The sequence below is a fragment of the Xyrauchen texanus genome, chromosome 9 (assembly GCF_025860055.1).
Source record: "Xyrauchen texanus isolate HMW12.3.18 chromosome 9, RBS_HiC_50CHRs, whole genome shotgun sequence".
NCBI classification, from domain to species: domain Eukaryota; kingdom Metazoa; phylum Chordata; class Actinopteri; order Cypriniformes; family Catostomidae; genus Xyrauchen; species Xyrauchen texanus.
This window is the reverse complement of record NC_068284.1, coordinates 42,614,886-42,686,974: the sequence shown is the minus strand read 5'-3', so window position 1 is coordinate 42,686,974 and position 72,089 is coordinate 42,614,886. Positions and strand designations below refer to the sequence as shown.

General features: G+C 38.4%; 2 protein-coding genes across 5 annotated transcripts; one reads left to right on the top strand and one right to left on the bottom strand.

Moving 5' to 3' along the window:
* Positions 1-14,983: 14,983 nt before the first annotated feature.
* LOC127648651 (SLAM family member 7-like) lies at positions 14,984-27,422 on the bottom strand. 3 transcript variants are annotated; one of them, XM_052133366.1, is made up of 4 exons: positions 27,306-27,421; positions 22,759-22,951; positions 17,403-17,726; positions 14,984-15,838 (listed from the first exon to the last, which is right to left on the bottom strand). In XM_052133366.1, the coding sequence occupies exons 2-4, from the start codon at positions 22,766-22,768 to the stop codon at positions 15,759-15,761; spliced, it is 414 nt and encodes a 137-aa protein (XP_051989326.1). In that variant the 5' UTR covers positions 22,769-22,951; positions 27,306-27,421; the 3' UTR covers positions 14,984-15,758. The 3 variants fall into 3 exon arrangements, with proteins under 3 accessions (XP_051989326.1, XP_051989325.1, XP_051989324.1); XM_052133365.1 differs by lacking the exon at positions 22,759-22,951 and having other exon boundaries at positions 27,306-27,422; XM_052133364.1 differs by lacking the exon at positions 22,759-22,951 and having other exon boundaries at positions 17,403-17,729.
* A 23,794-nt stretch (positions 27,423-51,216) lies between these two features.
* Positions 51,217-57,293, top strand: LOC127648643 (macrophage mannose receptor 1-like). 2 transcript variants are annotated; one of them, XM_052133356.1, is made up of 5 exons: positions 51,217-51,281; positions 51,357-51,719; positions 51,810-52,136; positions 53,145-53,245; positions 56,140-57,293. In XM_052133356.1, exons 1-5 carry the CDS (start codon positions 51,245-51,247, stop codon positions 56,278-56,280), a joined length of 969 nt encoding a protein of 322 aa, XP_051989316.1. In that variant the 5' UTR covers positions 51,217-51,244; the 3' UTR covers positions 56,281-57,293. The 2 variants fall into 2 exon arrangements, with proteins under 2 accessions (XP_051989316.1, XP_051989315.1); XM_052133355.1 differs by having other exon boundaries at positions 51,246-51,719.
* The last annotated feature ends 14,796 nt before the right edge of the window (positions 57,294-72,089 follow it).

Genomic DNA, 72,089 nt, shown 5'->3' with positions numbered 1-72,089 from the left:
GAATGCTTGGTATTTAACACTGTGATAAGTTATTTTAGTAAAGCGGTTATTAAAATGCAGCATTTATCCACCCCTTAAAACCCTTTCAAACCTTCTTGGGCGGTGACGCCATTGTCAAGTCTTACCCGTCATTGGGTCGTCACCTCTTGCCCCTGGTCTTGATACTGGTCAGTCCTCAATCCGTAATAATTTGCTATCAGTAAACAGATATTTTCTTTTTCAGGGAATATCACCAGAGAACCGACACAGCCAATGGAACATCTACAAATGCTTAAATATGGAGACAATTCAAAACATAGTTAAATTCAAAAAAGCATTATTAAAAATTCATCAATCTATTAAAATTGTCCAAAGTAAAAGTAAAATATGCTAAAATTGAACTCATTTATAGATCATTAATTTCCATTCAGATTTTATTTCTGCTACTTTAGCAAATGTTACACAAAACTATGTATCATGGTGGGGACTAACATCAGATCAGAGCCTCTCACGCTTCTAGGAAGCTTAATTTAAAAACATCACCTTAATTCAATAATGGTCTCTAGATAGTTTTTGAACCTACATTTATTCTTTCAGATGAATTTTCAACTCAATCTGTTGTTTTCAGTATAAACCCTTAACTTTAGATTGCCCTCTGAATATATAAAATCTTTAATCATTGATGAGGAGAGCTGTTTGAACTCCTTCATTTCACTCTATCTAACATTATTGTCAAGGCACATAATTTTACATATAAAAATAAAATCAAAATAAAATAAAACAACTTATAGGTATTTCTTCAAAATCTGCTCTTGTGTTTCTGTTTCAAGCAGACATTTATCAATTTTAGACTGAGAGTGAGAAGGGGGGGGGGGGGGGGCATTCCTCTCCCTCACACTGTTTCTAATCTCATTACAGCTATTTCTTATTTTTTCATTTTACAATCTCACAATAATATATTTAATTTATTCTTCAACAGTAAAAATAGTGATATTTATAATAACTGATTATATTAACTGCTCTCAAACTTTCTCATCTCACACCATTTAAAAAAAAAAAAAAAAAAAAAAAATACTCTCAACTTACTTTATTCATTCAAACAACATACAAATAACCTTCTAAACTTTAATAAAACAGAACACAATGTCTTTTTTGATATTCTCTATATAATCAATACAACTTATTTCTAGCCTTCTGTTCATGCAGAGCTTTACATTTATAACACCTATCTTATTATTAATATAATATAATCCCTTTTTTATTGTTAAGTAATAATTTATTATTACTACTTTCTCCATTTCTTACACTTTCTCAGGTGAAGGAACTTCCATTCTATCTAATAAAATAATATAAATCAAGTTTTTAAACTAACAGAAAAGTAAGTAAAAGTTTAAACATAATAAAGTATTAAAGACAAACATATCTAAAAACATATCTCTTTTCTTGTGTTTTGAAATAATTGCTCAGTAAGATGCACTACGTACTTTTAATTTCTCATGACTCTTACATTATTTATTTATTTATTTTTTTATCCAAATGTTTCATCATCTTTTAACAGTTATCACTATTATACCTCTAAAATTACACTTTCATGTATTAACTATGGCAAACTAAAATAGTAGTAATAGAAATAGACACTCAATCAGCACTTTGTAGCACACACTAACCTCTTTTTATTTCTTTATTATGAGGGTACTCTCTGGAAAATTTGGGGGAGTAACCAATCCAATAGGTAACTCTATAACTTTGCCATATGTTTGTAATATTTACTCTTCAACCAATAAATCAGTGGTTAGCTGCTGGATTTAAATTTAGACCCTCAGAACAATTTAGACATGGGTATTGAACCCCAATGATGGCATTAATTTAGACACGGCATTGAACCCCATTGATGGCATTCTGGAAAATCATAAAGTGATCGTATAGGACTGAAATAAACTTTTCCAGAGAAATTTTAATCCACATTATAAATGGCAAATCAATAATGATTACCAGCAGTAATGAGCGCAGGAAGATCAATCAGATCAATCACATCATTTTCAGTCTTCTTTGTGTCCTGATTTCCTCCTGCAGCATTAGTAACTTCTATAAAATCATCTTTCTCAGCCGTCTGCAATGGTGAGAAACTAGTTCCAGAATGAGTTAGTGAAACAACACACATAATGATGACAAAAGAAACACAGAATAGACACATGAATATGAACTTATTAACATTCATATTTGAGGAAGTTATGATGTTCAATTTAATCTTAACCTTTCTCCATGGGCTTCACCCGCCCCCAAGACCAATGTTTAAATGATCCAAATCATTCTTAAATTTATTTTCCTTTAATTTTAGTCTCAAATGCAGCTTCTCTGTGTACCCATGATCAACCAAGACCTATTCTGTGTATACCAAACAAAAAATAAATAAAATAAAAACAAAATATCTATCTATCTGCTATTTATCTTTTTCTAAAGTCGGGGCCCCTTTCTGTCTGTCTGAAGACATCAAGAGAGGCCTGTTTCCCCTCAAAGTCATCCTCAATGCCTTCATCAGACAGTCCCTAACAAAAATAACAAATCTCTGCCTATCTTTTGTTGGTTGATCAAGTTTACACCGACAACGCTGCACTCACATTTAAATTGTTCTCCAGACATTTTTAAAATCATAGAAAAATCAAAAATAACTTTCTAGTGTTTAATTTAATAATGTTAAAATAGTATTCTCTCATAAACTGGACCAGACAGAACATAAAACAGACACATGAATGTGAAGTTTTCACATTTAAGGTTTACTGCATAAGATACAAAATATAGTTTTCTTATTTTATCATATCTTTGGTCCTCTTTTGCCATTTGCTTTAATATAACAACACTTATCTTAAATACAACCTTGGTTTAAAATCCAATGACTTATTTGACTTTAGTTTAATGCAATACACTCGACTCAAAGCTTTATTGTTTGTCCAGATAATGTGATTTCCCAAATGCAATTCAATCGCTTTAAAGTGATCACTTTTTTATAATCTAAATATTCTTACTCATCACTTTGATATGAAAAGAGTTATGATCTGACACATGTCCATTCAGCAGCTGCTCCCTCTCAGTTTAGTTAATCTTATATCAGGCTTCATTCATGGCATGAAAAGAACAGCCCAAGAATAAACATTGTCCAGTCCGCTAAGGGTTAACTTTTTGATTTCATGCACATTTTTGTTTTACAGCTATTTGTTTGTTTATACTTTATTATATTTATCCTTATACATACACACACACACACACACACACACACATTTACACAGACATACACATATATTTTTATCATTGGTTTTCATTCTACAATCAGAATATTTATTAAGTTCCCTCTTTGTTTTTAATCATCAGATCTCTTCTGCCTCTTATATTGATGAAAATAGTCAAAATAGATTTTCCTTTATGTAAATTTCATACATACTCCTCATTAGTTATGCAGCAAATGATCAACCTCTCTATCTGGATTGATATTTATAGGGCTCATACAACATACACTCTGTGTCCCTTTATTTATAGGGCTCATACACACATCCATACGCAATCACACTTCAGTGATACTTCCCATAATTTCACACACAGACACACAAACTCTCACAAACACAGAACATTTCACACTTTTACAAACACAAGGCCTTTATAAACACAGAGCTCTCAAAAAATACTATACTAAAACAACCTATTACTTCTGCCCCTCCTTTTGCTCTCCTCTTATTATGCCTCTCTCACTTTTATTTCCATAAAAAACACTCATTAATTACAGCGGTTGATTGCTATATCTGTTAATTATTTTTATATTCCACCCACAGCTGTCACACCCATTTTGGGTCTCTGTTCAAGACAATTTCTACATGGGTGCTAATTCTCCTTTCTCTATTAAAAATCACCTTTAAATGTTGGACTTTATTTAATTTGTTCATAACTCCAGAAATGATCACTAATTCCCTGTGTTTTTATTATTAATCTTTTTAATTCTATTTATTTTATCCTCTCAGTTAGTCTCCTCTCAAATTCAGTAACAGCTTATTTCCACATTATGATTTCTGTTTCATGAGGAAAACTGAGACAAGGAAAAAAAAAAAAAAAATCTCTCTGTTACTGTGCATGCTCATAGCCCTCCCCTTACAGCTCCCATTTCTGGCTCTAGCAGCCCCTCCCCTACAGCTCTTCACAGCACTCAGTCTCTAGCGTACTGTATGAGAGAGAAATGTTACCTGCTGCAATTTCTTTCCATTCAACAAACAGCCATTCTTGTAAGGTCTCCGCTAAGTTTACTATTTAATCAGACCCTTCACCAGTTCCTTTTTTTCTTTTTTTTTTTTTTTTCTTTTTTTTCTCTTAGTTAACTTCCTCCCCTGCCCTGTATAATATATACTCTGATTCTTTCCAAAAATTATCACTGATCCCCTTTTGACTCTATCAGTGTATTCTCCAATTCTCTCTCCCACTCTTCAGATCTGCGTTGATCTCCAGACTTTACAAAACTCGCTTGTCTCTGCATTTTTCTCTAGTCTTGTTCACTGCAATGGAAAACATTTTGCCTTTTCTTTATCTTTTTCCCAATTATTCTATTTTTTGTCTTCTTAATCTCCCCTTCCCCTCACTCACAGAGTTGTCCGTTCAGCTGACCAGTGAGTGAGAGCAAGGCAAGGAGATGTCAGAGAAGCAGGTGCCATTTTGCATCTTTATACTTTTTCAACAATTGTTTTATTCAATTGACTGTTTCAATTCATTTTCCACTTTTGCTCTCATTTAGCATCTCCTCAGTGCACCTGATTCTCTGTATTATTCTGCCTCTGCACACAATACATCATCACACTGCAATCATGCATTTGAATAAACACAAAAACAGTGCGTTTAGTGCCGCAAGCACACATGCACCAACAACATAGTTAGTCATGCACATTATTCATTATCTCAAACATGCACATAGTTCAACATTTCCCCGTTTTCTACACAGTCCGGGTTCCGTCAAACACTTCAATAAATAACTAAATCTAACACCTGGAGGAATTTTACGCGAATTTCAACCACCCGAGTTAGGATTTTCACCTGTACAGGATTTTCTCTGCCACTTCTTGGCCAAACCTTGAATAAATGCACCTAACCGGGAATTTTCACGCGTCGTCGCTTCTCGACTCACCTCCAGGCCCAAAGTTGCTTCTCAACTCTTTTTTAGTCGCTTCTCGACTTTTTAATAACTTTTGGTCGCTTCTCGACTCTTTAAATAACATTCAGTCGCTTCTCGACTTCTTTAAATAACATTCAGTCGCTTCTCGACTTCTTTAAATAAAACATTCAGTCGCTTCTCAACTTCTTTAAAAAAACATTCAGTCGCTTCTCGACTTCTTTAAATAACATTCAGTCACTTCTCGACTTCTTTAAATAACATTCAGTCACTTCTCGACTTCTTTAAATAAAACATTCAGTCGCTTCTCGACTTCTTTAAATAAAACATTCAGTCGCTTCTCGACTTCTTTAAATAACATTCAGTCACTTCTCGACTTCTTTAAATAACATTCAGTCACTTCTCGACTTCTTTAAATAACATTCAGTCACTTCTCGACTTCTTTAAATAACATTCAGTCACTTCTCAACTTCTTTAAAAAAACATTCAGTCGCTTCTCGACTTCTTTAAATAACATTCAGTCACTTCTCGACTTCTTTAAATAAAACATTCAGTCGCTTCTCGACTTCTTTAAATAAAACATTTAGTCGCTTCTCGACTTCTTTAAAAAAAACATTCAGTCGCTTCTCGACTTCTTTAAATAAAACATTCCCACCCCAAATTCTTTGAAATCTGGAACTCATCTCTATTTTAGCCAATTAGTTCGAATTATTCTATGTCCGGACTGGCAAAAGTCTTAGGGAAGCCACTTACCGGGACTCGCTACCACAGATCACACAAAAACACCTTAAGCAAAGATGCTTACCTCAGTTTCTGGCGCCGGTGTTTCTGTGCGATTCGTGCAAGCCGTCCCACCAGCGACCTCTGCCCCCTTGACCTCAATGCCAGCCCCACGAGTTGGACGCCAAAGATATGTCGTGGAATATCACGATGAATCTCTCTAAGTTGTAAGAAAACTCTAAGAGTCTTGAGTTCCAGATGCCAAAATTGTAGTTTATTGAACACCAACAAACATGAGACCGGCCAGCTGTCCGTTCTGACTCATTTTTCTAAGTTCTCAGTTATATACCTTTTTTGTTATCTTGTTACCCACTGTCTCTGACGCATGAGGTCACTGCCTTGTCTCTTTCCCACCAATATGTTCTACGTCCTTTGTTAATTAAATATTGGTGGGAGATCCCTCGTCTATCTATTAAAAAGAAAAAGAAACATATATCTTTGGTAGCCTCTCATAACTTGACCTCATGTTACAGTTCATGGACAGAGTACATCAACTCCTAGAAACATCTGCGTAAACAGCCATGTCTCCATCAAATACTTTTTATCTTTTTCCTGCATTTTCAGCACATTCTCTCAATGGGCAGCCTTGTTTGTTCATACACATTGTTATTTGAAAGAAAACACCAGCTGCAAAATTATAATACATTTAGCTTATTAAAACAAGACACCATTCATATAACTGATTAAAAGTATCTTTGAAAAGATACATACCAGCACACCAAGGATTCTCATCAGTGTACTATTGATTAACAGAAACACTTTTTGTTTTTGAAGAAATACACTTGTTTTTCAAGGTTATATACCATTCTTTGTGTTCTCTGCAGTATCAACACTTTTAGTAACCTCATATGCTCTCTCCTGGCTCACTCAAAGGCCTGGAAACTCATATAAGTATTTTGATATATAAAAACATACTAAAATATTGAATGATATATAAAAACATACTAGAATATTAAAATATACTATAATTGCAGTTGATGGAGGTTTGTGGAATGCACATCCAGGGCACGAAGCTCCCGTTCCACCACATCCCAAAGATGCTCTATTGGGTTGAGATCTGGTGACTGTGGGGACCATTTTAGTACAGTGAACTCATTGTCATGTTCAAGAAACCAATTTGAAATGATTCGAGCTTTGTGACATGGTGCATTATCCTGCTGGAAGTAGCCATCAGAGGATGGGTATATGGTGGCCATAAAGGGATGGACATGGTCAGAAACAATGCTCAGGTAGGCCGTGGCATTTAAACGATGCCCAATTGGCACTAAGGGGCCTAAAGTGTGCCAAGAAAACATCCCCCACACCATTACACCACCACCACCAGCCTGCACAGTGGTAACAAGGCATGATGGATCCATGTTCTCATTATGTTTATGCCAAATTCTGACTCTACCATCTGAATGTCTCAACAGAAATCAAGACTCATCAGACCAGGCAACATTTTTCCAGTCTTCAACTGTCCAATTTTGGTGTGCTCTTGCAAATTGTAGCCTCTTTTTCCTATTTGTAGTGGAGATGAGTGGTACCCGGTGGGGTCTTCTGCTGTTGTAGCCCATCCGCCTCAAGGTTGTGCATGTTGTGGCTTCACAAATGCTTTGCTGCATACCTCAGTTGTAACGAGTGGTTATTTCAGGCAAAGTTGCTCTTCTATCAGCTTGAATCAGTCGACCCATTCTCCTCTGACCTCTAGCATCAACAAGGCATTTTCGCCCACAGGACTGGTGCATACTGGATGTTTTTCCCTTTTCACACCATTCTTTGTAAACCCTAGAAATGGTTGTGCGTGAAAATCCCAGAAACTGAGCAGATTGTGAAATACTCAGACCGGCCCGTCTGGCACCAACAACCATGCCACGGTCAAAATTGCTTAAATCACCTTTCTTTCCTACTCTGACATTCAGTTTGGAGTTCAGGAGATTGTCTTGACCAGGACCACACCCCTAAATGCATTGAAGCAACTGCCATGTGATTGGTTGATTAGATAATTGCATTAATGACAAATTGAACAGGTGTTCCTAATAATCCTTTAGGTGAGTGTATATATATATATATATGTGTGTATTGTTATATAAGAGGCTTTCTCAGCAAATATGTGTATATGCGATTAATCACGATTAATTAATGGAGACTCTTTACTATTTATATATTTATATAGCCCTAATATATATATATATATTAGGGCTGTCAATCGATTAAATTTTTTAATCAAATTAATTACATGGTGTCTCCATTAATTAATCACATATACAAATTTTTGCTGAGAAAGCCCCTTATATAACAATACACACACACATATATATACATATATATATATATGATATAGAAAATGAAGCATGGGTAAGGCTATCTGCTACATTTTAGAAAGATATCTACCATTTTTTATTACATGGGAAAATCAACAAGCTAGATAACTTATCTAACTAGCAGGCCAGTAAAAAAACAAAGTCTGAACAGCGTCTGCTCTCTGCCTCACATTATTTCAGGTGTATTTTTCACAAGCGACAAAATTGGCAAAAAAACGTTATTGATATTTGGTTAAAAAGTTACATAGTATTGCTAGCTGATGTTTATTTAGCAAGTTTCACAGAAACTGACAAAAAAAAAATGTTTATATGGCTCTTCGTAAGTAAAAAGGTTTGACTATCTTCCACAAGCGACAAAATTGTTAAAAAGTATTGATATTTAGCTAAAAATGTACATAGTATTGCTAGCTAATGTTTATTTAGCAAGTTTCACAGAAATGTGCTTAGAAATAGAGTCTAACTGTACAACTGTTTTAAATATGTTTTAAAATGTATATTTATTAGAAAATATAAACAAAAATATTTACACAAAAATAATGTGTTGACGCATGCAATTAATTTAAAATGTGTAATGTTTATCGCAGTTAACACATTTACAAATTTTCACATCAGATTATGACATTTTATTCAGCTCCTGAGCTCTACACACTGATTGAAATAGGACGAAACCTTTGCGATGGATTTGGTGGGGACATTACACTGATTTATACACCAGAAAAACACAATAACCACTGCATCCAAATATCCATACCTCCAAGGGCGTAGCAGCCACAGGGGGGACACATAAAGTACCCTGCAATCTTTAAAAAGGTGATTTTTTGCCCCCACACTTTTCCAAGCTAAACCCATACTCAGTCCAAATGGTAGATTTGTATACTGTATTCTTTGTGTTTTCTTACTTTGGGCTGATTGAGTGACCATCCAGCCAGTCACAGGTGAGTTTCATGAGCTAAATCAACCCTTACATAATAGGTTGTCAGTCAGTCTAATCAACACGGCTCCATTAATTTCTACTGTGAGAAAGCCCTAACCACGCCCCCTGAGTGATTTGTATTATATAGAGCGCTCAGCCAGGTGTGGAATTGCAAATCGGCATCTGAGTTACAAATTAGGCCGGCTGGTCTGTTATTCAGTGACGTATATGTTTTTTCTCCGTGCGTAAATGATTACGGGTGAGTGTTAATATTATTACTCTGAATGTCGAGATTTGCTCGTAAAATGAATGCAATTTAAACTGCGTCACAAAGTGAAACCAAACCATTTTCATATTGGACTTTGAGCTTGAAAATGATTGTCATTGTACACTCACCTAAAGGATTATTAGGAACACCTGTTCTTTTTCTCATTAATGCAATTATCTAATCAACCAATCACATGGCAGTTGCTTCAATGCATTTAGGGGTGTGGTCCTGGTCAAGACAATCTCCTGAACTCCAAACTGAATGTCAGAATGGGAAAGAAAGGTGATTTAAGCAATTTGAGCGTGGCATGGTTGTTGGTGCCAGACGGGCCGGTCTGAGTATTTCACAATCTGCTCAGTTACTGGGATTTTCACGCACAACCATTTCTAGGGTTTACAAAGAATGGTGTGAAAAGGGAAAAACATCCAGTATGCGGCAGTCCTGTGGGCGAAAATGCCTTGTTGATGCTAGAGGTCATAGGAGAATGGGCCGACTGATTCAAGCTGATAGAAGAGCAACTTTGCCTGAAATAAGCACTCGTTACAACCAAGGTATGCAGCAAAGCATTTGTGAAGCCACAACACGCACAACCTTGAGGCGGATGGGCTACAACAGCAGAAGACCCCACCGGGTACCACTCATCTCCACTACAAATAGGAAAAAGAGGCTACAATTAGCAAGAGCTCACCAAAATTGGACAGTTGAAGACTTTCTCAGCAAATATTTGTATATGCGATTAATCACGATTAATTAATGGAGACTCTTTACTATATATATATATATATATATATATATATATATATATATATATATATATATATATATATATATATATATACCGTGATGGGTTGGGGAGCTGAGCCACGGCCACACAATTGGCGACCCCGGTTGGACTGAACAGGGCAGAAGAGTGACCACAGCAGGTTTGATGGACGAGCAACACAAAAACAGGTGGCCACCTAAGCATTTTGCTTATTTAATTATGTGTTGCTTGCCAGTTTACCTGTGCTGGTAAAGACACGCAAAAGCTCTTCCAAATTTAAATAGTAAAAGGACTAAAAGGGTTTTTGATTCCAGAAGAGAAATAATTGCATGCAATGATCTGTTTTTGCTCTCTTTTATTTTTATTCTTACTTTTCATATATACTGTGTGGACATATTTATTTATATTGCTTATATTTTAATACTTGTTTCTCTTAACTTTCTTACATTTAGAGAATGTGTGACACGCTCCTACAACGCCAAAACGAATTCCTTGTATGCGTAAAAAAACGTACTTGGCAATAAAGCTTTTTCTGATTCTGATTACTGTTAATAGGATGGAGAGTGATACATAAAAACAGATAAATTAGGCCTAGGCATATTCCTCACGTGTTGAGGAATTAAATACATTCCTCACGTGTTGAGGAATTAAAAGTATTCCGCATGTGTTCAGAAATTAAATATTACAGAGATTTTTGACAGAGTAGGCAGAAATTCTGTAATGATCTTGTGGCAGGGCGGAGGGCGGGGCCGGGTCATGATTCTACACACCCGGTCCCTTATTGGGCCAATCAAGCCTCCGAGAGGGATAAAGGCCGACTGTGGAGGATGATGCGGGAGAGAGAGTTCGTTTACAGACATGTCCGTCATGTGTGTGTTTTGTCTTTTGTTTAAATTTATCATTAAAATATTATTTATATTGACAAGACGGTTCTCGCCTCCTCCTTTCCATTGAACTGCGTTACACTGGTGCTGAAATCCGGGAAGGAGGAGGGATACACCGTAGTAGAGTAGACCCTCTGATTAATAGCCCTGTGCTTTAGCCACTACGCCACCACCACTCTATGGTATTATTTTTCACATATTTATAATCCCATTCTGGGTTGCCCCATCCTTTTTGAACGACCCCTCTACATTCTCCTGAACTCCAAACTGAATGTCAGAATGGGAAAGAAAGGTGATTTAAGCAATTTTGAGCGTGGCATGGTTGTTGGTGCCAGACGGGCCGGTCTGAGTATTTCACAATCTGCTCAGTTACTGGGATTTTAACGCACAACCATTTCTAGGGTTTACAAAGAATGGTGTGAAAAGGGAAAAACGTCCAGTATGCAGCAGTCCTGTGGGCGAAAATGCCTTTTTGATGCTAGAGGTCATAGGAGAATGGGCCGACTGATTCAAGCTGATAGAAGAGCAACTTTGCCTGAAATAACCACTCGTTACAACCGAGGTATGCAGCAAAGCATTTGTGAAGCCACAACACGCACAACCTTGTGGTGGATGGGCTACAACAGCAGAAGACCCCACCGGGTACCACTCATCTCCACTACAAATAGGAAAAAGAGGCTACAATTTGCAAGAGCTCACCAAAATTGGACAGTTGAAGACTGGAAAAATGTTGCCTGGTCTGATGAGTCTCGATTTCTGTTGAGACATTCAGATGGTAGAGTCAGAATTTGGCGTAAACAGAATGAGAACATGGATCCATCATGCCTTGTTACCACTGTGTAGGCTGGTGGTGGTGGTGTAATGGTGTGGGGGATGTTTTCTTGGCACAATTTAGGCCCCTTAGTGCCAATTGGGCATTGTTTAAATGCCACGGCCTACCTGAGCATTGTTTCTGACCATGTCCATCCCTTTATGGCCACCATGTACCCATCCTCTGATGGCTACTTCCAGCAGGATAATGCACCATGTCACAAAGCTCGAATCATTTCAAATTGGTTCCTTAAACATGACAATGAGTTCACTGTACTAAAATACAGCAGATACTTCCTGGTTCCCAAGAAGGGTGGGGGGGTTGCCTCCAATTTTAGACCTTCGAGGCTTAAATCGCTCAATCAGGGTGTTCAAGATGCTAACTGTCAAGACGGTTGTGTCTCAAATCCAACATCACGATTTGTTGGTCACGATTGATCTCATGGATGCATATTTTCATCTTGAAATTCTGCCACAACACAGGAAATTCCTTAGGTTCGCTTTTGGGGGCGAAGCTTTCCAATACCCGGTTCTTCCATTCGGCCTAGCCCTATCACCCCGCACATTCACGAAATGCATGGATGCAGCACTGGCTCCTTTGCGACTCCGGGGCATCCGCATTCTAAATTACACAGACGACTGGCTGATACTAGCACAGTCACAAGAACTTGCAGTTTAGCACAGGGATATCATCTTAGCTCATCTGGTTTCTCCGGGCCTGAGACTCAACATCAAAAAGAGCGTTCTCTCTCCCACTCAGGAAATTACCTATCTGGGCATTGTATGGAATTCGATCATGATACTGGCACAATTGTCTCCCGCTTGAATCGTGTACATTCAGAACACCCTGAGCAAAGTCAGGCTAGGCCAAGGTTGCACTATTTGTCAGTATCAACAAATACTAGGTCTCATGGCATCTGCGTCCTCGGTGATCCCTTTGGGCCTTCTGCACATGAGATCATTTGAGTTGTGGCTCAAACCCAGGGAATTTCATCCAAGGGCCAGTCCCCTAAGGCAGATAAGGGTTACGCACCATGCGCTTCGTACCCTTTCTATGTGGTTCAGACCCAGGTTCCTCACTTTGGGTCTCATTCTACGTGCGTCTTTTCATCGCAAATTGCTAACGACAGATGCCTCCCTGACAGGCTGGGGTGCGGTCTTAAGTGGTCGTCCAGCTCAAGGAGATTGGGAGGGTCATCAGCTCGATTAGCACATCAACTCCCTCGAGTTGATGGCGGTATTTCTGGCTCTGAAACACTTCCTCCAGTATTTGAGAGGCTGCCATGTCCTGGTGCGGGTGGACAACACAGCAGTAGTCTCTTACATAAACCATCAAGGAGGTCTACACCAGCTCAACAGACTGGCACGGCAGATTCTCCTTTGGGCCCAGGGCAAGCTCGATAACGAGGAACAAATGGTGGGTGAGATTTTACAGAGCGGGAGTGGACCTCTTCTCCTCCCAACAGACAGCGCAATGTCCCCTCTACTTCTCTCTGAGTCACCTAGCACCCCTGGGTCTGGACGCTATGGCACATACATGGCCCAGAATGCGCCTTTATGCATTTCCTCCGGTTTCTCTGCTCCCGGAAGTTTTGGCCAGAGTTCGCCAGCAAGGGTCTTGCCTCTTACTGATAGCACCGCGTTGTTCGATCAGGGTATGGTTCTCTGAGATAATGTCTCTCCTCGATGGCTCGCCTTGGGCGATTCCGGACAATATTTCATCCCCGGCCCGAGCTGTGGAACCTTCATGTTTGGCCCCTGAAGGGTACCAACTGAGGGACACTGGGATTTCACCTGAAGTCATCAAGACCATTCTAAGTGCTAGAGCTCCCTCAACTAGAAGAAGTTACGCCAATAAATGGGGTGTCTTTGAAAGATGGTGCAGTGCACATAATGCAGATCCAGTTAACTGCCAGATTGCTTCAGTTCTGGACTTTCTGAAGGAACAATTATCAGCAGGCACATGCCCCGCCACTCTCAGTTTTTATGTGGCCACTCCCTGATTGACGGGATGCCGTTGGGGAGACATGTTTGTAATGCGGCGGGATGGTCCTCTCTGCATACATTCATAAGATTCTACAGTTTGGATGTTCATGCCACTCCGGGCTCTCACGTCCTTGAGTCAACATCACAAGCTCATGTCTGAGACCTCTCGTGCTCTTGTGAGCACAACTACGCAACCATAAGGGGTCCGGACACCTACAGTGCGGCGGCGTGGGTATTCTCGTTCCCAAAGGGCTAAATCAGCGCAGCATCAAAGTGTAGCTTTAAATGTAACCCCTGTTCCCTGATAAAAGCGGAACGAGATGCTGCGCTTCATTGCCACACTGGGATGCCCCAGGAATGCTCTTCAGACAAAATACCTGACGATGCACCTGTGGCGCATCTATTTATAGCCCTGCTACAGGTGCATCCAATGATGTCACCAGCAGAGGCTATAAATTCTAGTCAATTTCATTGACGTGTTGCACACATATTCACAGCTGGACACTCCTAAAGACATACCCAAAACGCTAAATCAGCGCAGCATCTCGTTCCGCTTTTATCAGGGAACAGGGGTTACATTTAAGTAACCCGAGACATTCTGTCTGGAGGAATGGGCCAAAATTCCAGCAACTTATTGTGTGAAGCTTGTGGAAGGCTACCCACAACGTTTGACCCAAGTTAAACAATTTAAAGGCAAAGCAACCAAATATTAACAATGTGTTTGTAAAAGTCTGACCCACTGGGAATGTGTTGAAAGAAATAAAAGCTAAAATAAATAATTCTCTCTACTATTATTCTGATATTTCACATTCTTAAAATAAAGTAGTGATTCTAAATGACAAGAGACAGTGAATGTTTTCTACGATTAAATGTCAGGAATTGTGAAAACCTGAGTTTAAATGTATTTGGCTAAGGTGTGTGCAATCTTCTGACTTAAACTGTATTTACTGTACCTGTATACTGCAAACATACAAATGTTACTGTATAGTGAAAAACAATCTGGTTTCTTTACATTTTGCATGAGAGGTTAAAGAATGTGAAAGTTTTTAATATGCATCACTGATTTTATCAGTCTAATCACGTTGATCCATTATTTTCATTATATAAAATGATGTCCTTTGGAAAAAAGTGAAAGAAAGACTAAAAATGAACTTAGACATGATTTATTGAGTACAAATTGTTGTCATTATTTTCTTATCATTCTAAAGAACTAACATTCCCTGACCGACACAACGTCGAGTGAGTGACAGAAGTGGAATGTTCTTTTTTACATCGTTGTCTTAAAATTTATATCTGAATTTTGTTTTCTAGGCAAATAATGTCTTTGTTGAAAGGAATTCCTGTAATAAATCTGAGACTTTTATGTTTCTTTAGAATTAACATGAAGTCTGTGCCCTGTTATTAAAAGCAATTTAAAAAAGAAATGAGAATTCCTCTAATAATTTTACATTCTATTTAGTATGTTATAAATAAACAGTAGTCGTTACAAATTTTGCTGAACTATTGATTTTTATTTTGAGGAAACTAAATTATTTTATTTATTTTTTCTTTTGTGACAATAGTTCAATTGTCAAGTCAAGTCATTTTTATTTGTATAACTCCTTTAACAAAACAAATATCTATAATGTCTTATAGTCATCATTGTGTAGTTTGATAAAATATGATTTTTAATTGGGTTTAAAAATAATTAAATTTATAACCCCAGTGAGCAAGCAATGTTGGTTAATGGAGAAAAATAACCTTGGGAGAAACCATACTCAATGTGGGGCCAGTTCTCCTCTGGTTAACATTATGAATATAATGCCAATATTAAATATGTATAGCGCAATTCATGGTTTAAAATTATTAAACTAAACTAAGGGTCAGTGTTTAAATAAAGATTTTGTATGAACTGTAAGATTAGTGACTAAAGTCTTTGGATTGAATTATTGGCTATATCATTATCATTGCAGTCAACATAGAGGGAAATAATATCCAGGGTAGAAAAATGGCTGTGGGTGATCCATGGTTTTCTGCAAAAAGAAAGATCTAAAATTAAGAACTGCAATCATCATTTATCTCACAACAGATTGTAAATTATTTTCATTTCTAAACACAACAATAAAAAAGCTGAGCAATTTATGAAGAGTTATGCATATGTAACCCTGTATAATTAATAATTAACCAGACAAGAGTTAAGAGTGTATGGAAAATAAGAAAATCTAAATAAAATGCATGTCGGTAATAATCCATATTGCGCAAAAGGTGCGCAGAATCAGTGGCTTATGATATGATTGGTTAAGCTCGCATCTGATTGGCTAAAGAGTACGACAGACCCACGTGGGAAGAGAGCTCTGCCAGGAAAGTCTCAAAAACACACACACACACACAAATCCGAGGGGATTCACACGTGAATGACGATTTGCACATTCAGATTCATGGATACACTCGTACATTTTAAACATTTGAAACTTTTTGCGACTAGTTGTATATCTATGAAGTATGTTTTGCGTTTGTAAAATGTATTTTACGTATGCATACTTTTATTTTGCGCATGTGAATAGCTTTTTGTGAATATACATTTTTTTCACGCATGTGATTTTTTTTTGTGTGTACGTGAATTAGGTTTCATGGATGTGAAATTGTCTATGCATGTGTGAATCATTTTTTGTGCGAGAATTATTAATGAGATTGATTTGGCTCCATAGTACCGCCCCAGCACACTAGTTGCTGGATGGAGAAAGCCAGTTTTCTTTTCTCTGCAAGACTGGTGAGACGAGCAGCCCCGTAACTGTGTTCAAAAGTTAACAGCATCAGATAGAAATATATTTTATGTTCTATTTTCTTTGGATTTGGTCGGCGTTTTTTCATTATGCTGGAACTGCGTTCGGTTCAGCTTGATGAAGCAAGATGGCGAGCCATTCCCCAGTGAGATGAGCATTGACTACTGTGAGAGTTAAGTTCCAACAAACACCCGAGGAGTTGGGTAGGAAAGTTCTAATTACCTGCTAGTAATTCTGTCCTTTAAACGAAACAAAGCTTTGATTTTGATGGACCGCTCAAAGAGATTTTTTCGCTTGAACCGAATCTCTTGATGTGAGTCTATTGAACTGAATCTCTTGATGTGAATCTATTGAATTGATTCATTTGAACTGTTTACATTGTATTCACTACAATGAGTTATTTCTGAGTGTGATTGTTTAATTGTCACTGTGATTTTGGGTAGAGTTTGAAACCTACTGTCAATTATTTAATTTTCTTAACAAAAACAGCAATTACTGAATTTATTTTCAATACAAAATGTCTTTATTTATTAACCAGTGTTGTCATAAATTGTGTAAAAATTCTGCATCTGTATACTTGTAAATTGTGAGTTGAGCAGGTATAAGCTTTAATACATGACACTGAATTACTGTACTTAAATTTCAAAGAGTACAGAATTGTTTTCACTGACACAGATAATGGCATCTTTTAGAAATCAGATTCAAACAATGTAAATTATTTCTTTGAGCAATTTCCGATATGACTGGTGTTGACTAGACGGTCCTAGCTTTAATAAACTCAAATTTACTCTTAAATTAGGCATCCCACACTTACCAACAACAGATACATTGTATTCGCCAACATGTGTGGTCCTATCTCCAATTGTAATTGCACCATAGAGTCCACAGTCATTCTTCTGCATGTTCTTCAGGGTAAGGGAGAAGTTTTGATCATTGAAATCCACCCTGTCTTTGTAAGCAGTATCTGGGTCAATTTCCTTAGTCTCATAATGATATGTGACAATGGTTTTTGAATAATTACTGAAAAACGTCCAGATTAATTCATCAAACGGTGGTATTGAATTTTTATTTATGTCCATTTGAATGCTGTTTCCTAACTTCACAGAAAGAGACTTGGGCTGATTTTCAGCAAAGGACCCTGCTGAGAGAGAGAGAGAAAGAAAAATATGCTTGCTTAGTGCTATTATTTAATATGTTTATGAACTTTTTTTTTTGCCTGGCAGATGAAGAAACAGGCAAAAAAGTCCCATTGACTTACATTGAAGGAGCAAACTGAGACAGAATAAAAAAGATTTAGGGGTGGGCTATTTTGACTTTGGCTAGTAAGCAATCAAGCAGATCAGAAAATTTTAACCACGTAGCAACATGCTAAATACAACTCAGGACATTTTTGAAATTTGAAACTTCAGTTTTACAATGAGTGTTTAAGCATATTGCAAATCGAATAGTTTTTACTATATCACTAAGAAAGTGAAATAACCATCAAAAAGTATTATTAAGTAAAGCATTTTTAATAGTTTCCACACAAAAAAACCTTTGTATTGCTGGCGGATGATTTGTCGGACCTACTGAATAGCGCCAATGGAATCCTTCTTTGCACCACACCTTATCTAGGGGGAGGGATTTGTAAGAGACTACAAGGAGATGATTATAAAGATCAGAGACCAAAACCCCAGAGCCTTGGCCACATGTGAATAGCTTGTGGAGTGGATGCCATGCCAGCGGCTGACCCAATATGCTCTGAGAGACTTTTACATCCATTCAGACTTTTTAATTTTCTTGAATGTAATGAAATATAAAAGTAATTTGAATTACTCCATGGAGTAATCGCGACGGCTCCGCCTCCAGAGCCATCCACGGCTCCGCCACCAGAGTTTTTCACGGCTCTGCCTTCCACGGCTCCGCCTCCTGAGTCTTCCACGTTTCCATCACCTGAGTCTTCTACAGCTCCGCCCCCAGAGCCTTCCATGGCTCAGCCTTCCACGGCTCCAACCCCAGAGCCTTCCACAGCTCTGCCCCGGAGTCCTTCTTGGCTACGCTACGCCTTCCACGGCTCCGGCCCCAGAGACTATTCCTCATGTGACTCCACCCTACGTCCACGTTACTAGTGATTCCTCCTATAGCGGCTCCACCTCCCAGGCCCCCTGACCCAGTCCCTATCCTGTGGCCGCTTCCCAGGCCTCCTGAACCGGTCCCTGTCCTGTGGCCACCTCCCAGGCCTCCTGACCCAGTCCCTGTCCTGTGGCCGCCTCCCAGGCCTCCTGAACCGGTCCCTGTCCTATGGCCTCCTCCTTGGCCTCCTGACTCAATCCTTGTCCTGTGGCCACCTCCCTGGCCTCCTGACCCGGTCCCTGTCCTGTGGCCACCTCCCAGACCTCCTGACCCAGACCCCGTCCTGTGGCCGCCTCCCAGGCCTCCTGACCCGGTTCCCGTCCTGTGGCTGCCTCCCAGGCCTCCTGACCCGGTCCCCGTCCTGTGGCTGCCTCCCAGGCCTCCTGACCCGGTCCCTGTCCTGTGGCCACCTCCCAGGCCTCCTGACCAGTCCCTGTCCTGTGGCCGCCTCCCAGGCCTCCTGACCCAGTCCAGTGGCCGCCTCCTAGGCCTGCTGACCCAGTCCCAGTCCTGTGGCCGCCTCCTAGGCCTGCTGACCCAGTCCCAGTCCTGTGGCCGCCTCCCAGGCCTCCTGACTCAGTCCCCGTCCTGTGGCCGCCTCCCAGGCCTCCTGACCCAGTCCCCGTCCTGTGGCCGCCTCCCAGGCCTCCTGACCCAGTCCCCATCCTGTGGCCGCCTCCCAGGCCTCCTGACCCAGTCCCCGTCCTGTGGCCGCCTCCCAGGCCTCCAGACACAGTCCCCTTCCTGTGGCTGCCTCCTAGACCCCTGATCCAGTCCCCGTCCTGTGGCCGCCTCCCAGGCCTCCTGACTCAGTCCCCATCCTGTGGCCGCCTCCCAGGCCTCCAGAAACAGTCCCCTTCCTGTGGCCGCCTCCCAGGCCTCCTGACTCAGTCCCCATCCTGTGGCCGCCTCCCAGGCCTCCAGAAACAGTCCCCTTCCTGTGGTGGCCTCCCAGACCCCTGATCCAGTCCCCGTCCTGTGGCCACCTCCCAGGCCTCCAGACACAGTCCCCTTCCTGTGGCTGCCTCCCAGATCCCTGATCCAGTCCCCGTCCTGTGGCCGCCTCCCGGGCCTCCTGACTCAGTCCCCATCCTGTGGCCGCCTCCCAGGCCTCCAGATACAGTCCCCTTCCTGTGGCGGCCTCCTAGACCCCTGATCCAGTCCCCATCCTTTGGCTGCCTCCCAGGCCTCCTGACCCAGTCCAGTGGCCACCTCCCAGGCCTGCTGACCCAGTCCCAGTCCTGTGGCCGCCTCCCAGGCCTCCTGACTCAGTCCCAGTCCTGTGGCCGCCTCCCAGGCCTCCTGACCCAGTCCCCGTCCTGTGGCCACCTTCCAGGCCTCCTGACCCAGTCCCCGTCCTGTGGCCGCCTTCCAGGCCTCCTGACCCAGTCCCCGTCCTGTGGCCACCTCCCAGGCCTCCAGACACAGTCCCCTTCCTGTGGCCACCTCCCAGACCCCTGATCCAGTCCCCGTTCTGTGGCCGCCTCCCAGGCCTCCAGACACAGTCCCCTTCCTGTGGCTGCCTCCCAGACCCCTGATCCAGTCCCCGTCCTGTGGCCGCCTCCCGGGCCTTCTGACTCAGTCCCCATCCTGTGGCCACCTCCCAGGCCTCCAGACACAGTCCCCTTCCTGTGGCGGCCTCCCAGACCCCTGATCCAGTCCCCGTCCTATTTCCCTGCCTGTTTGCTCCTAGATTTATTCTGTGCTTTCTTGTTTACTTTAATAAAGCTGCGTATAGATCCTCATTCCTCACCTGCCTCGTCACAAACAGGGATGAGATTATTTATCAAAATATACCACAGTCACATCGTCTTTGAACACAGACAAACTTTATCACATACATACATAAGAAAGGTTGGTGAAAAGAGTGACAATGTGAAATAAATGATCAGTACAGTGAAAATGATCTTTATGGAGTCTGATGACAATACCTTAAGAACCATTTAAGAGCCATTTCTTCTTTGAGTCTACGTCGATTTGCTATTGGATTACCCAAATTATTGAATTAATACACCAGCACCTTGAGCACAATATTGGAGATGTACTTGCGTGTCTTTGTGGTGTTTCCTTGCGTTCTTTGTGTTGCTTGGTTCTTGGTAAAAATTTATTTCCGTTGATGTGTTGGACCTGTATGATGGAAGAGTGATGGGTTTTCTTGGGACGTTGAGTCCCAAGCTTCCTTGGGTCTCACATGGCATGGACCTGGCAGTCAGCGGAGCGACCAGACGAAGCACGTGCAGGCAGAAGAGAGGAGAGCCGAAGAGCCTCTAGAGCTAAGTGAGGATGAAGAGACAAGAGCCAAGAAGAGCGTGTTCTTCATGTTTGGAAATATTTTAACTGAAATTGGCCGCATCCCCAAAGGTGTCCTGTGCCGATCAAAAGTGACTTTTCAGAGTCACATGGTCAACTGGGCTGTCTTTTCCGACAGTTGGTTTATAGTTCTTTGTTCCAGAGTCTTAATAATCTCCTGCTCAAAGATTTTGCATATTTAATCATGAACTTTTAAATCTTGAGAATGGTACAAGAGGCATGATATTCGTTGTCATCAGCTTTCTCTGCATACGCCAGCGAATGCTTACATACTAAACATGACATATTTTGATGGCTATTATATGTGTAGATAACAAAACATGAAAATCCCTGGTTACAAAATCATATTGGTTTTACACATCATTGTATTTTATCAAGTTAAGCCTTATAGTTACCATTCTTAGTAGAATGAGATGAATCATACAAAATTTTAGATTATATATATATCAATTATAGGTGATTGCACATCACTACACACATTTTAAAGAGGTCCGTCAGTATATAATCATTCATTTGTCAGGTACAAACTTTACTACAGTTCAAAGCGAGTTTCAGCATTATCTAGCAAGGCTAGATTAAGATGAAATGTCTTAGATTTGTGCAAATCTGATGGTCCTTGTAACCATACACAGAACAGCCTGGTTTAACTGTGTGGGGGTTCTGACTGAATGCCTGTAATTTATGACTTTCAAAACATTCCAAACTGAAAGGCTGTTTTTTTTTTTTCATAGATTCAAATCATGTTGCTGGAATTCTTCTGCTTATATAATCTTACAACTGTTTAGGATTTTTGTCTTCTGTCAACTTGGACATTTAAAAAAATGTGCAATGTGCAAATGAGAATGTATATCATGATAAATATCAATATCAAACGATATGAAAAAGAATATTGTTAAAATATTTTGACCATATCGCTCAGCCTTAGCCTCCCCCAATTAATACTGTAACTTGAAGTTATTAAAAATTGGTGTGTTGTGATTCCATAAGCAATGAGTAGAGCCTGCTTTGTGTACACTCCTCCATACTTGTACTAACTGTGAAATGTTTCTGAAGGTGTCTGGAGAGAACTTTGGCATATCATTTAAGATCTAGCTTAACCCTAAAACAGGCAACATGCACCACAGGATATATACTCTTTAGTTTCTTATAGGGGGTATGAGAAAGTGTTTCTCACCCAATCTTCTTATTTAACATAGAGGGTCTGTTTTGAGTATGCAGGTCACGTGACTTGGTTCAAATTTTCTGTGATTGTTAAATCAGCCTGACCTAAATCCAACATGGCTACCCATGGTGCAGGACATGCTGATTTTGTGATAATTCTATATTAGTCTTACTTTTCTTCAGTAATTTTTTTTTATAATAAAACTGCTAATATTAATTGTGAACATTGTCTTATGCCACTTTTTCACTGCACGTTACAGTTTGACTCGCCTCAACTCTACTCGCTTTACTTTTCTGAGCTTTCTTTTCCACTGCTGTACAATGTTGCCTCAACATGGGTGGGATTATAGGCTGATTGTCATAGTTGCGCTGCCACTACTGCCGTGACATCATCTTAAACATGACACAAACATTACTGACCAAAACAATAACACAACCGCTAGCTACTAGCTCATTGTGCCGCATTAAGCAGTTGTTGCATGGTGTTTTTACACAAGTGTAACAGTTAAATTGGCCTGGTTGTTTTAGAAGCAAGCTTTCCAGTAGCTGGTCAACTAAAGAGTATAGAGTTAGGTAACAAAACGTACCATCCTCCATCGTGGATCATCGCCATGTCCGAGTCCAGGGCACTCTCCCTCCCATTGCTCGCCGGTTTAGATACGTACAGTGAGGAAAATAAGTATTTGAACACCCTGCTATTTTGCAAGTTCTCCCACTTGGAAATCATGGAGGGGTCTGAAATTGTCATCGTAGGTGCATGTCCACTGTGAGAGACATAATCTAAAAAAAAAAATCCAGAAATCACAATGTATGATTTTTAACTATTTATTTGTATGATACAGCTGCAAATAAGTATTTGAACACCTGTCTATCAGCTAGAATTCTGACCCTCAAAGACCTGTTAGTCTGCCTTTAAAATGTCCACCTCCACTCCATTTATTATCCTAAATTAAATTCACCTGTTTGAGGTCGTTAGCTGCATAAAGACACCTGTCCACCCCATACAATCAGTAAGAATCCAACTACTAACATGGCCAAGACCAAAGCGCTGTCCAAAGACACTAGAGACAAAATTGTACACCTCCACAAGGCTGGAAAGGGCTACGGGGAAATTGCCAAGCAGCTTGGTGAAAAAAGGTCCACTGTTGGAGCAATCATTAGAAAATGGAAGAAGCTAAACATGACTGTCAATCTCCCTCGGACTGGGGCTCCATGCAAGATCTCACCTCGTGGGGTCTCAATGATCCTAAGAAAGGTGAGAAATCAGCCCAGAACTACACGGGAGGAGCTGGTCAATGAACTGAAAAGAGCTGGGACCACCGTTTCCAAGGTTACTGTTGGTAATACACTAAGACGTCATGGTTTTAAATCATGCATGGCACGGAAGGTTCCCCTGCTTAAACCAGCACATGTCAAGGCCCGTCTTAAGTTTGCCAATGACCATTTGGATGATCCAGAGGAGTCATGGGAGAAAGTCATGTGGTCAGATGAGACCAAAATAGAACTTTTTGGTCATAATTCCACTAAGCATGTTTGGAGGAAGAAGAAAGATGAGTACCATCCCAAGAACACCATCCCTACTGTGAAGTATGGGGGTGGTAGCATCATGCTTTGGGGGTGTTTTTCTGCACATGGGACAGGGCAACTGCACTGTATTAAGGAGAGGATGACCGGGGCCATGTATTGCGAGATTTTGGGGAACAACCTCCTTCCCTCAGTTAGAGCATTGAAGATGGGTCGAGGCTGGGTCTTCCAACAAGACAATGACCCGAAGCACACAGCCAGGATAACCAAGGAGTGGCTCTGTAAGAAGCATATCAAGGTTCTGGCGTGGCCTAGCCAGTCTCCAGACCTAAACCCAATAGAGAATCTTTGGAGGGAGCTCAAACTCCGTGTTTCTCAGCGACAGCCCAGAAACTTGACTGATCTAGAGAAGATCTGTGTGGAGGAGTGGGCCAAAATCCCTCCTGCAGTGTGTGCAAACCTGGTGAAAAACTACAGGAAACGTTTAATCGCAAACAAAGGCTACTGTACCAAATATTAACATTGATTTTCTCAGGTGTTCAAATACTTATTTGCAGCTGTATCATACAAATAAATAGTTAAAAAATCATACATTGTGATTTCTGGATTTTTTTTTTTTAGATTATGTCTCTCACAGTGGACATGCACCTACGATGACAATTTCAGACCCCTCCATGATTTCTAAGTGGGAGAACTTGCAAAATAGCAGGGTGTTCAAATACTTATTTTCCACACTGTACATTTGGTTGAACCACTTCCAATTTTACTTGATGGTTCTGTAGTCACTTTTAGTTTTTTTTTTTTACTTTTACCTACACTGGTTCGCTTGGAACCTCGACCGAGGTGGTACTAAAAAAAGTATCAGGTACCAGGTACTATCCACTGTGGAGTAGAGTTGTACCGTGCAGAGGAAAAGCCTCTGCAAAATGTAACTTTGTGCTCTCTAGCGTCATCTGTGGCCATTTGTGGAAGAACACATTAAGAGAAACGTGTTTCAGCACTGGTCTTCCAGGCGGATGAATCTCATGATTTGAGCTTACCTGGACATCTCCTGTGTGTGATCTTGACTGTGAGATATCTAGAGCCGGAGTCATAATGTGCTATTTTCATGTTGATATAATGTTATACAATTAAACTTTTAAAACTGAAATATTGCTTGCTTTGATGAAGATTAAAAACAAAACACTCGTATTAACATATTTTGAACAGGATTACCAGTGTTACCTGCATATTTTAATATGATTATTCAAGTGTTTTGTCTAATATTAATGTTTGTCTTGTATTTCACATGTCAATTTAAGAGGTGATACTTGTGATATGGCTGATACGAGTTCAATGGAAACTTTATTATTTTTATATTATACAGCCTTAGTTGATAATACAAGTAAACCATAATACTAAAATATTATGTAATGAAAAAACACAATAACTAAAAACATAAAAAGAGGATTAAATAAACACACGCACACGCACGGCTGGAGTCATTTTCTGAGAGACTAGGCAATAAAAGTCTACTAAAAGAAAGCATAACATTGTGATTGTTCAAAAGTTATGTCAGACTGTCTATACCAGGTTCTCCATCCGTCGCTGACTTCGACGTTGTGTCGAAGAAGCGACACTAGGGGTCTCTCTTGAGAGCCTTTTGCATCTCTGATCTATGAGAAAAGACCAATGAGAAATTGGACAGAAAAGTCGCTGTCTGGAACCCTCCGTCCTCCCCACAGCCTTCGCAGCTGGATGATTGGTTCCTCGGGTCTGCGCTCCGTTCACAAATGCGATGACTTCGTGGAGGACACCCTTCTCCACCCATCACCATGCCTCTCGCTCATCCGCTCTCACTACCCTCAATGGCGGAGCGGCCAACGCCTGTGCCCTGAGAACACCGCCACCTGGCGGGGTCGCCCTGTGCTCCCCTCGCAGGCCTGTAGGATGATGTCTTCACTGACCTCCAAAGCCTACAGCACCACCTGACAGGCTGCTTGCGCCCTACATGCCATGGCACTCCTGCAAGTCCACCAGGCCAAGGCTCTTAAAAATCTGCACTTGGGAAGTCCTGATCCCGACGTGCTGCAGGAACTGCGCTCAGCAACAGACCTCGCACTGAGGGCCACAAAGGTCACAGCGCGGTCACTCGGGCAGGCGATGTCAGGATTTGTTTTGGCAGTAACCAAGGTTTTGGTACATTTAACCATGGTTTTGCTACAGCATTATTGTAGTATCCCTATTGTAACTTGGTTTTAGTAATATTTTAATTAATATTAAAACGTAAACAATGTAATTTTCCTGTTTAGTCCCATAAATATATTTGTGGCAGGGCGAAGGGCGGGGCCGGGTTTTGATTATACACACCTTATCGGGCTAGTTAAGCCTCCGAGAGGGATAAAGGCTGATGGCAGATGGTGGAGCAAGGAGAGAGAGATAGATTACAGACAGGTCCGTAATGTGTGTGTTTGTCTTTTGGTTTAAGTTATTCATCAAAATATTATATATATTGCCAAGCCGGTTCCCGCCACCTCCTACCCATTAAACTCCTTTACACTCAAGCAATCTGCCAGACTCAGTCTCCCACACAATCCTCCGCAGTCAGCCTTTATCCCTCTCAGAGGCTTGATTAGCCTGATAAGGGACCGGCTGTGTATGATCACGATCCAGCCCTGCCCTCCGCCCTGCCACAATATAAAAAAAATAAATTAAGTAATAATTTTTAAAGTTACTAATTTTATCCAAAGAATTCATAAAAATTTAATTTATTAGAGGTATCAGTATTTTTATTGATATCGGCGATACTGGCCTAAAAGTACTTGGTATCGTATTGAAAAGAAAATAAGTGGTATCGCCCATCCCTAAAATCTGTTAAAGCGTCTTGACCATTATGGCATCATGAAAAAAGAAACAATTTAATTAATAACTGTTCAAGGTAATGGCAGTGCTACCTGTTTCGCTTTGTTGTTAAAAACTTTAAGGAAAATTTTAAGATGAATTAAGGTAGTGATGAATACTTTGATGCCATCAATAACAAATCCAATCATTTATCTATTTTGCAATTATAAGCGTTGCCATGAAAACAACTTGTCATGAATATTTATGAGTTAGAGGACATGAACAGCTCCAAATAGAATCTCATTTCGACTGGATGAGAACATAGCATTACTGCGTGGAATGCTGTTTCCCACAATGTAATGTGTTTTACTTGATTTTAGCAAGTTTTAACATGGCTAAATAAACTAAAATTAAAATGTTACTTTTACTACTTCTGCCATAGCTTTATTTGGCTCACAAAATTACATTTAAACAGTCGAAAATAAATTTTTATCTCCAAGATAACAACTGGATACCACTTGCTGAATTAAACATTCCATGTGATCATGCGATTCCAATGAAGATAACCATTCATAACAATTTAGAATTTCATATTTTGTAACAACTGATGTAAATGGTTAATATAGTGCATATTAAACAAGACACTGTCAAGACACAAGCTGTTTCAGAATCTCAAGGGCAAACATAACCTAAATTACTATTTACTCTACAAGAAAACCAAATAGTTGTATAGTTCTAAGATTTGTAAGTTGTAAGATGTTAATTAAGAATATAAGACAAGACTTGGTACCTGTTTTAGAGATCAGAAGAGCAGTTAAGGTCAGAAGTAGATGAATTGAAGCCAATGTCATTTTGTAATTTTTAACACTGCAGTAATGTTTTTATGAAGCTTAGCGTTCAGCCAATAACCACACTTCCTGAAACACTATTTCCGTAAATTCCTGAAACAGTTAGCAGCATGCTTTTGATGCGTGGCCTTTTCGATGGCTTATGAGATATTCTAGTTACTCAAACGACATCTAAGTGAAACATTTACAGTATTGGATTTTTTGTTTTAATCTACATATGAAGGGTATAATTAGCATTTCTGGAGAAAACATAACATTAATGTTTATGTCTCATGGCTATACTTTTAAAACAATGTCTTTTAGCATTAATGGGTTGGCCCATTCACTTCCATTATAAGTGCCTTACTGTAACTGCTTCTAATAAACAAGGGTTGAGTTGAAATTACTTTTTATGGTAATCATCATCATTCCACAAATGCTGTTGATTGACCTTAACTTGTATTGAACCCAAAACATTCCTGGTCCAAATGATAGTCCAAATGTTTAAACAACAAATTAATGGTATTTTCTTGGTGTATAAAATCGTTTAGCATTTATCTTTTAGGTGTGTGTGTTTTTTTTTTTTTTTTTTTTTTCGTGTAGTGTGAAGATAAATGCTTCTGCTTTCCGTTAGTTCTCTTAAGTCAGTGATTTCCTGTTCTGAGGTCAAAACAACTTATCTGCCCCCTTTTCCTTTTGTCACTGATACACTACATTTTCCATGTAAGTCAGACCTTCAAATTACAATTTATATTCACACATTAACATAGTGCTTTCAAAGAATGAATATTTAATGCATATTAACAATGTAGGGTGCATGTGTGTTAGTGAAGTATTTTCTATTTTTGGCCTATAGAGTAACATGATTAATTGTGCACTGAGCAAATTCTCATATTCACAAGCTGAAAGTTGGGCAAGAAATAGGGTGACCAGATTCCTGCTTGTGGAAAACGGGACAGCCTCCTCCCAGCAAAAATTCAATTGATGTATCCGTCCCTAGGCGCAGATCAATGCAAAGTAGAGGGTGCATCCGCATCTGTAACTGTTGTCACCTTGTACTTTTCACTGGTAGCAATTTTTCTCAGTGTGCATTTGTCTTTCAAGAGTTTACTGTAAAATGCAGAGCAATCCAGTCCAAAATTAAGATGTACAAAAAGCATTGCCCTCATGACTGTTACACTGAGTCAAGATTTATCCAGTGTCCATGCTGCGTTCATTAATGAGAACACACATTCCACAGATGCAGATGTCCCAGGTAAGCATAAACCAAACTCCACGACCTTGAGAAGTTGATGGTCTTGCTCTCCAGCTCACAAAAAACGTTTGTCCTTCTCTCAGACATGGCCCTCTTGTTCATGTTCCACTCAGAGTGACAATGTTTCCCACGCAAGCCCACTCATCAAGGTGTCATCAATCAAACTGTGAGGCTGTTCTGAATGTCTTTCCACTCTGTTATGTCTCTCAGTAGGGCCCATTTAAGTTTTTCTGTGTTCTCCTTTGAGCGGCTCCAATTTTGGAGGTAATCCACCGCTGCTGAATAAAAGTTTCTCAATGCACAAAATAAATCATCTGCTCGCATGTTACCAGCTTCAACCAGGGCATCTAACTGCTTTTTAATATCAGAGGGTATGAATGATTCCTCCAGCCTGGCCTGCAAGACTTTTTTCAGGTCATGAATGTGCAAAGCTATGGCCGTGCACAACAGAATGATAAGGAAAACTTTCTTCACTTGCATGCACCTTGTCATATTTAGGACTTTGCTTCACAAAAAAATCACTAACACTTGGTGTGGCACACTTTTAGCATCATCCACATGCTTTTTTGTATGAACATGCTGCACAATGTCGGTGCGGCCTCCATGGGCAATGGAAAAGTGAGCTACACCTCACTTTACTAGGCTCTGTCTGTGACCCCTTTTTTAGAAATGTAAACTCTTTATGAAGATCCTCATTAAATGTGCATGCACACTTTTCATTCTACTGCTTAGTAAGGGCTAGTGTTAATACACTCTCCATACTTGAAACTATGTAATATATTGCCTTGTTTGAGTACCAGAGGTAGGGTCTCAACCTTGTGGCCAGCCTAAGCAAATAAGCTATTACAAATTAAACTTTTCATGTCTCGGAATGTATGTGACTAATTTTCACATCACTGCAGACAGTCACCACAGTCTTAAAATACCACAGAGTGTTAAATGCTGTTTAACAGCTTTATTGTTAAAGATGACAGACATGAACACTGCAATAAACTGTTTATACACTCACCAAGTTACTCCACTGTACTGCCAATACACTGCTATGTACTATAGCATCTGCACAGCTATAGAAATGTCAGTTTCAAAAGCCATACAACCACAAGTAGGAAGTGTTGCTCTGTTGACTGGAAAGATGACTCATGTTTCACATTACCAAGAGTATTTCTCATCCTTTTGGGGGAAGATGACTGCATTAAAAAAAACAAACACAATTTAATTAACTCATCTATATTCATTCTATCAGTGACACAACTTGAGAAAAACTGACTGACTGTTCAAAGGTTCTTGAGGCACAATTTGGGGATCTTTATGGGATAGTTCACCCAAAAATGTAAATTAATTAAATCATTTACTCACCCTCATGCCATTCCAGATGTCTATGTCTATTAAATTTTTTTTAGAAGAATATTTCAGCTCTGTATGTCCATTAAATGCAAGTGAATAGGTACCAAATTTTTGGGGGCAGAATAAAAGTAATCCATAAAACTCCAGTGGTTAAATTCATGTCATGAGAAGCAAATGATAGGTGTTGGTGAAAAACAGATAAATATTTATTCAATATTGATGTTACTCACCCACCCTTTATCATTGAAACTAAGTGAGTTCACATGGTGTAAGAGGCTTTATTGTCTCTAGAGACTTGGCAGAAATTTTTACAAGTAAAGAAAGAGAAGAGAGTGGTCTGTCAGTGACAGGAGAATACACTTCCTTTTAATTGTTGTGTTCCTCTGCCAGCAGCAAGGAGCAGACCAACGGTACAAAGTAAATAGTGTTTAATAGCACTTGCATAGTTTATGCAATAGCTAATGAGAAAATCAACCAACAATACTTTTGCAACATTTATTCATGAAAATCTTGATTAATGTTAATTTGTTATGATCCCCAAAAAGAAACAACTGAAAAAACAGGAAAGAGGGAATCAATTTACCTCAGAAAGGGAAAAAACAAGGATTGAGAAATGAGGAGAGCAAAACAAGTGGGGAACAGCCTGCCACGAGGAGGGGGAAGAGGAGATGCTGCTGCTGTCACCAACGCCACCGCTGCTGCTGTTGCAGCTTCTGCCGCCATCACGCACCATCTAAACTTCAACTTTCTATGCTCAAAATGACAAGCTTTATACTCTGCCTATTCAGCAGCACAGTCTAATTGGGTTGGAAGTGGGTGTGTCTAGAGTAACTGCCGGTTGATCAGGCCTCCAGCTCCACCACCAACACTCAAGGTAACCCAAGAACAGAGGAGCATGTAACAATGTATACATTTGGCCAATTCCAGTGTTATGGATGTGACATTTGCAATGCAAATGTGACATTTAACTTCATATATAAAATACTCATTACCAGTATATCAAACAATTTAAATGTACAATCATAAACCCCTTCAGATAGTGTCCAGACATCAGAAAAGTTATTATTATTATTATTATTTTTTAAGTTTAGATCGGGAAATGAGCTTGTGTTGCGAATGTGATAAAAATGGACATGAGTTTTTGAGAGACCACACACTTTGTAGAAATCAGAAATAATAATAGCCACAGAATGTAGTAGGGTTGGCACTCCTAAGAACATGTAATATTTCTTTATTATTCATTGTTGTTTTCACATAAATGTGGAAAAAACTTTTTTTCAGTTGTGAAAGTAGAACTGACATCATGATCAATGCCGTTGCTGATGCGTCCAAGCCTTCGTTAGTAATTACAAAATGTCAAGGGGAGCGGTAGTGAACCTGGCGACCCGAGTTCGATTCCTGCTCATGGCCAACTCCAGTGACGATTATCTGAACCGGTCCCGGGCCTCCCCTAGGTCGCGGGGTGAGGAGAGGATATTGGAGAGGACCTGGCCACCCACCCCCTCGTGTACCGTTCCGGCCTTCATAGGTGCTCGCTAAGAGCACTTGCCCCTACAGTCTGTTAAGGCTAAATGGTGTGTGTGTGTGTGTGTGTGTGAGTGAGTGACAGAGAGATGGAGAAATATAGAGCGTGTAGCCTTAACAGAGGTAAGCACTTTGTGTTTGTGTAATTAATCAGTCTGTTGTGTCTCTCAGCTTTGATGAGCCATAATGTTGAAATTGTTCTTTTAAAGCCGTTTCAAGCTATTTCCTAGCTTTAGTAGTGTAGTAGTAATACAAGCGATCACGTAGTGCTGTTGTATGTAAACACTAACTGACTGGCTTACTTCACGTCATCAAACTGGCTCATATTACACACAACAATGATCATTTGCCACCACCTGACTAACATATGTAATGTAAAAAATAAAATACATGTACATGTAAAGACACATATACACTAACTCTTAACAAATTTGCACTTCTCTTACACTTTAGTTTAGAACGGCACGAACACAAGCAGAGTGATACACACAGTGAAGCGTCGGCGTGCTGATGGTGGGAAACCATCAGTACTCATTGAAATGTCTCTCATCCAATCAGATTCAAAAACTGGAACTAACTGTTGTATATTACATTATAATACCCATCAAGGCTGCATGATGAATTGATATAAGATTTAACATTTTTGTGGAATTGTCCATTAACATGTGGAAAAATATTATGATCAAACATTAATTAACAATAAAAATTTATGCTGTAAATATTTTCATTATAAGTAAATTTTTCCAAATGCATTAAACATGGCTAAACCAGAAATCTTAAGCAGACTAGCCCATTGCTTTTTCCTACCTAAAGAGCAGCATAAGACACATAAACATTCACTAAAATAAAGAAAAAGTAAAGTAAGTCATTTTTATTTTGTTGTAAGGTGTGTATGGGAGAAACAGTCTAGACAAAGGCCTTAAAATTCTTCTACTGTATGTTGATATCATTTATATTTCTTGATGAGAAAATATCAATATTAACATTTTAATTAAAAAGCTTAAATGAAATTGTATTGAAAAAATATATAAACATTTATTTCACTCATCAAAAAGTGTCCACTTATCTGGTGAGAGATTCCAAAAGATAAACTTATTTTCATTGGTAAATTCAGGTAATCAATGTCTCCATCTGGTGGACAACTGACAATAGGCCGCTTCAGCTGTTAAATCTTTGGTTTGGTTTATTTTACATACCATTATGCATGATGACGAATGCATTCCTTTTCTTCATTAACCAGGAGCGGGACGGCTGTGGCTCAGGTGGTAGAGCGGGTTGGCCACTTATGGGTTGGTGGTTCGATTCCCGGCCCACATGACTCCACATGCCGAAGTGTCCTTGGGCAAGACATGGGTGAATGGGACACCAGTTACTGACTGTGTAAAGTGCTTTGGTAACGCTCTAAGGTTAAAAAAAAAAAGCTGATATATAAGTGCAGACCATTTATCACTGCTTGTTAAAGGAATAGTTCACCCAAAAATAAACCCTGTCGTCATTTACTCACCTTTGTGTTGTTCAAAAACCACACTACAACTGCTAGGAGACACCGGACTTGCTCTTCAGGAGAGTTTAGACCCATAAAGATGTCTTTATATTCCTTCAGACTCAAGTAATGCAAATGAAGGTATCTCCTCCTTCTCGCACACGCGCTCTTGACTTGCGCATCCAATGTTGCTGTTTTTTACCTTATGCCTCCTACACACTACACGACTTTCAAAAACGTCGGATTGTGGTACCGTTCATATTACACAACTGTCTGTCTTGTCTTATAAGTCGTAGCATTTTCAAATTACACGAGGAATCGGCGACAGGGGTGAACATATTACAAAACATTTCACTGTTGACGAATCCCCGACAGCCCTGCCTGGACTCCAAATTACATTTCCCAACAGAGTAAACGTGAGAAGTGATACGAGATACGAAAACAAATGCATGATCATATGTTATGCATTTCAGAATATGATGTGTATGTTTTTAATCATAGATTTTATTGGTTATAATATGAAAAATTACCTCCTACTGAAAAATCTACCTATTTGATTATCTGACTGTCCAAGAGAATTGGCAATTTCTCTCCAACTCTTCTATTTCTCCACCCGGTTCTGGTACAGTTCAGATGAAACATCAAATCTGGTTCTCCTGCCAATGTTCCACAAATTTTTCCTCCATTGATTCGGTCCAATCTGACTTTCTCGATACCACAGCCTGTTGTAGGTACATCAGGACTCACACTGAAACTTCCTGTGCCCCGTTTCTTGCTCTCTCATTGGCTGTAGGTCAACACTGCAGTTGTATTCAGTCAAATCACATTTCACGATTTGGAATCGCAGACAGGTACAGATATTTAACATTCTAGATATCTCGCTGACATCGGCAACGCGTCAGCGATTCTCTCAGAACGAGTCTTTGATAATTCATGTATTGCGATTGTCGCTCATGTGAGCGAACTCTGATTTGCCTACGATTTCGGGCTTTTGTCGGCGATCACCACAAAACTGTCGGCGAGCGAATATCATGCTTATGATCATGTAGTGTAAACTTGGCATTAGACTGACAGCCTTTAGACTGACAGCCTCAGTCACCATTTTCTTTTCAAATATAGAGGAAAAAAAACATGCAGTGACAGTAAATGGTGATTATAAGGCTAGCATTCTGTCTGACATCTCTTTAATTGTTTTGCATTGAAGAAAGTCATATGATTTGAAACAACATGAGGGTGTATGTTGACAATTTCCTGCAATGTTTTAACTGAAGCTCCTTGATTTCACCACTAGATGGCGTAATTTCAACTCAGATTACTACCTTGTTAATTAGTTGCAATGCTCTCACCTGTGTTGAATCACTCCTAATGATAGACCCTATTTAAGGCCTCATTGCCCTTTTGTTTTTGTTCAGTCCTGATGTTTTCCTTGCCATTCCTAAGGATGTTCTGAGGTTTGTGATTTTGTGATTTTGTGAGTCTTCTATTTTGGTCTTGGATAATCGGTTTCTGTTACATTTAGTGGATTGTGGACTGTATTCATCCTTTGCATTGCCTCAAGGAGAGATGTTTGAGTCACCCTGTGTCATGTTAACCTAAAGTGCTGCCCAAGACTGTAGTTAATGTTTTTGTTTTTCCCTCTGAAATAAAGAGCAAAGGATTAAACTCAAGATTTGTGGAATCTCATTTTGCCTTATCCCTCTGCAATTAGGTTCCACTTTCCCCAGTGGTGTAGTGGTCTGCCTCTCGGAGACACACTCCACAGACCCAGGTTCCATCCCCAACTGGATCATACCAGTTTCCATTTTTATTAGTAGTAGTATAATTATTATTATTCAGTAATACATGTTATACTGTATGTGTATTAAGTAATGGAATATTGGGGCATAATCTTCCATTATGTTTTATGTGGAAGAAACTAGTTACTCGCTAGTTGAGTATTCTATAATTGGATATTTTATTACTCTTAGTTGAGTAGTTTTTTACATTACTAATTTTATTTAGTTATGGGTACTCTACCCACCTCTTCAAATAACTCCAGGCTCATGCACATTCTGCATTAAAAGACGTGCGGTTAGAAAAATTCAGTGCTCGAGCACTCTGCTGATGACAAGATTTGCATCACGTGTCCTGAGCAAAGTATACTTTGGGCTTTACTGATAGCAGACAACACCAGATGAGAGCACGTTCTTGATTCAAATGCAGCTTGGAGTGTAAATCCGAATGCAGGGATCTCAAGTCGTGTTTACCAACTTAGTTTCAAACTAAGTTTAACTTGAGACAGCGACCTAAAAACGGTATGTTTATGATGTGACGCCATCAAAATGAGACCCTCCAAAATTATCTGTCTGGAACAGGTGTACACTGACATATCCTTAGAAAAGCCCTTAGAATAATCTTGGCGAATGAATTCGATTGCAAAATTGATTGCTGTGAAATGTGAATTATAGGCCAGTTTTTGTCTGATGTTCTATAATATGGAAATAAACAATATATTGGATTCTAAAGCCACTTTTTGTATTGTCCCATCAATGCTTTAGGCAACTCGTCTGCCACAATAATGTAAAAGGATTTAAATTATCTAAATTATTATTGTTTTTATAATATATACAGTATATCTTGTTTGTAATTATTTAAATATAACTATAATTATTTCATCATTACATATTGAATTATTTCAGGGGCTTTCTCAGAAAATATGTATATATGTGATTTATTGTGATTAATTATTCGGCATACCATATAATTCATTTGATAAAAAATTGAATTGATTGACAGTCCTAGTTTGAACCAATATGAGGGTGATTAAATTATGACACAATTTTCATTTTTGAGCGAAGTATCCCTTTAAGTGGTGGTACTTGATCATTTTCAATATAACTTTGTTGATATTTAAAGATTGTTAATGATTGTTACGTCTTATGTGAGTTTTTTTTTTTTTATAAGTGGTTGTAGTAGGTCCATGAGCTCTAATAGCATTTTGGTTGAAAAGACAACACAAATTCATAAGCTCTGACAAACATACCAATTTTGTGAAACACATTGATGAGTAAACATATAAACACAAATGGCCTGTACAAAACACTCTCTTAACATAAATGCGCAGTACATTCTGCAATATGAGCTTCTCCAATGGAAATAAGTTATTTGGAAATGAATTGTTCCTTGTGCATTATAAAACAATAATACAAAAAGTGAATTTACTAAGCAAAATATCATTCAAATGATTTGACTTCTTAATTAAATGACACACATTTATAGACTCAAAGGAGTTGTTAAAATACTATATGTTGAATAAGGCACATCTTCTGATACAAATGTTAAAAAGACTTCAATTACATTTTTCTTGTCATATATGGATATTAAAAAAAGTTTTTAAAAAGTAAATGACAGTGCTCAAGCCTCTTCACATGAGCTGTTTAAAGGGTTAACAATTTTCTTGACTATCATATTCATGAAATAGATCAAAAAAAGAGAAGGGAAATGTTAGTAGTTTGGTAGTTGTAGATTTGGTGAAGTCCAGATCTGAAGTGACTCAAATGACACAAAAACTCAATATATATATATATCATCATATATGTCAATATATAACTTGTACAGATAAGCAACAGATAAGCAACAGTGTGCCGACTTCAGTTCAGTTTTCTATTGTTATTGAAGTTGAACAACTGTTTGTGTTCTTCACATAAATTAGGACAGCTATCAATGATTGCATGGACTGGGTGCTTATAGGGGATTCTGTAAATTGCATGAATGTTTTAGTTCTTTCATTCTTGGAATAAACAGTTCCATGCGTGTTAGATTGGGGCATTTGCTCTGCTAAGATTTAAGTTTATTGAAGTCTTAAAGGGATAGTTCAAACATGATGCCATCCCAGATCTGTATGACTTTGTCTTCTGCTGAACACATACAATGTGTTTTTAGAAGAATATCCAGCCTGGTCTTACAAAATTTACGTGAGCTTTGCAACATTTTTGCAAAACTGAAATGATGTGGTTCATAACACATTTGACTTCACTAAGTGAAATGTCAAGCAGGGGTGCCAAACAGAGCAAAATTAGGTTGTAATCATCTTTTGTTTTTAACTTTAAAATGTACCTCCATAACATAAAACTTCACCCTAAACTTAACCAATAGTTAAGAAAAAGAGAGCTTAAAGGAATAGTTCACCCACAAATAAAAATGTACTGATAATTTACTCACCTTTCTTCATCAAAAGATAATTTCATTTCAGGCCTCCTCCTTTAAAACAAGGCAAGTGAATGTAATCCATTTTTTGATGGTCCAAAATTGAAATTTAGGGTGCATCAAAATAATCCTACACAACTCCAGTCGACAAATAAAGTTCTGAATCCAAACGATTGTTTATTTTTAAAAACAAAACAATACTAATATATTTTTAACTACAACTCTGTGACATGCACTCATGAGAGGGATGATGTAAGCTTGTTTGTAAGATCATGCTCTTGCATTTTGGACCATCAAAAACATTTTGTACATTCACTTGCATTGTTTAAAAGGAGGAGGCCTGAAATGAAATCCTAAAAACCTTAAACACTGTTTTGATAAGAAAGAAACTCTTGGATGGCCTGAGGGTGAGTAAATTATCAGCAAATTTTTATTTTGGGGTGAACTATTCCTTTAACAAATGTAGGGCTGCACTTAACGATTATTTTTTTATAGATTAATCTAACGATTAATTTTCCGATTAGTCGATTAATCTAACGACTAATTTGCTGATTTTTCTACAGATTTTGTATTATTATTACTTGATTAATATAACAATTAATTAACCCAAAATAAATATAAAAACTTGTCTCATTAATATTTCAATATTTCAATAAATTATCTTCTCTTAAACACAAACAAATGTACAATAAACAAAGTGTGCACTGCAGGACAATATTCTGCAACAAAAATAGCCCTGTCTTAACTGGTAATCTCCATTTTACAGTCCAACATTAATTTTATTTTGGAGAGATTATATGTTGGACTGCTGAACTCAAGGTTGCACAATGTTTTGATATTCCTCCTGAAAGTGATTTGAATTTTACATTTGTTTAATTTATTTTGTTGTTGGATTGCTAAATGTAGATTGCACTTTCCTTTTACTCGATTTGAACAAGTTCTTACTTAAAATCACTCCAAAATAAAATTAAAGCAATCTACATTTAGCAATCCAACAACAAAATAAATTAAACAAATGTAAAACTTAAGTCACTTTCAGGAGGAATATCAAAACATTGTGCAACCTCGAGTTTAGCAGTCCAACATAAAATCATTTTACAGTAAAATTTGTGCAATTTGAGTAACACAAATGTTTTTCTAACAGGAATAACTAAAACTTGTGCATTCTTAATCAACTCAGTAATACACACACACCAATGTACCACATACACACAATCTCTCTCCCCCTCCTTATTTCCCTTATTCCACCTCTCCTACATTTACATTTATGCATTTGGTAGATGCTTTTATCCAAAGCAACTTACTACAGGGACAATCCCCCCCCTGGAGTTAAGTGCCTTGCTCAAGGACACAATGGTGGTGGCTGTGGGGTTCAAACCAGTGTCCTTCAAATGACCAGATTACCAGTTATGTGGTTAGACCACTACACCACCACCACTCCACAAGGAATATAATTGAAATGATTTACAGTCTGTAACAGTCACACAGTTTACGCTCACTCATACATGGACATTAAAGTAAACAGAATTTATAAAAGGGCAAATAACAAAATTAGCTGACGCATGGTGTAAAGTTACGTTAGCAGTGGTGCAAAAATTACTTGTAACATGGGGGCGATGAGGACACATTTTGAAAATCTATTTTAAGTGACTACTAGTAGAAACACGTGTTGTAATACTATGTTATTAATACATGTTTGGGTGGGGACAAAAAGTAAACCGGACTTACGGTGCTGCCGTCTTGACAAGCGCTCCGGGATGCTTTCGCTTCAAGTGTTCATTCATGCCGGCTGTACGGCTGTGATATGCCATTTCTAATTTGCATATTGTTGTGTTGGCTTTAAATGTTATGCTGAGTTAATATGCTTTGCCGCTAGGGGTCGCTATGGACCTGGAGTGTTGAGGTGGAGATGTGGAGAGAATAAAAAGGATGGAGTGTTGAGCTTCTGCACGCTTGTTTAGCTGCGTTTTCATTTTATTAATACTAGTACCAAAATACAACATTTTGGCGACGAGGATGGCAGCTCTCAGTTTACCTACGCCTGCTTTGTTCTTGCCATGCCCGGGTCATCCCTCGGTACCGATTCATACTTGGCGGAAGATGTTTGAAAACTATCTTGTCGCCATCGATGCTACAGGAGATCGGTGGCCGGAGGAGAGGAAGCGCGCCGTTTTACTACAATGCCTGGGAGCCGAGGGGTTAAAAGTCTTCTACACGCTGCCTGATACAGGTCGGACTGTTGCTGATGCTTTCAAGGCTTTGGAAGAACATTTCCAGCCGGCTACGAATGTTGTAGTCGAACGACATAAATTCAGACAACGCGCCCAACGGCCGGATGAATCAGTAAAGGATTTTGTTGTTGCTTTACGTGAACTCAGTGTACACTGTGACTTCGGCGATCATACGGAGGAGATGATCCGAGATCAATTAGTGGAAAAAGTGTCCTCTGCACGTATTCATCAGGGTCACCAGGGTATCGTCAGGACCAAATAGCGTCTTCGTGACTTGTATTGGTGGCCTGGCATGGACCACTCAGCCCAGTCCGCAATTTCTTCGTGCCAACTTTGCCAAACCCATGACAAAAGTGCAAAGACGCATACACCTCCACTTCAGCCCGTGCCACTTCCTTCTGCACCGTGGGAAAAGGTTGGGCTGGACATTGTCGGACCATTCGAGCTAGGGACCTGGGATTGCAAGTATGCACTCACTTTAGTTGACTACTATAGTAAGTGGTCAGAAATAGCGTTCACTAGTAATGCCACTACTGATACTGTCACAGATTTTCTTGCCACAACGTTCAGCTGGTTTGGCAACCCGGTGGAAATTGTGACGGACAATGGTGTGCAATTTACATCTCTTACTTTTGCTGATTTCCTTGCAATCAGGAATATCAAACATGTCCGTACCTCTCTGTACTTTCCTCAAGCGAATGGGGCTGTGGAGCGCATGAACCGTGTTCTGAAGGATTGCGTTCAAACTGCAAATTTGGAAGGGAAGCCCTGGAAAACTTCTGTGAGGGACTTCTTGCTGCATTATCGCGCTACACCTCATGCCACCACTGGTGTTTCTCCCTGTGAACTCTTGCTTGGACGCAAACTGAGAACAACCTTAAACATTTTACCCACCCGGCCCTCTGCTTGTACTGATGCTACAGTGCAAGCTTGCGTTCAGGCTCGCCAGTCTCAAGTCAAGACCTACACTGATACCAAATGTGCAGCGAAGCCATCTGCGTTAAGACCAGGTGACAGAGTGCGGGTGAGGATACCTACACATGTGAAAAAGGGCATGTCAGCATTCGGCCTGGGCTTTTCTGGTTTTGGCCACTAGAGGCCCCCATCATGCCTTTTGTCTGATCCGGTTATTATTTGCACCTGTGTCTCATTTCCCTTGTATGTATTTAAACCCTTAGTTTTCCTTAGTTCCTTGCTCTGTGTTTGAATGTTAGCACCCAGCCTCAGTGAAGCTCAGAACTTTTGTGCCTGCAGTTGGAGTCTCATGTGGTACTCTGTTTTGTTACTCATTTATTTTTGGATTATCTTTTAAGGCCTTTTTCCTGTACCTTCTTACTTTGTGGATTTACCTTTTTGGGTGTATTACCTTTTTTTCCCTGGAATGACTTTTTGACGTTGTGGATTAATATATTTTTGCCTGAAGTTCTTTACTTTTTACCTTATTAAAACAACGTCTCCAGTACGGCTGTGTCTGCCTCCTCTTCTGGGTTCTGCCAACCACTAGTGGCTCAGTTTGATAAGAGACTGTTTCCCACACCGGAGACCCGGGTTTGAGACTGGGTCCTGACAGGGCAGGCTGAAATTCAGTCCGCCTTGTACAGTGCTGGGACAAAAAGGTCAGGACACATATATCCTTGATGATGGGAAAGTGTGGAATGCAATACACCTGTCACTATGTCCGGGTCAAAACCATTCGGATAATGATCCTACAGAGGTTCCAATGCTGGTTGTCACACCGGTAGCTCAAAGACAGCCCAGAATTAGACGTCTGCCAATCTGGCACAAAGACTTTGTCACATGAACTGTACACAAGCGCACTCATCACAATAGTACATCTCTACTGTAAAGTTGTTAATTTTCCAGATGTTACATGTTGATGTTGAATAGCATATCTGCACAGTTCTGCTGCTTCTGTGATTGTATGTGGAGATTTACTGGAGTCCGTAATTGTGATGGATAGGAAGAAATATGCATCTTTTTGAGTTATATAATAAGAGACCTTAAGGTACTTGCCACATGATAACCTTGGCGAATTAGGTATGTTTAAAACAGTTGTTCTTTGGTTATTGTCTTGTTCAGGATAGGAGTAAGCTATGTTAATATACCTTCCTGTGGGTAATGTTCTTAAAAGTGGGGAAAATGTTGTGTTGGCTTTAAATGTTATGCTGAGTTAATATGCTTTGCCGCTAGGGGTCGCTATGGACCTGTATGGAGTGTTGAGGTGGAGATGTGGAGAAAATAAAAAGGATGGAGTGTTGAGCTTCTGCACGCTTGTTTAGCTGCGTTTTTATTTTATTAATACTAGTACCAAAATACAACACATATCTTACACAGCACCACATCGTTGGATATCTGGCTAAAATACTCCCGTGCTTAAGATCACCATGGGCGAGCACTGCAGCTTGTTCTTCGGGGAATCAATACTTAAACTGGGTGCTGACATTTGAATTATTCCATTACGACACACCGACCCATGTTATGCAAATTGACATATTTCTGTAATCGATGACGTCGATTACGTCAATGAATCGTCCCAGCCCTAAACAAAAGAGATATCCTATACCCTGAAAAGCATTTTCTGAAGCAACCACATCAAAACGTTTTGCATCTACAGTAAATACACACAGGGAAACAAGACACAGGTGAAAACAATAATAATAAATGGCACACAGGGGAAACAAATGACATGAGGGAGGCCACTGTATGGCAAGCGCAGAGCTCTCTAATTTATTTCTTACTAGTAAAAATTTAATTACGACAAGTAACGCTGGGAACATTAAAACATAAGTTGGCTTTCCATACCACTGAGGCCCTCTGGTGACTAAAACAAAGAGTAAAAAGTCAAAAATCCTGACAGTGGTCTCCCGAGTCCAAAGTCCAGCACTGTATGAGGTGCACTACTGCGCAAGCTAATCACATTGGAATAAGTGTATATACTGTATGTAGGTGGGTCTGTAATACAAGCATTAAAATTGATAATTTATTTCAATAGATGACTTAGAGAAAATGTGTCTTGATATCATAGGGTCTGAGTAATAGAGAGAAAAATAAGTGTTTATAAAGTCATAAGCAGTCATTGAAGTCATGATTTGAGTAATTTAATAAAACGCAGTCGTTGTAGTGCCGCTAGGGTTCATTTCACCTGAAAACTGCAGGGAATTGTACCTGAACACACTTATAACAAGTTTACAAAAATGTACAAAGAATCATGTTTTCACCATGAGATCAGGTTGAGAATATATCAGCTCTGTAGGTCTGTACAATGCAAGTGAATGGTGATCAATTTTGAAGCTCTAAAAAACATTTATTTAATCAGTGGTTAAATCTATATCTCAGAAGCTATATGATAGGTGTGGATGAGAAACAGATAAATATTTAAAGGGCACCTATTATGGAATTTTGAAAATTACCTTTCATGTAGTGTGTAACATAGATTTAAGTGAACAAAAACATCCTGCAAAGTTTTATATTTGAAAGTTCACCGTAAAAAAAGTTATTGTCTCTCAAAAGTAGGAGTCAACTCTGAGTCAATGTAATGAATCGTTTTTCCAACGAGTCATTTTCCTTTTCTTTGTGACGTCAAGACGAAAAATTATCAAATTGGCCGCGCCCACTCATTGCGCGCGCAGACACCAGGGAAAACTTGAAAACATCATGTCGTCAACAAGATGCTGTGTTCTGAAGTTCATATCAAAAGCGACATTTTTTTCACTTCCCAGGGACGAGCATGTGAAGAATCAGTGGCTAGAGTTTATATTTACAACTATACCACACAAGTATAGCCCGAACCTTGAGCTGTGTTCGCGTCATTTTAATGACGATTGCTTTACGAACACGAATGCTTTCAAGTGTGGATTCGCGAGCCGGTTGATACTGAAGGAAGGTTCAGTACCTACCAAGTTTATTTGGATCAGCTTCCTCCTCCAAATCACAACCTGTAAGTATTATTAATAATTGTTGCTTTTATGTGTTTTTTAGCATGCTTAATAAGTATTTGTGTGTGTTGTGTAAGTTACGCTCAGCGCAGCTTCTAGGTCTCCAATGTCGATTTTTTTGAAATATGTGAAATGTTTGTCGATGTTATTGGAGTTGTCATAAAGAATAGAGCAATAACTTGTAGTAATGCAGTGCTTTACCAATATGTTTATGCGTTGGGCTAACACGAACAATAACTGATTGGGTGTTCACCACCGAACTTTGGGCTATGATCGCTAACATAAATCAACTCAAATTCCTTCTCTGATTTTGATTTTTTTACTACAAAGCGGTGATGGGCGTTCAGTTTCCGACAATCTCTGCACAGAGTATACCAATCACAACTGACTGGGTCATCTGACCAATCACCGCAGATTAGCGTCACGCAAAGGAGGGGTTTGGAAAAATGAGTCGTTGAACGAATCATTTGGGAGTTGTTGAGCAAATCAGGTAAACATAAATGCATATTATAAGACAACAAAAGTGTTTTTTGTCATTGCATGCATGTAAAACTGTTGTTGGGGACTCCCAAAACAATATTAGGGACATTTTAAATGCCATAATAGGTGCCCTTTAAGTCCTTTTTTACTATAACTTCTCCTCCCTGCCTAGTATTGGTGATATGCACAAAGAATGCGAATCGCCATAAACAAAAGAATGTGAAAGTGAAGATTGATATAAAAAAGGACTTAAATATTCATATGTTTCTCACCCACATCTATCATATCACTACTGAAGATCTAGATTTAACAGCTGGAGCCATAAGGATTACTTTTATGATGCCTTTATATGCTTTTTGGAACTTCAAAGATTTGGAACCCTTTCACTTGAATTGTATGGACCAACAGAGTTTTTGTTCAGCAGAAGAAAAAAAGTTATACACATCTGGGATGGCATCAGGCTGAGAAATTATGAGAACTTTCATTTTTCAGTGAGCTATTCCATTAAAGGGAAAGTAGCACAGAAAACTGGCATTTCACCCAAATAATGGGTGGGAAACGGTTGTGTAATACAACATTATGAATGTTTTTATGCAAAACCTAACATAAGTGAATCGAGGAAAATCATAAAGTATAAAATAACCCCTTTATGTTCATCATGTATTGGTACAGTGTGTTATGATTCAGTGTCAACATGTCTTCAAGCTATTTTGATACAAGACATTTTTCTCTCATCTTTATCTCATAATGAGCATGTTTATGAAATGTAATAACAACAGTAGAGCTCTTTTGACCACAAACAACAGAAGACCAGTGACAGTCTGCAAAATTACGTGGTAGAATATGCCAAAACATCTTCAATGTAAATTAGCTATTTGAATATGAAAATGACAAATTTCTTGTCATCAAATTAGGATTTGAATTCATGCTTATGCTGCAGCATGTACATAGTGCTTAAAAATAAGATTTGTCCTCAAATGTTTATGTATATGATTTTATAGTGTCAGTCCTGTAGTATGTAGACAAAAGCTTTTAATACAGTACAATGTGTATAAATAAACCATCTCTTTAGGTAAACAGCAGAATGTTAGAATTTTGATTTCACAGAAGATAACATGGTTCTCGTTTATAGCATACATACTGTAAATTCCACACAGAATATGTGCACTTTTGTGTGGGAAGATCTGTGAAACTCTGTGGAATTTATTTAAATGCGGTACAAGATGTTAAATGGTTCTGGGAGACCTATTGTTAGGAAGGCAGACAAGTAGTGAGGATCTAGATGCAGGTTCTTTATTAATTAGAGTGAACACAGAACAACTGAAACATCCACGGTGGGAAAACAAAATCAAAACATCAAAAGAATAAACAGGCTGGGGAAACATCCACGACGGGCAAAGGTAACATAAAAACATCTATATTCATCAAAACATACAAAACATCTGAAACATACAACGATCGATAAGGAGTGGAGAACAAACCGGGTTTATATACACAGACACAGGATGATCACAAACGACAATCAGGTGCGAACAATGACAGAGTGCTGGCAGTGATGAGGGCCGGGAATTGTGGAAAGTGGAGTTTGACAAAGACTAGTGAAATACAGGGCAGACAACAAGGGAATCATGACATAATCCCCCCTTAAAGGAGCGGCTTCCAGATGCTCCTAAGAAAAAATAAAAAAGAGAATACCCAAAAAAAACAAAAAAAATCGTCCAAGGAGTGAGGGGGGCAGGCAGACCAAAGAGAGCACAAGGGGCAAACAGACAGTCCAAGGGGGCACACGGGGCAGACAGGAAGTCCAAGGGGGCACACGGGGCAGACAGGAAGTCCACGGGGAGCACAAGACGGGGACTGGGTCAGGTGGCCTGGGAGCTGGCCACAGGGCAATGACAGGTTCAGGGGGCCTGGGAGGCGGCCACAGGACAGGGACAGGTTCAGGAGGCCTGGGAGGCAGCCACAGGACAGGGACAGGCTCGGGAGGCGGCCACAGGACAGGGACAGGTTCAGGAGGCAGCCACAGGACAGGTTCAGGGGGCCTGGGAGGCGGCCACAGGACAGGGACAGGTTCAGGAGGCCTGGGAGGCGGAGCCGAGGGAGGCTCTGGAGGCAGAGCCGTGGTTGGCGGAGCCCTGGGAGGCTCTGGAAGCGGAGCCTAGTGAAACACAGGGCAGACAACAAGGGAATCGTGACACCTATATTGTTAGCTGGAAGCATTATCAAAACATCTTAATACAAATAGGAAATTGGCAGGAGAAGTGTAAAATTTCATGAATCAAGGCTTTGTGTTTTAAAGATTTAAGTGCCACTTTACAAGCATGTATTAACATAATAAACTGGTAATTAGAAGTTGGAGACAAAGCAGAATATTTTAAAAAAATAAAAATAAAAATATATATATAAGTATGATGTCCCTATTTCAATATAACTGAATACAACACAACTGTATGATGTCCCTAGTTCAATATAACTGAATACTACAACACAACTGTATAATGTCCCTAGTTCAATATAACTGAATACAACACAACTGTATAATGTCCCTAGTTCAATATAACTGAATACAACACAACTGTATAATGTCCCTAGTTCAATATAACTGAATACAACACAACTGTATAATGTCCCTAGTTCAATATAACTGAATACAACACAACTGTATAATGTCCCTAGTTCAATATAACTGAATACAACACAACTGTATAATGTCCCTAGTTCAATATAACTGAATACAACACAACTGTATAATGTCCCTAGTTCAATATAACTGAATACAACACAACTGTATAATGTCCCTAGTTCAATATAACTGAATACAACACAACTGTATAATGTCCCTAGTTCAATATAACTGAATAACACAACACAACTGTATAATGTCCCTAGTTCAATATAACTGAATAACACAACACAACTGTATAATGTCCCTAGTTCAATATAACTGAATACAACACAACTGTATGATGTCCCTAGTTCAATATAACTGAATACAACACAACTGTATAATGTCCCTAGTTCAATATAACTGAATACAACACAACTGTATAATGTCCCTAGTTCAATATAACTGAATACAACACAACTGTATAATGTCCCTAGTTCAATATAACTGAATACAACACAACTGTATAATGTCCCTAGTTCAATATAACTGAATAACACAACACAACTGTATGATGTCCCTAGGTCAATATAACTGAATACTACAACACGACTCCATGATGTCCCAATTTCAATATAACTGAATATAACACAACTGTATAATGTCCCTAGTTCAATATAACTGAATATAACACAACTGTATAATGTCCCTAGTTCAATATAACTGAATAACACAACACAACTGTATAATGTCCCTAGTTCAATATAACTGAATATAACACAACTGTATAATGTCCCTAGTTCAATATAACTGAATATAACACAACTGTATAATGTCCCTAGTTCAATATAACTGAATAACACAACACAACTGTATAATGTCCCTAGTTCAATATAACTGAATATAACACAACTGTATAATGTCCCTAGTTCAATATAACTGAATATAACACAACTGTATAATGTCCCTAGTTCAATATAACTGAATAACACAACACAACTGTATAATGTCCCTAGTTCAATATAACTGAATATAACACAACTGTATAATGTCCCTATTTCAATATAACTGAATATAACACAACTGTATAATGTCCCTAGTTCAATATTACTGAATACTACAACATAACTGTATAATGTCCCTAGTTCAATATAACTGAATAACACAACACAACTGTATGATGTCCCTAGTTCAATATAACTGAATATAACACAACTGTATGATGTCCCTAGTTCAATATAACTGAATATAACACAACTGTATAATGTCCCTAGTTCAATATAACTGAATAATACAACACAACTGTATGATGTCCCTAGTTCAATATAACTGAATATAACACAACTGTATAATGTCCCTAGTTCAATATAACTGAATAATACAACACAACTGTATGATGTCCCTAGTTCAATATAACTGAATATAACACAACTGTATAATGTCCCTATTTCAATATAACTGAATATAACACAACTGTATAATGTCCCTAGTTCAATATTACTGAATACTACAACATAACTGTATAATGTCCCTAGTTCAATATAACTGAATAACACAACACAACTGTATGATGTCCCTAGTTCAATATAACTGAATAATACAACACAACTGTATGATGTCCCTAGTTCAATATAACTGAATATAACACAACTGTATAATGTCCCTAGTTCAATATAACTGAATAATACAACACAACTGTATGATGTCCCTAGTTCAATATAGGTCAGCAATGCCACTTGTTCCTGACAGCCTGTCAACACATGTACTCTAGCGTTGCGTTAAAAGCAATAAAACCCAATTTTAATCAATGAAGCGTCCACTGCAATTAACATATTACAGGTTTAGCAGGTTTATTGCAGGCATGTAGGCTAACAAGCAAGCAAAAGGATATCCAGTTTAATTTTATTTTAACTTTACCATCATGAAAATAGTTATGTTATTAGACAAAAGAACAATGTAGCATACCTATCAAATGATCTGTACATGCGAGCATGTTAGCTAATAATCTCTTTATTTATTAGGTTATGATAAAATTAGAGTAGTTTATGCTTCAAAGCAACATGTAAGTAAATATTTCAAATACATGTCCTTACCTTCACCAGAACGACTTAGAAATATTTCTGAGATGGAAGAATGTTCTTCTACAAACATTGGAAATTAAATTTTCAAAGGACAGATTGGTATCAAATATAACACCTAAATTCTTCGCTGTATAAGACGGTGTAATGGTACATCCCTTGAGTCAAATTATATTTTAGCTGCTTATTTTTAGAGATTTTTGGTCCAATAATTAGTACCTCTGTCATGATGGAATTGAGTAGAAGGACATTTCTGACCAGCCAGTCTTTAATTTCATTGATACACACTGCTAATTTGGAGAATTGTGAAATTTTGTTGGGTTTCGAATAAATATTAAGTTGGGTATCATTAAATCATCAAATAATATTGAAAAGAAAGTCATAGCAGTCTTTGTGCTTTGAAAAGAAAAACTAACTTTGTAGGATTAAAAAAAAAAAAAATCAACCATATAGAACTATTTCCCTCTAATTATATTAATGTGCAGAAATGCTGAAATACACAAACACCTCATGACAACACTAGGGGAGTTTCATGACACTAAATGTTTTTTTTTTTTTTAATGGAATATTCTGTGTTCAATACAAGTTAAGTTCAATTGACAGCATTTGTGGCATAATGTTAAATAAATTTTTACTGGTACCTTCTTTTAAAAAAAGGAAGAAGCATCAATCGAGGTTTCAGTGAAGCACTTACAGTGGAAATAATTGGGGCCAATTTTTGAAGGGTTTAAAGGCAGAAATGAGAGGCTTATATCTTTATAAAAGCACTTACATTAATTATTTTGTTAAAAATGTGTGTATTAAGCTGTAAAGTTGATTAAATCGTCATTTTTATGTTTATTTTAGGATTTATGGTGTTATGTCATCATGTCAACTAAGTAGTAAAACTGGATATAACTTTACACAACACAGTTAGTAAGTGATTTTATCATACAAATCACATTTACACACATATTGTTTATGTCTTGTAGCTATACATTTTAAATAGTGAGTATTTCAACGTTTAAAGATTGGCCCTATTCACTTCCATTGTAAGTGCCTCACTGGAACCCAGACTCCAGTGCTTTTTTTAAAGAAAATGAGGGATAAGTCGAATTTAATTGTTGTGGTAATCAATATTATGCCACAAATGCTGTTGATTTACCTCAAATTGTATTGAACCTGGAATATTCCTATATTAAATGATGCACAAAATAAAGAGATTGATAAATTGCAGTTTATTTAATGCTAAAAAATGTAATATTACATTCAAATATAATTGCAATATTTACCCATTTTATCCTCAGAGATCACAAAACATTCCTTTTAATAGAGATGTCGATTATGGTCTTAGTAGTTTTTTGAGAAATAGTATGTGGGAGATGATGAAGAAGACAAAGTTGGTGATGTTGATTTTGATGATGGTGAGGTTGTTGATGTTGATGAATATTGTTACGATCCCTGGTTGTCTGCCCTGTGTTTCTCGTGTCCTTTGTCAAAAACTACACTTCCCACAATTCCCGGCCCTCATCACTGGCAGCCCTGTGTCATTGTTCGCACCTGATTGTCGTTTGTGATCATCCTGTGTCTGTGTATTTAAACCCTGTTTGTTTCTCCATTCCTTTGTCGATCGTTGAATGTTTCTCATGTGTTTAATGTTTCGCTGTTTGGATGTTTTTGATGTTCCCATGTTTACTCCATTACCCGTTACCCGTCCAGCCGTGTTCATCCTGCCGTGTTTTCCCAGTTCCGTGTTCCTCCGATGTGTTTGTGTTTTAGTTTCAGTTTTCCCCCCGTGGATGTTTCTTTTGTCCCTGCTTGTTTGTTTTCACTTTGATTAAAAATAAAGAACCCGCACTTAGATCCCACTCCTTGTCTGCCCTCGTCTGCATTCATAACAAATATAGTGCTTGGGGTTGGTGGTAAAAGGTTGGTGATAGAAATGAGGATGCTGTTGAGGTTACTGAAGATGACTGTGTTGCAGTGGTGACTTCTGATTCTTGAAAATAACAGCAACCTTTCATATGTCATGAATGTGAGTTTAATAACCAATCAAGTCACTTCACATACAAAAAAAAATTAAATAGAAAATCGCAGAATACTTTGTTACATTGATCACTTTTTAATCAAATCAAATCATGTTTAGTGACAATGACTGGCACTGGGAATGAATGCTTCAGGAAGTGTCTAATTGATGAAGGTGATATTTACACCATTGCTTTGTCAGTCACATCATCCAAATCATCATGTGTCTAGATTAAGTCATTTGGCTCTACGTGTATTTTCTATACAGAAAGTTAGAACTGAACGTCAATATACTCTATACTGTATATAAAATCAATAAAAGTTGTTTCAAAATCAAAAAATGGGTTTGTTTATTGATATTGCAAGATTGTTTGTGATCATTGTGCCTTTGTTTGTAGACATTCATGGTTCAGATAATGAGCATCTATCTTTGTAATAAAGTCTAAAACCCTTTGAAAGATTGTTTTTGTATGTTCCCGGATCCATACGAAATCTGATGTCATTGTGGTTAAAAAGAAAAGAAAAAAAAAAAAAACATTAGCTTGGACATGCTAATGCTGTGGAGTGTGTCTAAGAAATAACAAGCAAACAGCCTCTGTACACAAAGACTTTTAACAAGAATACATTACATTATGTAAAACCAATGGCATCATGGTATTTGTTTATGCAAATGGTTTCTTGTGTATTGATATACCACCATAATGTCATATCATATAACATGCTTTATTAACAGCATGCATTGATGATGAATAGGCAGAGAGAAGCTGTGTGAGCAACCATGGATCAAAGGTTGGCTATTCTTGTTCTGCTGTCAGGTTTGTATCATCATTTGTAATTTGTTTGCATGTATGTCTGTATGTGCATATATTTTAGCAAGCTAATATTAACAGGGATCTTGTGGAGCAGTTCTGGTCTTTCACGACAGTATCACTATATAAATGAGAGAATGCCCTGGAGTGATGCTCAGAGTTACTGCAGATCGAGGTACACTGATCTGGCTACTGTAGACGACATGAATGATGTGAGCAGGCTGGTAAAAACGGTGGATGCTGGTTACAGTGGATCAGTGTGGATTGGACTGAAGAGCGGGACACAGAGTCGCTGGGGTTGGTCTAAGGGAGACAATACTCTCACACAGTACAGCGGCTGGAAACCAGGGAAGCCTGATGGTGAAGGAAAATGTGTCTATTTTGCCTATGGATTTTGGATCAATTCCCCGTGCTCAACACGGCTATTCGTTGTGTGCTACAATGGTGAGTATTCAGTTGGTGATCTGTTTGAATATTTAGTTTAGCTGAGACAGAAAAGCTGTGGACTGATTCATTTTGTGCATCTGTTTATAGAAAGCACTGGATACAACATGGTAAATGTTTGGAAAAACTGGACAGAAGCTCAGAGCTACTGCAGACAGTATCACACTGATCTGGCCACCATCCGCAGCTCAGAGGAACAAAACCAGCTTAATAGTATTGTTGGGCAAGGGCCATGGGTCTGGATTGGTCTGTTCCTGGATTCTTGGGAGTGGTCTGACCAATGGAGCCTCTTCTTTAGATACTGGGCTACAGGACAACCATCCCAGGGTTCAGACTGTGTTGGCATGTTGACAAATGATTCTGGGAGATGGGTTCCTGACAGCTGTGATCTACAACGTCCTTTCGTCTGTCATGGAGGTGAGTTTTCGAAACAAATCAGATCATATAAAACAGTTCTTGTTTCTGCTCCATGAGATTTCATTGCACATTATTGAACACTGATGAATAGTGTATCATATAGAGAGGGGAAAAAATATTTTTTAAATAATTTAATCTTATAAATTTAGGTTTCTTATTCATTTCATTTTATGAAATTTAAATATTTCCTTCATTTTAATGGAGAGGTGAGATCCTATGTCTGATTGTGACTTGCATGACTTCAGGACCTGAATCAGTGTCTTTATTTAGATCAAATGTTGATTGTAAGCAGGCCCAGAAGTAATATGTTCTTGCAGAACTCCACAAAAAGCTCTGCATATTTCCACAAAATTGCATTTGTCATTCACAAAAGTTATACACATTACCCACCCCTTGCCGGGTTGTTAAATAAATATACTTTGGCTAATTATATGATGGTTTCAGCTAATAAGTGTGTTGTATGCTCATCACAATTTGACACATTTTTACTATATTTAAATAAATTCCGCAGAATCCCACAGATTTCCCCTGAAAATTAGCACAGACAATGTGAAAAAAGTCTGCAGATTCTGTCTGTCCGTCAAAGTGTGATTTAAACAAAACATTTAAGTATTTGAAGAGTAAATTGATAATGACAGTACTTTTGTTTATCCATATGCCATCCAATACTGACAAAGAACTACTCAGGCAAACTTCTTTTCGCAAGCATGATGAAAGTTTGATAAGATAAAAATATCCTTGAACAAGTAAAATAATGGGTGCTCGCTCTGTTTAAATATCCTTTCAATGTTTTTTTTTTTTTTTTTCATTTCGCTCTTCCAAATACCCAAGCCTCTTTCTCGACAATACTACTATGTAAATGAATAAATGACATGGCCAGAAGCTCAAAGTTACTGCAGAGCGAGGTACACTGATCTGGCTACTGTAGACACCATAGATGATGTGAGCAGAAAAAAAGTTAATGCATGAATTTTTTAGGAATTTGACTTTTACTCTGTATTTCTTTAGATGAGAGGTTGACTAAAAAACAGATTGTTAGACTGAAATTGTCCAGCGATGAAAAATCCAATTTGAATGATCCTTTAACACAGACTGCAGTTCTGAATAAGGTATATCTCTTTCTTAAAGGAATATTCCAGGTTCGATACAAGTTAAGCTCAATTGACAGAATTTGTAATGTTGATTACCACCAAAAAATTATTTTGACTTTCCCTATTTTTCTTTTAGCAAAAATCTAGGTTCAAGTGAAACACTTACAATGGAAGTGAATAGGTCATAAAATCGCTTACTAAACTTTTCTGTGTAAAGATATAGCCAATTTTACAGCTTCATTGCCATGACAATGTAATGTCAACACACCCTAAAACTACAGTAAAAATTACAATTTAAAAAACTTTACTGCTCAAATCATACATTTTAACAGAAGAAATAATATAAGTGCATTCATGAAGTTTTAAGCTTCACATTTCTGCATTTAAATAGTCTAAAAATTGGCCTAATTCACTTCCATTGTAAGTGCCTCACTTTGTTTTTTAAGAAAAGGAGGGATTTATTTTTGTGGAGATAAATATTATACCACAAAAGCTGTTTTTGTTAAGCATATTTTTTAGCTTAACCTGTATTGAACCCAGAATATTACTTTTAATACTGTGATCAGTTTCATGTATTGGGTGAAATAGTTTAAAGGTGCACTCAATAACTTTTGTATATGTGTCGTCTTGGACTTAAACTGACACTTTCCGGCTTGGATGCAGCATCATATAAAATCAATAGTTTTCAGTTTCAGATGCAATTGTAGAAATGTAGTATTCACAGTCAGCCATGATTACTTAAATCAATGAGTGAAAGTGTCAAATAACAGGACGGTTACTGAGATTAAGCGAGTAGTATTTGGCTGGTTGTGTGATTTTAATATGGCAGCCCCCATGTGCGGACCCTCTCCATGTAGAATAAAACCGATTTTATAATGTTACTAATATGACTGAAGTCTTCATTTTAATGTAAGTGGTCATGATTTCCTACATATATAGTAAAATTACAATTTATCTCTTTAGTATGGACGCCACGGTGTTCCAATTAAAAAAAAATGAAGAAATAAATGCTCAATCAATTAATTAAAAATTTTAAAGTGGATAAATAAACCAATTTATAAATAGACAAATATATAGACACATTTAAATGTGTTTATTTAATTCACGTTAAAAAAATTATTAGATTTAACAAAAAAAATTGCATTAATAAATCATTTAATTCATGTTTAAAATTAAATTAAATGTAACTATAAATAGCACATTAATAAGTCATTTTTAAATGCACCTTTTAAATATGTTAAGGTCCATTTTAATAGAATAATTGCATGAGTATGATCGGGAAAAGGCAGACCAGCAGAGGTTACACAGAAGGCAAATGAGCACACTTTTGTGAAATAATGGTAAATCTTAAACTACTGTTGTGTTTTACACATTTAAATGTGTCTGTTTATTTGCCCATTTATAAATTGGTTTATTTATCATTTTATATTCAAATTAATAGATCGATCATTTATTTCTTCATTCTTTTTTAATTGGCACTCCGCTGATTCCATACTTTAGGAGATAAACTTTTTTAATGAGTAAAAAATTACTGAGTGCACCTTTAAAGAAATCAAGAACATCTTAGTAACACTTTATTATAACTTTCATTAATAAATCAATAACAAACATTAAATAATGCTTAACAGATCATTAGTTAATGTATATTCAAATAGTTAGAAATATGAGAGAATGCACTTGTTAATGTTTACAAATTAATTTAACTAGCATAAACAAATTATCTGTTAAGCATTATGTAATGCAAATTAAAATAATTACAAATGTTATAAACATTTTATTCCTATGGCCTTGCACTTTTGAACCTCTACAAAGATTTTAATAAAGTTAATGTACATTTAAATGCTTACAAATTTCCTTCAAGGTTTTATAAATTATTCATAAATTACCTCATGCACTTTTTTACATTTACAAATGTTTTTAGAATTTATAATAATTTTTCACCACTTTACACACCATTCATGTTTACAAATGATTCAATAATGTCCAGCTTGTTAGTAACTAAGGTCTGTAAAGGCCACACATTTGCTGTTTGTTTGTTGTGGTATGTATGGATGATTTTACTATTTACACATATTTACAAATCTATTATAATGGTTTTTTTTCTGTCCCCAATCTAAAGTTGAAACTATTCATCCATTGTAAAAAAAAATGTATGGTTTATGGTTTAGTACCTTTATGGGCATTGAACAATTAACTGTAACAAAGTTTGTGTAGGGGGTTGTTAAGTTTAGTCGTATGCTTGATACAGACATTTATAACACATAATAGCGGAGAAAAATACTAACAGTTTCTGAAAACATTTGTAAACGTAAAAAAGTGCTTGAGCTCATATATTAATAATTAATTCATATATATATATATATATATATATATAGGCCATATACAGTATGAATGAATGTTTAATAACATATTAAGTTAATGAAAGTTATTAAAAAGTGATTCCAATGTCTTAAATACATTACCTCACAGCCAGGCAGCTCAAACTCTTATGTCTACCAGCAGGCCTAAAGTATTAGTGGTGTAATATGTATGAGGTTTATGTGATGAAGTGTCTCTTTAAACCTCTATGAACACCATTTGATGGCAATTACAATTTTCTAAAGGGAACACTCTTGTGACAGGTTAGTACCTTGCAGGCTCTGTATGTTTAGGATTAGGGTGGGGGTGGAGCTAGGGCATCTGCTGCCTGCAAGGAACAAACCCAGACACCTTTGTTCAATAGGCCAAACACTTCCAAAAATCTTCAAATAACAATAGTTATATTAGTACATTTGGTATCGGTCTCTTGAATAAGAATATGGGTTGCTAACGCAAAGTTTGAAGGTTTAGGAGACTGGTAAACTGCTTTGGATGACATGTGTTTGAATGACTGATGTTAACCAGCACATAATGTTCTGACTTATATTTTCAAGATAAGTGAAAAGCTAAAGAGCACGGGGCTGGAAAGTAACAGCAAAATAAGCTGGAGAAAGCAGGAAGGTGAAAACATGTTTCAAAAGGAGACCAAACGTAAAGGGAATTCAAATAAAAACTGTGATGATACCAATCTTTAATATACTACTATAAACTACAAATTTAAAACAGAAGTAATATATATATATTATTTTCTGTTTAAAATCTTCTTTTTACTAAAATGGACTAAATGTACTACATTAATATTAATTGAAGTTACAAACTGCATATATAACTTACCATCAGTCTGTTTTAAAGTTTTACTTTAAAGTAGCTAATGCAAGTGACTAGAGTTATTTCTATATTTTATAACTTTGCTTATTGATATTATACAAGCATATGCATGTATTCACATGTATGTATTCAACAGTAGTCAGTTCACATTCCTGTAACCAACTATAAGGCATTATCACTGCATATGTTATCCCTGTATTCCTTTATTTATGCATGAATGCTCATGAGGCCTCACATGTTTAATGTATGCGCTAGAGAATTATTCCATGTTACCCCTCTATCCTTGTAAGGGATTGTAACATTGCTGTACCAACGTTCCCGTGGGAAACTGGAGCTTACGTGCAGCAATGTATATACTTTTGGACTTTTAGTATATGGATAGGTTGCCTTTTTGAACCGATGGGGGCTCAGAGCAGGTGGCAGAGAGAGCTAAATTTATAATTGATTTCTGCTCAGTCAGCCCGCATACACAGGATATCGCCGACATTTGAATAGGCATGCTTTGCTAAGCATGATATTTACGAGCGCTTTTGCTCAGAATGCATGCATGAATCTTGCTCCCTTACAATGTGGCTTTCGCACTTCAATGGGTCATAGCCGTATGACCTGACACCCTGAATTATGACCTCAACTTGTACAGTACTCGTTTTGCCTAAGAAAGGAGTTTTCTGGCACATTGTGTATTACATTGTGTACTGGTTGGGTATAAAACCCTTAACTGATCTTTGATTGTCAGACTAACAACTCAAATCTCTCGCTCTTCACATCTGATCTCCAACTTTGAGGCCTCATCTTATTATTTGTACTTTAACTTTGACTTCTTTCTTTTACATACTTAGTTCATTAGATAAAGACAAGGCATTGTATTATTATTAGGTTAATTCCAGGACTTAGTCCTTAGGTATATCCTTATGAAATATCTACTAAACATTTATTTTATAATCAATAATAAATTTTTCTGTATTATTATTTTTTTTCTCATTATTTTATACTTTTATTAATTTTATTAATTTCTTTAAAATAAAACTTGTTATTCCTTCTACAAATCATCTGATTTATTGAAGTCATTTTCCATTTGCTGGATCTCACTGCATTTGTAGCATTAACTAATGTTAACCAATAGAACCTTATTGTAATGTGTTACCGAGATTTCTGTCCAATTCTGTGATGTGACATAAGGTAAATTAATTGTAAAAAACAAATATCTTAAGCAGTATATTCCTATATTTTGCTGATTTTTGTAACATGTTTTCATAATCTTTTTTATTTATTTTTTAATAAAGAAAAGCTGTTCTGTTTGAAAATTGTCTGTAAATGAAAAAGAAAAGTTCAAATAAACGTTTAATCGATTCACTTGAGCCCATGTGTAGAAGTCACTGCGTCTTCTTGTTTGAAGCTAAATATTTAGGTAATTGCAAATCTTTAACACTATGTTTTTGACACAGCTAATATCAGAAGGTTTTCATACTGGGCACATTTGCTGCACACCGAATGTCAGAACTTTATTTCCCACTCATATATGGTGCAGTTGAAGTCTGCGATGTAGGAATAGCCTACCTATTTATAAACAGTAATGATGGTTAACCAGTTTGTAAATTGTGATGAAAAAAAGTGCCATCTCATGCAGGGAACACTCCAAAGCTGAAGTATAGGGGAGAGCTGTGGCTTTGTTGTGTATTCATTGTCAAGTGTCAAAATTACTGCTCAAGCCTATTATACATGAAAAAGTTAATAAACTCCTTTCATTTACATTATATTTTAGTTTATCATATATTTATTTTAATTAGATCAGATACAGTTGTTAGAGGGGGATTTTATGTGGTAATATGGTCGTGTTACAATGTGCCCCGCTCCTGTCATCGTAGGTTGGGCACATTGTAACATTTCATTTTACTTATGCCCAGGTAGACGGCGAATATGCTGTATTCAGTGGCGGAGCAAGGGGGTGGCCAGGGGCCAAATGGACCAATGCCTGGCCACCCCATTGGCCACCCCACTCGCAACTGCCATTTTGGTCATTTTTTGTCTTGGGCACAATTTAGTTTTTAGAGGTGGAACTGTCTCTGTACAACCCCAACACACAGGAGTCTTAACATGTGGGCACACCAAGGTCGCCGCACCTCTCTGTCCTGGGTGTTACTGTATCACAGATTATTGATGGGAAGATCGGATCATTTTATTGACTTGAATCTTTGAGTCTCGTTCTGCAAAATGAAAAAATCTTAATTCAAGTAATTTCGTTCACTTATGCAGAATTAAATTAAATTAAAATGTTACATTTTCAATAGCCAAATCACCCCCAAAACGTCTACTTACGCAAACTTTGATTATAGTCCCAATAAGGAAAAAATTATAATGCAGCCAAGGACAAACTATGAGAAACAGAAATGATTAATTCACCTCTGGAATCTTCTTGTCCAAGTCATTTGTTCTTTTGTCACGTGACAGCCGTATGTGCATAGCTGCTGTCACGTGACAAAAGAACAAATGACTCGAGAGGTGAACTAATCGTTTCTGTTTCTTGTACAGCACCTATGCGGTTTTCAAGTAATAAATGAACAGAGATTGCGCAATGCACATGTGTGGCCAACACAAAATGAACTAATTACTCTCTTTGACTACTCGTTCTTCTGAGTCACATAAAAGATTTGTTCAAAATTAACTAACCGTTCATGAATGACCTATCACTAGCACAGATTACGGGAAAGCTCTTTCAGTGTGAATGAACAAATTTTGCAGTCCCAGAACAGTTGCCGGATCTATTTTTCCGGAATTAACACCAGGATCTCTGTGTGAAAGGGGCTAGTGATTTCGAGGGGCTTAGTATCATTTCATGTTAGTTGGTGCTAGACAGGCTGGTTTGAGTATTTCTGTAACTGCTGATCTCCTGTGATTTTCACACACAACTGTCTCTAGTTTACTCATAATGGTGCCAAAAACTAAAAAACATCCAGTAAATGTCAGTTCTGCAGATGGAAACGCGTTGATGAGAGAGGTCAACAGAGAATGGCCAGACTGGTTCGAGCAGACAGAAAACTATGGTAACTCAGATAACCACTCAATAAAATTGTAGTGAGCAGAATACCATCTCTGAATGCACATAAAGTCTAATCTTAAGGCGCATAGGCTACAAAAGCAGAAGACCACAGCAGGCATTTTATTAGGACCATAGAATATTAATTATATTTATGAAGGAGCAAAATTTACTTCAAGGGGTCAATCCACTACTTAATGGTCTTAATCCAAAAGCTTCTGCACCTAAATCATCAGGAGTCATCTGATACAACAGGTTGTGCTCTCATTTGTGTGTCATAATGGCCATGGTTTTGCAAAGTGATAAGCAGTAGTGCTCTTTTTATGACAAACAATCTCTTTAAACAAAACAAGGCACCTGGATATTGATTTCTGTGACGTCTTCACTGAAAATGATCTACTGAATATGCATATGAAAATTATGATTATTGTAAAAGAGGACATCCATTATTATGAGAATATTTGTAGGTAAAAGATTTAGCTGTTACTTTATACAAAATGACTTAAAGGGACAGTCCCCTGGGTGAAGTACATTGATTAAAGGTGCCAGTTGTTGACCACATACTGTATGCTTTTCCAAATGGCAACTACACAAACTAATGTTATTTGTTCACTAATTTGTTCACAAACTAATGTTATTGTTGAGAACAGGAAAATAGTTAAAAATAGAAGTGTTAAAAAAGATTACGATGAATGGTTTGGGAAGTTCTTTTAAATTTTGGAAAGTGTTCACTGACTGAAAGGTCTGGTCCTCACACTCTGATGTTTAATTTAGAAAATTTGAGTGTACTTCTCAACATTACGTACAGTATGTTTACAGTCCATTTACAACGTGCTGTATGCATTCACCACCACCCCTTACATTTGTGGTGCACAATCAGAGCAGATGACATTCCAGGAGCCAGTTCATGATAGAGCCACTCCCTAACTGCCAAGGCAAAGAAGAGTGGCATGGCAGGACCAAAACAAACAAATGTCAAGCACAGCCATCAGATAAGCTGCTCAAGACAACTACCAGATACTTCAGAAAGTAAGTAACACTTTATTTTGATGGTCCCAAATAGATATTTAATTGATTATAAGTGACTTATCAACAGGCTTGCTATAGCTAGTAAACAGTGTTTCAACAAACATTCAGTAGACTTTCAGTAGCCTGTATACAGATCTCTATTAATGACCAACTTGCATTATTGTTGAGAACATCAGTTAATTAAAAGGTCATTAATAAAGATCTATATACAGGCTACTGAAAGTCTACTGAATGTTTGTTGAAACACTGTTTACTAGCTATAGCAAATCAGTTGATAAGTCACTTATAGTCAGTTAAATATCTAATTGGGACCATCAAAATAAAATGTTACCGGCCCCAGACCTTCCAACACTTTGGAAAAGACTTCTCATTGGTCCATGAGTGGTTTCTTAGCAACCTATCAAACCCCCCATCATAAGGTTTTCCTTAAGACCAGAGGTGAGAAGGACCATAAATATTCTTCAATACCTCTCGAGGCAGCATTGCCTTACCATGTAGCGAAAGCTGAAACAAAGAAGCCACAAAGAAAAATCTGTACACAGAAAATGTACTCCTAACATGGACACCAACTGAAACACATCTACTTTTTGCACTGTTTGTTCACAGAACTGTTTTTGTAAATTTAAGTTGTTCAATTAGCACAATAGTTCACACAAACTGAACTATGATGGTATAAATTAATGCATGCGTAATATTTAATCTTTCAATATCATGTTTCGTCTCTATATCTTCATAAAAATGCCAAGAAGTTTTTAGAAAAGGAACAATGCATAGATGAAACTTTAAAGACATTGTTTTAACTATGTACTTTAAAATATGAAAATGTTCCACACAGAGAAGGGAGGGTGAGCCACACTGTATGCGCCCCCTCCGATGTCAGCAGCCAGTCATAGCCCTGAAACAGGAAGGTGCCAAACTGAAATCTCCACCTCATCAGGAAGGTATAAAGCCTCTTTACAACAGCCACACTTTTATCCTGAGTCCCTGCCCAGAGGTTCATTAACAGGATACACTTCTATAACACTTCCCCGTTCTTAGTTCCTGGAGTTCAGGAGCAATAACAGAATAATAATAATCAACGTTCTGAGTTCCCGGCTGTTCGAGTTCGGGAGAAATAAGAGAATAATAATCAACATTTTGAATCTCTGGCCTGAGTGGTAGGAGATGGAACAGAATACAAACTGCTTCCAGATTATCAGCATTCCTCAGCATTCCTTTGTGTCCAAGACTGTTGAAACGTAATCCAGCTCCTTCTCCACTGTAACGTGGCCCTGAGCCCCAGTGGAAGATGTTGCCATCACCGAACTCATCGACCGATCAAGAAGAATGTAAATATCACTACTAAACCTCTTTTCAGAGACCTTGGCAATTGCTATATTATCAGTTTATGATTATCTAATGTTCTTTAGATTACATAACCTGTGTATCAAATGTCTTGCAAATAATCTTTGCGTTATTTGTTTAATTATGAATAAGGTTTTCACCTAATTAATTAACAGAGAAACAGCAACTTATTTTTCATAAGATAATAGTCATACTTTGCCATTGCTACATCCAATTTAACCACTTGCATCTTTCCATCTTATGCACTTTATGTACCTATTCATTTGTTTGACCTTTTAGCATATTAGTACCATTTTATAGCTTTTTTTCATTTTATTACAACTGTGTGTTCCTTGTATTGATGATACAGAAGAGCTCTAAAGGGTAAGGGAATCTCACAAATCCTTCAGATTATTCAGACGACTGTCATGGAGAAACTCACGGAGGCAGGGATATGGACTCAATTGCGGGGTTTATTAAACAGGTGAATGAAGCAGTGATGAAAAGAACAGGTGAGTGAATCCAGATACAGTGGTGATGCAGACAGCAGGAGAGTAATATCCAGACAATGGAATAATGCGATGTACAGATGAATAGTTAACTCACTACAGTCTTTTGATATTTGCAGGATACTTAAACAACATAGGAGAGTCAAAACACTGGAGGATAAACAGAGGATGAACCAACACGAAACACAGACAAAGAGAATAACAAGGTAAATATATTAACAGGTAAGTTAGATAAAACTAGTACGTCCGTAGTCTCAGGGAAACATTGAAGAGAACAGACAGAGAGTGTGTGGGAGAAGGCTGGGTATAAAAGCAGTCCTGCATTATTCACTAATAATGTGAGTGCGTTTGATCAAAACTTCGGGGAGAGTGAGCGCTGTGTTGGCAGTGAGGGAGAGAGAGCGGAGTATGGAGTGAGAGAGGGAGTCCGGTGAATCCGTGACAATGACCACGTGACTCCAATTTATATAATTTAAATGTATTAAATTTAGTGGATATTGGCTCGTTGGCTGTGGGAGGCCTGGAGCAAGGTGCCATGGAAGGCCTGGAGCAAGGAGCCATGGAAGGCTTGTAGCAAGGAGCCATGGCAGGCTTGGAGCATGGAGCCGTGGCAGGCTTGGAGCATGGAGCCATGGGAAGCTTGGGGCAAGGAGCCGTGGGAGGCTTGGGGCAAGGAGCCGAGGAAGGTCAGGAGGAAGGAGCCGGGGAAGGCCAGGAGAAAGGTGCCAGGAAAGGCCAGGAGAAAGGAGCCAGGGAAGGCTTGGAGGAAGGAGCCGTGTCCTCTTTTAGCTCGATCTGTGGTGAATACATTGAAGAAGAAGGTGCATAAGTAGTGGACGCCGCGTCTGTAGAGGTATCGTTCTGATCTTGCTAAGGAATTACTGGGACATTCGCAGTAGTGAGTAATGTCTGTCGCAGTTGATTCACCAGGGTTTCTGTCATCTCATTAAAGGTGCTTAGATCAGCTCCCGCTGGATCCATGGTTGCGGTCTAGTCTTCTGTCACGACACAACACAGACACAGATGAACTGTTGAACCCAGTAGCGGGAGTTTTATTGAAGAAGCTAAATACTCAGGTAAGTCAATGGAAGTTGGATGATTTGATAAATTAGCTTATAGTGACTGAGTTTGTGTTTCCAGGAAGACAGCAGACAGAGCGCCACTCAGGAGAGCCATAGGAGGAAGAAGGGGGAATTTTGGAGAAGGAATTCGAGGATTTGGATGAAGGTTAAAGTGAGTATATCAACTGATAGAGAGCATATTGTATATTGTAGCACACATCTAATCGCGTTCAGTCGGAGAAGTGGATATAAACACAGAGACAGTGTGCAACAGTGAAAGCCATCGGGGTAGCACACATTGTTGGAATAACCAGAGGTGGGTAGTAAAGTGTTACATTTACTCTGTTACATTTACTTGAGTAACTTTTTGTGGAAAATTTTACTTTTAGAGTAGGTTTAAATGTGGGTACTTTTTACTCTCACTCAAGTACATTTCTAATTATTTTATTTTTTTACTTTTACTTCTTTACAATGTGTGGCGTTATTGTCGTTACATTACTGGGTTTAATTTGAATTAATGTGTAATTTATTGAGAGGTGAATGGGACTTTTTCGAGAGCGAAAGTTCACATCTGCGCACGATGAGCCGCTCCCACTTGAGTGATGAGACTGTCACTCAAGTCATCAGTGCAGCAGCATCAAACTCAAAGTGAAACACTTTCTTCGCTCCACACAGTGAAAAAAGAATAGTTCCGTCATGCAATGCCTTCATCTAACACCAAGACAAGCTGATATTTCAAGATTAAATTCAGAGCTCCAACTTCAGGTAGCATGTCGAGGTACATTTTGGCTATAATTCTAACGCGGGCTTTTCTGTGTAATGAGGGTGGTTCTGTAACTGGGCTCTTATGACATCAGTTTTTAAGTGTACAATTTTAAATTAGTGCAGCAATATGTCAGTGTGGTTTGTCCTGCATGTCATAAGCAGTATTTATGCATTTACTCCGCGCCCTCGCGGGGGTACTGGAAACTATCGCTGTATAACTGTATAAAATCCATATTAAATCCAAATTGAGTGTAAATCACTACCATTCGCGTGATCGACAACTGTAGCGCGAACAGACAGCATTTCTGCGCGTGCACAGCGAGGTTCAGGGCGCACGCGTGCGATGTGCGGGCGCTAGACAATCGTTTGGCGACGAGAGTGGCTGTGTCCTATATCGTTCACTCATTCACTATTTCCTGTGAATGGCAATTAGTGCACTATACACTCACCTAAAGGATTATTAGGAACACCATACTAATACTGTGTTTGACCCCCTTTCGTTTTCAGAACTGCCTTAATTCTACGTGGCATTGATTCAACAAGGTGCTGAAAGCATTCTTTAGAAATCTTGGCCCATATTGATAGGATAGCATCTTGCAGTTGATGGAGATTTGTGGGATGCACATCCAGAGCACGAAGCTCCCGTTCCACCACATCCCAAAGATGCTCTATTGGGTTGAGATCTGGTGACTGTGGGGGCCATTTTAGTACAGTGAACTCATTGTCATGTTCAAGAAACCAATTTGAAATGATTCGAGCTTTGTGACATGGTGCATTATCCTGCTGTAAGTAGCCATCAGAGGATGGGTACATGGTGGCCATAAAGGGATGGACATGGTCAGAAACAATGCTCAGGTAGGCCGTGGCATTTAAACGATGCCCAATTGGCACTAAGGGGCCTAAAGTGTGCCAAGAAAACATCCCCCACACCATTACACCACCACCACCAGCCTGCACAGTGGTAACAAGGCATGATGGATCCATGTTCTCATTCTGTTTACGCCAAATTCTGACTCTACCATCTGAATGTCTCAACAGAAATCGAGACTCATCAGACCAGGCAACATTTTTCCAGTCTTCAACTGTCCAATTTTGGTGAGCTCTTGCAAATTGTAGCCTCTTTTTCCTATTTGTAGTGGAGATGAGTGGTACCCGGTGGGGTCTTCTGCTGTTGTAGCCCATCCGCCTCAAGGTTGTGCGTGTTGTGGCTTCACAAATGCTTTGCTGCATACCTCGGTTGTAACGAGTGGTTATTTCAGGCAAAGTTGCTCTTCTATCAGCTTGAATCAGTCGGCCCATTCTCCTCTGACCTCTAGCATCAACAAGGCATTTTCAGCCCACAGGACTGCCGCATACTGGATGTTTTTCCTTTTCACACCATTCTTTGTAAACCCTAGAAATGGTTGTGCGTGAAAATCCCAGTAACTGAGCAGATTGTGAAATACTCAGACCGGCCCGTCTGGCACCAACAACCATGCCACGCTCAAAATTGCTTAAATCACCTTTCTTTCCCATTCTGACATTCAGTTTGGAGTTCAGGAGATTGTCTTGACCAGGACCACACCCCTAAATGCATTGAAGCAACTGCCATGTGATTGGTTGATTAGATAATTGCATTAATGAGAAATTGACCAGGTGTTCCTAATAATCCTTTAGGTGAGTGTATCTCAGCAGGTGAGTGAACGAAATGAGTGAGTTCGGACATGAGTGTTGGAGCTCTGGGGCTGGTGCAGAAATGTCACATGACATTTTTAAAGACTTGGGCCTTACTTGTTATTCTTATTAAATAATATATTAATACAATAAATCTTATTATGTTTGTCAGTTTTAATATATACTGTGTGTTAATATAAAGAGTAAACACATTTGATCAAATAAAGAGTACGTTTTAAAATGCATCTGTATGTTTTGTCTCTCAATATGTTATTATTATTTTAATCCAGTAATGATTTGTCAAAAAGTAATGTAATACATTCAGCATTAAATAAAACATTGCAGGAGTGAAGGAAGCAGAAACTCCTAACTCGTATGTCTTCCCCGTGGTGGATCGTGGGAAATTAACTGTCATCGAGTGTCCTTGAAATGTACACTTGCAATTAGAGTGTATTGTGGGTAAGAATGAGTGAACAAAATTTGGGAACGAGTGGCTCACTCAGAATTCAGACACTCCTACAAAATAGCGAAAACTCGAAATAGTGCATATATAGTATACTATATAGTGCATAGGGGCAGTTTCAGACACAGCGAGTGTTTCACTATCAGGTTTGGTGCCGTACGTAGGCTGCGTTCTCTGCATTTAGAGAGTGGCGGTACTGCTGTACAGAACTAATGTTCTAAATGCTTACAACACTGAAAACTGTAACTACACTGAAATAAGAATCTACATAGGACTTTAAAAGCTATGAAATAGCAAAAGAAGGCATTGTATTTCAGCATTATATTTAATGTCCTTGTGGGACATTTACACGTTTTCACTGTAATAATTACTAGAAATATTTCCAAACCTCTCTTCATATTGACAAATTCATCCAGATCTGACAAGAGCCCTTAAAGGGATTGTTCACCCAAAAATTACAATTCTCATTATTTACTCACCCTCATGCAACCCCAGATGTATATGACTTACTTTCTTCTGCTGAACTTAAATGAAGATTTTTAGTAGAATTTCTCAGCTCTGTAGGTCCATACAATGCAAGTGAATGGGTGGCAAGGCAACATTTTAAAGCTAAACAAACAAACAAACATAAGTCAGCATAAAAGTAATGTATAAGACTCTAGTGGTTAAATCAGTGTATATATAAATTTATATATGTATCAAATATATATATAAAACATTTACTGAAAGTAAATAGTGACTAATATCTCCTTATTGTGTTGCATGGCAGAAAGAAAGACATATGGGTTTGGAACAACATGATGGTGAATGATGACAGAATTTACATTAATAATAATAATTCTGTAGTACATGTTCGATGTGTATTATGTAATGGAATATAGGGGAGCAAACTTATATTTTGTAATTTGTGAAAGTAGTGAGTTACTCACTACTTGAGTACTCTTTTAATTGGATACTTTCTTACTCTTACTCAAGTAATTATTTATGTTAGTAAATTTACTTCTACTTGAGTAATTATGTTTTTGAAGTAATTGTACTTTTACTTGAGAACAGTTTTTGGCTACTCTACCCACCTCTGGGAATAACTGCCCATCCACAGCCATGAAAACACCCTATAAGGAAGGTACCAGACTCGCTAGTGAATGCTGCTACAGTAACATCTATGCAGAACAGTAATGAAAATGTTTTTATGAATAAAAATTTTTAAGTGACTGTCATTGCATGTTTTTGCTGTCATCAGAGGCTTTTTTTTGATTAAAATTGGTTTGATATGAAATTAATAGAACGCCTGAAAAAGATCTTTGACCGAAACGCTGTAAACCGAAACAGTGTGCAGGCGTTTTCTACTTATTTTCCCCATTGTATTGTGTACGCACCTGCCTGGCATGTGTTTATTTATGGGTTTAACAGAATTAGCATTGACCATATGTTATCTACTGAACACGATTTACTGTATTTAATTATGAAACCTACATTATAGAGCTCATATCAAATAAAAAAAAACTGTCCAACAAGTTATGTTAGAGGGCATACATGTTTTTGAGAAAATCAAACACAAACTGCATCTTTCCATTAACTTTTCACCCCATGTCAAGCACTTTTGCTGGATAAAAGATAAGCAGAGTTGGGAAAAAAATAAAAAATAAACTAAATGCAAGCAGCAAAGAAAATTGTCTAAATATGTATAGGGTATGGTTTAAAAAGAAAACAGCTTCTTTTTTTTTTTACTAATTTATGTTATTATCATTTATTTTAGATTAATTTCACTAATTTAATTATTAGTAATTTTTTTCATTACTATCAAAATGTAGTCATGGCAGTATGTCTGAAAGTACACAACACATTCGGATGTCTCTCACATGATTTACACGTTGTCGGGAGTAGGTGTAAATTGTGTTTGTACCAACCAAGCGTGCCGCACAAGCCCTCAATAGTGAAGCCAAAACGTCTCGATCGCCCCCCGGTGACTGGTCCTAGTATAGGTCATAAACCCCGCCTACCCATGTTATTCAATGGGACAAGAGACATTTCCATTTATGCATTTGGCAGACGCTTTTATCCAAAGCGACTTACAGTGCACTTATTACAGGGACATTCCCCCTGGAGCAACTTGGAGTTAAGTCCTTGCTCAAGGACCAAATGGTGGTGGCTGTGGGGCTCGAACCAGCATCCTTCTGATTACCAGATTACCAGTTATGTGCTTAGACCACTACACCACCAAAGATTCCAAAGATAATGGCTTTGATTTGAATGATTTACACCAATAAATTGTTCTGCTTGTGTTTCATGAATGAATCCCATTGTTTTCAAACAGCTTTCCAAAAACAATTTTGGTTGTAGTATAAAAATTTGACAGTATTGGTCAGGTCGGGACACAGTGCTGTTTTACAGGCTGGGTATGGGCTGATATCCCCACGCAGACCTACGGATGGTACTACCAGGCACCATTCACTAACTGCCTCAAGTGGATGGGAAGGAAGATTTATATGTAGGACTCTGTTGAGGTAGGAAGGTGCTGATCCAAAGTGAGTTTGAAATGTAAGCGTCAAAGTTTTTATTTAATGCAAGCAGCAGCAGATTGCCAGTGGAGTAAGACCAAGAAAGATGTGACTTGCCCCCCTTGGGTTGGTTAAAGACCAGATGCGGCTTTGCATTCTGGATCATCTGCTGAGGTGCAATTGTTCTTGCTGGAAGGCCAGACAGCACTGCAGTATCCCAGTATAGAGATGACAAGAGCCTGGAGCTTAATGTTGTGAGTTTAGATGTTGTCATTAAAGGTTGTCATTCAAACTTGGTTTAATTTCTTTGTCCGAACCAGAGTTTGTTTCCTACCCCCTCTCCCTGCCCTCACTGGTCTCTGTTTACATGATTTTATTTGGGTATGAAACGTGGTCCGATTATGTCGGCAGCAGTTTTACCACTGTAATTAGATAACAACTCAAGAAGATGTCAGCTTCACTCTGTTAAGTGAAGTATTTGTCTCTTTGGATTCACCACCAAAATCTGATGCACAGAAATACACTGAATGTGCAATTATGTGATAAATGTTAGAGTTTGTCTGCTGCAAGTTTTGTGAAGACCGTGAGCTGCTCTCTGATGTGGATTTATTTGGAGACAAGCAGGTATGAGACATTCTACCATAATAATTGCGATCGGGAGCCTGCAAAGACACAAAAATTATATGTCATCACAATCGGTTCCCTTCCGCGATTTGGTACAATTGCATTGATATCAGCAGTGAACCGTACTGGAGTTCACATGAACCGTAACCCAGACCATCTTTTCAACCGGACTCAGGTGCGGTTCCCGGGTGTGCACCCGAGTTCGGAAAACAGTGTTCACATCACCCAAAGAAACTGAACTCTGATATCATTTGGACCTGAATGCACACCAAAAGTGCTAGTAAATGGTCTGCACTTACATAGCGCCTTTTTAACCTTAACGGTATTCAAAGCACTTTACACTGTGACTCATCCACCCATTCACACACATTCATACACCATGCAAGGCACTAGCCTGCCATTGGAAGCAACTTGGGGTTCGGTGTCTTACCCAAAGCCACTTCGGCATGTGGAGTCGTGTGGGCCGGGATTCAAACCACCAACCCTGCAATTAGTAGCCAACCCGCTCTACCACAGTCACAGTCGCCCCATAGTTTTCTCTAGTGTGAAATCACCATTCATTTAACTGGTCATTAAACACTACCCAGGTTCCTAGCAATCCTTGCTGTTGTTAGTGTTGTTGAGTCCAGCTGTACAATGATGTCGTCGATTGATGGGCAAAGTTAGGCTGGAGGTGGCGTTTCTTCATCTAGGCAGAGATCTGAAAGGCAGGCTGAGATATGAGTTGAACCTGTTGGGTCGTCAGGCTGGAACAACAGATAGAGCTGCGAAGAAGTAATTGGAAAAGCTGTGTGCCTTAAAAAATGGGCCCAGTGAAGTTGTGTATATCGAGAAGAGGTAGGGCCCAATGGTAAGCCGTTTTGAATGAAATGTGTTTAGTAAATTGGCTGCCTCCTATGTATGGCTGTAGTGAATGTGTTTGAATACTAGGTAAATGAAGACATGCCTTAATTTAGCCTGTTTTCTTTCTAGATGATTGAAAAGCTGAAAAGCATGGGGATGGGAAGTAACAAAAAAACAAGCTGGAGAATGGGGGAAGGTGACATATTATTAAGTAACATTTTAAAACAGACTCCGTGAATATGAAGAAGGATATACAGGTGAAACTCGAAAAATTAGAATATCGTGCAAAAGTTCATTAATTTCAGTAATTCAACTTAAAAGGTGAAACTAATATATTATATAGACTCATTACAAGCAAAGTAAGATATTTCAAGCCTTTATTTGATATAATTTTGATGATTATGGCTTACAGCTTATGAAAACCCCAAATTCAGAATCTCAGAAAATTAGAATATTACATGAAATCAATAAAAAAAAAGATTTTAAATACAGAAATGTCGGCCCTCTGAAAAGTATAATCATGCATATGTACTCAGTACTTGGTTTGGGCCCCTTTTGCATTAATTACTGCCTCAATGCGGCGTGGCATGGATGCTATCAGCCTGTGGCACTGCTGAGGTGTTATGGAAGACCAAGATGCTTCAATAGCGGCCTTCAGCTCTTCTGCATTGTTTGGTCTCATGTCTCTCATCTTTCTCTTGGCAATGCCCCATAGATTCTCTATGGGGTTCAGGTCAGGCAAGTTTGCTGGCCAATCAAGCACAGTTATACCATGGTCATTGAACCAGGTTTTGGTACTTTTGGCAGTGTGGGCAGGTGCCAAGTCCTGCTGGAAAATGAAGTCAGCATCTCCATAAAGCTTGTCTGCTGAAGGAAGCATGAAGTGCTCTAAAATGTCCCGGTAGACGGCTGCGTTGACTCTGGACTTAATAAAACACAGTGGACCAACACCAGCTGATGACATGGCTCCCCAAACCAACACAGACTGTGGAAACTTCACACTGGACTTCAAGCATCTTGGATTGTGTGCCTCTCCATTCTTCCTCCAGACTCTGGGACCTTGGTTTCCAAATGAGATGCAAAATTTGCTCTCATCAGAAAAGAGGACTTTGGACCACTGAGCAACAGACCAGTTCTTTTTTTCTTTAGCCCAGGTAAGACGTTTGACATTTGAAGCCCATGTCCAGGACCCGTCTGTGTGTGGTGGCTCTTGATGCAGTAACTCCAGCCTCAGTCCACTCCTTGTGAAGCTCCCCACACATTTGAATGGGCTTTTCCTGACAATCCTCTCCAGGCTACGGTCATCCCTGCTGCTTGTGCACCTTTTTCTTCCACACTTTTCCCTTCCACTTAACTTTCTATTAATGTGCTTTGATACAGCACTTTGAGAACATCCAACTTCTTTTGCAATTACCTTTTGAGGCTTTCCCTCCTTGTGGAGGGTGTCAATGATGGTTTTCTGCACAACTGTCAGGTCAGCAGTCTTCCCCATGATTGTGAATTCAACTGAACAAGACTGAGAGACCATTTAAAGGCTCAGGAACCCTTTGCAGGTGTTTAACTGATTAGAGTGTGACACTTTGAGCCTTCAATACTGAACCTTTTCACAATATTCTAATTTTCTGAGATTCTGAATTTGGGGTTTTCATAAGCTGTAAGCCATAATCATAAAAATTATATCAAATAAAGGCTTGAAATATCTTACTTTGCTTGTAATGAGTCTATATAATATATTAGTTTCACCTTTTAAGTTGAATTACTGAAATTAATGAACTTTTGCACGATATTCTAATTTTTCGAGTTTCACCTGTACATATTATTCTGTCTTCTCCTTTATTTGTATTCAAGTGAGGATTTAAATGAGATGTTCTTAG

Excerpts from the sequence above, each read along its gene's own strand:
- LOC127648651 (XM_052133364.1), bottom strand. The coding sequence starts at position 27,366 with ATGACATTGGCTTCAATTCATCTACTTCTGACCTTAACTGCTCTTCTG. Across the intron at positions 17,730-27,305 it reads TCTTCTGATCTCTAAAACAG|CAGGGTCCTTTGCTGAAAAT; the intron begins GTACCAAGTCTT and ends TCTCTCTCTCAG. Across the intron at positions 15,839-17,402 it reads ATACAATGTATCTGTTGTTG|AAAACCATGGATCACCCACA; the intron begins GTAAGTGTGGGA and ends TTCTTTTTGCAG.
- LOC127648643 (XM_052133355.1), top strand. The coding sequence starts at position 51,311 with ATGTATGTCTGTATGTGCATATATTTTAGCAAGCTAATATTAACAGGG. Across the intron at positions 52,137-53,144 it reads TCCTTTCGTCTGTCATGGAG|ATGAGAGGTTGACTAAAAAA; the intron begins GTGAGTTTTCGA and ends GTATTTCTTTAG. Across the intron at positions 53,246-56,139 it reads AGACTGCAGTTCTGAATAAG|ATAAGTGAAAAGCTAAAGAG; the intron begins GTATATCTCTTT and ends TATATTTTCAAG.